General features: G+C 42.8%; 2 protein-coding genes and 1 long non-coding RNA gene across 4 annotated transcripts in view; all 3 read left to right on the top strand.

Moving 5' to 3' along the window:
• The window catches only part of LOC311053739 (uncharacterized protein), a 9231-nt gene extending 5680 nt beyond the window's left edge, over positions 1 to 3551 (top strand). For both annotated transcript variants that reach the window (XM_084069419.1, XM_084069420.1), the window contains exon 3: positions 562 to 3551. In XM_084069419.1, coding sequence (XP_083925545.1) covers positions 562 to 1862 — 1301 coding nt within the window. In that variant the 3' untranslated portion in view covers positions 1863 to 3551. The remainder of the gene's footprint in view (positions 1 to 561) is intronic.
• Positions 3552 to 17941: 14390 nt separating this feature from the next.
• elk1 (ETS transcription factor ELK1) lies at positions 17942 to 54072 on the top strand. Its single transcript, XM_084070230.1, has 12 exons — positions 17942 to 18331; positions 27164 to 27372; positions 34449 to 34631; positions 35475 to 35654; positions 37499 to 37630; positions 40104 to 40331; positions 41122 to 41238; positions 42067 to 42187; positions 42821 to 42957; positions 45070 to 45156; positions 46239 to 46340; positions 51507 to 54072. The coding sequence occupies exons 1-12, from the start codon at positions 18307 to 18309 to the stop codon at positions 51603 to 51605; spliced, it is 1620 nt and encodes a 539-aa protein (XP_083926356.1). The 5' UTR covers positions 17942 to 18306; the 3' UTR covers positions 51606 to 54072.
• Positions 54073 to 57519: 3447 nt separating this feature from the next.
• LOC311054344 lies at positions 57520 to 62057 on the top strand. Its single transcript, XR_014601713.1, has 2 exons — positions 57520 to 59608; positions 60667 to 62057. It is a non-coding gene; the product is annotated as an uncharacterized lncRNA (long non-coding RNA).
• The last annotated feature ends 10032 nt before the right edge of the window (positions 62058 to 72089 follow it).

Genomic DNA, 72089 nt, shown 5'->3' with positions numbered 1-72089 from the left:
GTAGGTTTGATTTGTAGCCTATATTCCAGTTTAAAATGCTGCGGACCGAGAGAGAGAGAGAGAGAGAGAGAGAGAGAGAGAGAGAGAGAGAGAGAGAGAGAGAGAGAGAGAGAGAGAGAGAGAGAGAGAGAGAGAGAGAGAGAGAGAGAGAGAGAGAGAGAGAGAGAGAGAGAGAGAGAGAGAGAGAGAGAGAGAGAGAGAGAGAGAGAGAGAGAGAGAGAGAGAGAGGATTCCATAGTAGCCTACCGAACGATGTGCCCCATGTTTTTTTCAACAGCAAAATATAGATTAACACGTTTAGTCCATATCGTGCAGCCCTAGTGTGTGTTTGAGGGGTCAAGTGGCCGTCTTTGACGTCAACTCTCACGCCACGACAAACCCACTTTTTTTTCAAATTTCTTGATTTTTCGGTTGCCACTGTGCGACCCCACTTTGGGCCCATATTTTGAGAACCGCTGTTCTAGGCCATTAATGAGAACTGCAGTGCTGAAAAGCACTCCCTTATTGGTTTCATGTCCAGTGGAGCCTCCTTGCCGATAAACAAATCTGTGTTCTTTTCAGGCAAACCAGCTGATGAAATGCTTGACTGTGACACTGACTGGTCACCGACATTACACCTGGGACACACAGAAGTTAAGGCATCACTGTGCGACACAGAGCGGTCTAACCAGAGCACAAGGAGACTGCAGGCAGTGAACAACACTGCATCTGCAGAACCAGCTCCACAGAGGCCAGAGGCGGATGAAGGCGTACCACAGCCTCCGTCAACAACCTGTGATGAATCTGATGATGCTTCGGAGGTTGTTGAGGCAGGGCCAGAGGTGCACAACCCTGAAGAAGAGCAGGAATGCAATCCATGTGGCCTCGGGCGTAAGGACATTAACCGCTTGTTGGAGGATTACAGGACGGTGAAGAAAAACCTCTCCCAAAAGCAATTTGATGAGCAGTACTTTAAAGACAACGATGAGAGAGTTAAGTACTACACTGGGCTTCCATCCTTTGCTATGCTGATGACTGTGCTGTCAGCAGTGGGTCAATTCTTAGAGGCTGACCGAAAGCTGTCTAAGTTCCAAAAGCTTGTCTTAACTCTCACGCGACTGAGGCTGGACTGGCCAAACGTGCACCTTGCACACATGTTCCGCATAGACCCGACAACTGCGGCCATCACATTCAAAAACACCATAGATGTCTTTTTTTTTTCAGAGCTTAGACATTGTGTGTTTTGGGCAGAGAGAAAGTTCATTCACGATAGCATGCCTCGAGAATTTGAGGAGGTGCTCGGAAAGCGCTATGCGATTATTATTGACTGCTTTGAAATTGCTACCGAGAGACCAGCTCGGCCATTTCAACAATTCACAACACACACACACACACACACCCAGAAATATCTCATGTGCATCGCGCCATTTGGAATCGTCACTTACGTTTCCAAAGGGTGCTCAGGGGTTGTCGATGACATGACAGTGGCTTTAACCTGTGGTCTTCTCCAGAGACTACAGAAAGGCGACTTGGTGTTTGCGGATCGTGGATTTAACATCAAAGAGAGCGCAGCAATGATGTGTGCAGAAGTGACAGCCCCTAACACAAAAGGACAATGTCATCTGGATGATGTGGAACAGACCGAGAAGATTGCTCGCCTCAGGATCCCCGTGCGGAGGCTTGTTGAAAATGTACGCAACAAGTTCACAATGCTAAGTCACACCATACCAGCGTGCTTTTGCCTCCCATGTGAAGATGAGGACTGTACTTGGCTCGACAAGATTGTGCGTGTTTGCTGTATCTTGACCCAAATGTGGACATGTCATAGTCAAATAGTCACTAGTCTACTTTCACACGATCTGCATCTTGAACCAAGGTCATAATGAAGAAGGTACAGTCAGCCTATGGGGCCGGGCAGACGCCATTGACGCGCATGGGAACCAAAACTGGAACTGGAAGTTTGGTGTCATACATTGAAGTCTATGGCAGCCGGCTGGTCCAGCTTGTGAACAAACACTATTTTATTTCTGAACGATTCCGTCCTTAATCAGTTAATCGGTTCAGGAATATAAAAGAAGACATATCACAGGTTGTTTTTCAATGTGCACACTGTTTAATTTTATTGAGGCATCTAAACAGCGGCTTGTATCATTTCTAGCAGTGTTGCCAGATTTTGTGAGAAATAAGCAACCAGGTCTAGCAAAACAAGCCCAAAAGAAGCAACTAGGACATTAGGCCATTATGAGCGATTGAAACCTATATTATGTATACATTGAATCTGTATACAAAAAAACTTGAAATAAAATGTGAAATATTTGGAAGATTTTTTAAACATTTTAACACAAATCTGGTACAGGGCTGCCTGGCACAAAACATTTTCAGATGGGGGTTAGGGGACAAATGCATATTCATTTGGGGTTCCATGACATGAAAATATTTGAGAACCACTGGTTAAAATAATTAAAAAATTGTGACTTAAATAAGCAGCTACATTTTAGAAACGAGGCCAAAATATTTCAACCCGTAACTACCAATATTTACGAGCAACTTCACAGAACAATAAGCCCAAAGTCACTTATAATAAGCTGGCATGGCAACACTCTTTTCTGACTTCGCAGTATCGCAAGATTTGGTGGTCAGGCGGTCAATGATGGACAGTCTTGCGATACTTCGGCACGTTCAGAAACGTACTTTGTGCTCTTTAGATTGCTCAATAAACGTATACAGTGTACACATCAAAAAGCAACACAGCAGAAAACCATGTATTTTATTTTCCTGGGCTGAGTATTTCACAATAGTTGCAGTCGTTCAGAAATAGTGTTTGTTCTAAGCTGGTCCACCATGGCTCTCATTGACTCCAATGAAGCGTGGTAGAGAATATGGGGTTTAACACAATGCCTGCCAGAGTTTTTTCAGAACAGTCTGTAGCCTCTGCCAGGGTTTTGCCATGATTTTGGTACCTGTTCGCGTAGCCACAGATTTTTTTCCTCCAGTATGATTGATCCCCAGATGGTTTCTAATCACAGATGAGATTCAGGTGTGGTTTCACAAATGTCAACGAGGTCATTTTGACCTCGTTGACATGTGTTGTTTGATGTTTCAATATAGCTCAAAACCAGTAGTTTTAAACCAAAAAACAAAGTGAATTGTTTGTCCGTTTGAATTTTAACATTGAAGTGAATGGAGCAGCAAATCTTCGAACATTTTTAGCTCCTAATCTGTTCGTAATTCGACAAGGGTTGAAATTATAAAACAATTCAAAAAAAATATATATATATTAAAAAAAAAAAAAAGAAAAAAAAAAATCCCCTTTTTTCAAAGACGTATATATACGTCTTTGGCGGACAACAGCTGATTATTAAAAGACGTATATATACGTCTTTGGCAGGTAATCAGTTAAGTGGCTAAACTGTATACTTTAGACTTTTTGATAACTGTCATTGTTCTGTAAATACTCACTCATATCTGCTGTTTTTTTAATTTCTATTCGTTATTGTCATATTTTTACACCGTATCACTACTTTGGACTTTGTACCAAACGTTATCTTGTGGTGTTAATAAACATCGTTGAATCCTGAAACGGTGTTATTCTTATATTGCTGTGAACTTTGCTTGAAGACTGCAGAGAGACTTTTCTTTTGGTAGGCCTACCTTTTATTTATACAGGAAGTCTTGTTGACATACAAGATATCCTTTACGAGGGAGCCCTGTTCAGGATAGGAGCATTACAACAAGTTGCCGCTTATAAAACATACAAACATTTACATAAAAAGACAGGGTCCCCACGGTCATGAAATTCCTGGAAATATTTTGAAATTAAAAAAAATAATAATCCAGTACTGGAAAAGGTTTGGAATTGATCAAACTTCATCAAAGGTCCTGGAATCTATCAAGGGTCCTGGAAAGATATTTGTCTATGCATTGTTTTTGGCTATTGATTTTTTTTAATACAAAACCTTTTCATAAACATGTATAACATTACACGAAATATGTAACATATGTAGTTTTTCGCCGAAAAGGCTGTGTAACACCCCATCCGCACTGCCAGCGATGCGACGTGACGCGACGTGATGCGACGCGAGCGGGCGATGAAATCTCATTAAAATACATGTTTTTGAATGAGACCGTCCTGACCTACCGCAAGCGACAACGAACCGTGCAACGACGTCGTCCACCCCTCCTATTTTCGCTCGCAGGCTCTATTTGAGCGAGGTTTCGCGGCTGTGCCCCACCCCCAAACACTTTTTATTGTTTTTTATTTATTTATTTTGCTACACTGCTTATCTTTGGGCATTGTACATAGGAGTAAGAGACACATTATTGCGCTGAATGATTGTTATATAGGCCTGGAAATTGGGCTAAATATTCTGGAAAGGTTTTGGAAAAGTTTTGGAAATTCATTGCTAAAAATGTGTGGGGACCCTGAAAAGAGAACATTTAAAATAAGGTAAGAGTGTGACATTTAAAATAACTTAGGAGTGTGACAGTGTCATAAGGCACAAAACTAAACTAAATAACACCAATAGAAGCAAACAAAAACATTTAGCCAGGGAAGCAGTTGCACTGTCTCAGAATAGGGATGCTATCCTGTTTAGTGGTTAATAACACCACTTGTAACTTCACTATAAAGGACAGACATTTACTTTAATTATGGTGCTCTTTATTTATTTACATTTATTTAGTGTTTCTCAAACTCTTTCATGTCAAGGACCCCTAAATTGATATTTACCGGTATGTAGCTTGTACATGTGCTATTTTTGAATAGTGAACATATAAATGGATAGAGTTAAAATGAGTGTGATGCCGTATTAATATACTTACTGTAGCTCTGGAGTAAGCGCTTTAAATTTGAAATCTGAGCGTTTATATAGATGTACGGACCGTAAATGGAGAAAGTGCAAACACCAGGTTTAAGTTCATCCCTGACTAAGTTTTCATGTACCGCATGGTAAGAGTACATATAGTAGCAGTTAATAAATGAATTGATCATCAACTAATTTATGCGTAAGATTTTATTTAAGCTTCTTTTCCCTCAGGAACATCATGTACTGTAAGCAATCCAAGCTACGGTGCTTGTGAAAGTTCTCACATGTTCTCTTTAAACATTATCAATACAAACGATGATGAGAGAAACCCTATGCATCAACTGCTACCTGAGTGTACTGTACTTATCGAGTGGAATCTGGTTGTATTATCAATACCAATTTACAAATACTATCCAGGCATTAGCAGATCGTTACAGAAATGATTGATTAAATCCAATAGCTGAATGTTTGCGAATTGAATTATCATTTGTACTTTAATATTATTTCTGAAGTTAATTAGTGTGTTTCTGTGTGGTGTCATTCTGAGAGTGGTTTTGTTGTGCTCTTTAACCTGTAGTGAACAGTTGTTTCTGTCAGCTGTTTTCTGTGTTTTAGCAGTGCAGAAATAGTTTGTGAGTGATCACGTGGGTATTTTTTGTATGAGAGTACCGGTAGTGTATCAGAGACAGATCTGAGACGGAGGGTGATATATTTGAGGGTTTAGTTTTACCATTTTTCCATGTACGTCGTCTGTGTCCTTATTGTAATAATAAAACTGTATCCTCTTAATTCAGATCAGACTCTGTGGTTTATGTGTGGGATAAGGATAATTCCTTTTAACAGGTCGTTCATGAAAGTCCTTGCGGTCTTGTTTCCAATGAGAACCTGTGAGCAATTAGGGGTTAAGAGTCTTGCTCAGGGACACATTTCATTTCATCGACGCATATGCTGATCTGGCCTGGAATCGAACCTAGGGCAACCAGGGCCTCTGGCTCCGTAGGCGGGTTCACTAACCATTCAGCTATGGCTGCCCCTGTGTTTTCTTCTCTGACTGTATTTTCATATGATCCACAACAAGATGTTCAATATCCAGAGTGACTTCAGTAAGTTGCATGAACCCTAGTAACCTAATACACGGTCAAGTAAATAGAGTGCAAAGAAATCAATTAACTGCCACACATGGATTCCAGGTAAACGTCAAACCTAGCATCCATCGAAACAAAATGGTTATGTGTATACCTAACACATGTGGACATGTAACCAACATGCATCTGCATAGTAGATTCATTCATGTTTATGGTGGGGATATGTTATATCCCTGCTTCTGGTTAGACTGATTTAAATGCATGCATCTTTTTGGGAAATGCAGACTGTCTGTCTGTTATGTTTGATACTTGATCAAATATAAAAGATCAGCCTTTTCAATTGTGATAGATCACATTTTTTATAATATTGTGATATCATAATTGAACAATTATTTAACAACAACGTTAAGTCATGGCATCTAGTTTTGAGGATCTTATTGTTTGCATTAATACATTCATTGGTGATGCTGTAGTGACACCTAATGTTATCATGGGGTAGTGCACCTACTCTGTTCACTGTAACAGCACCTCCACAAACATTAATAAAGCACAGGTGATGTTAAAAGTATGTTGTTATAATGAGCCCTGTAGTTTGTAAAAAAACAATGCATGCATTTTATTTTGCTTTTACTAAGCTCTTGAGGTAGGGTAAATGATATTGTTTTATTATAACAAGTGTTGGCTCTATATTCTGATAGGACTCATGTCTGGTGTCTGTACAATAACAGTCTCTCCAGCTCTTTGATAAACAGAAAACACATTTTTAGGGCGGGATACCAATTTTATCCAAAAAGGAGAGAGAACTCACGCAGGATATAGGATATACATTGAAAGTGAAATTGGAAGTGATGACACAAAGAGGATCACCAGCAAGTGAAGGAACTTGTAACAAGTAGCGCTTGCAGATTCTGCTTGTAGAAAAGCATCTTTAATGTTTATTTTAACTGGAACGGCAACACTATAAAATCTAAGCAAATGGTTACTTCTCTCCTGATTGGCTGAACATTTGCAACCCACCTGAAAATGTATATTCTGTTTATTAAAGAGCTGGAGAGACAGGGAGACACCTGTTACTGAACAAACACACTATAGCAATGATTACTATCAGTGCTTTAACATTTTAATAAAAAACATTTTGTTTTCACCAAAAATATCACTTACCCTGCCTTTTATTTTGAGTTTTTGAGGTAGTCTTGAGACTAAACTGGGTGCAGATTCTTGACAATAATACACATTGAAGAAACATCCGCACTCCCTGAAGAAGTTTAGGAGTCTTTAATGATGATGATCCGCATGCAGCAGCAGTCTACAAAAAGGCACATAGGCCTTCGTCAGAATTACTGATCAAACCTTCTGTACCCACAGCCATATTAACTGCTTCTAGCTGTTTCTCCCTCTGCTAGGAGATATACAGTGCTGGAAGAAGTTCTCTAATTTTTTAATATATTTTTTTTACTTAATTGTGTTAAATTTACAAGCTCACAACACAGGCTTTACGCCCTATTTCACATACATTGAACATAGCAGATCTACAAGCTCGCAACTCACCACTGCCATTAAGCATATCATCATCATGACAGCATGCTGTTATATGAGCAGCATGTGAAGAAGAGACAATTGGGGGAAGGATGGAAAATTCACTTTAATGAGTCTTGCCATATATTTATACAGGGTTTGGCTGCCGCAACATATTTGAGGCTGAGTTTACTTGGTTGAGGCAAGGTTCTGGCAACACCTACCTGTTTACGGCGTCAGCCGGCTTATATGGCAACCGCCTGCCATGGCCATGAAAACCACTCCCTCTAGTCATGTCCTCCAGAGCGGAGGCATGAAATGTTTGTGTGCAGCATGGTGAGCTAAACAAGGTGTGTTTAAAACTGCAACTTGGTCTTATATTGATGCACTGTTAAGTTCCCTTTTTGCAAATGTTATGAGTTTCATTGATGGGTTGTTTATTTGTTTGGTTTCAGTTTGTTCACTGTTTTGTGTTATGTTGGATCCCTGGACTTCATTCACTTCCCTTTGTTTCTCAGTGCAGCCAGAAAGGTGATTTAATTTGCTGTAATTTTCCTTTTTTACCTTTTTTGTCACGTTGTGTTTTGTTATTCTTTATGCTGATTATTACCTTTTCTTTCTCACAGTTTTGACGGGTTTTAATAAACTCTGTAAACCGAAACAACTGACTCGTTCTTGACGAAGGGAGTGACAGTCAAAACTTTATGCAACCACGACGATGGCTGTCCAGGGTATCCCAAGCTGAGGAGGTCTTCTAGCCTGCAGCAACCCAGCCGAGCCACGGGTCCAAGCGGCCGGCCGGCCGCTTTCTAACAACGCTATCCCGTCGCTGCACGGACAGGAGCTGCTTGGAGTAGCCCACTCCTTCATGCCCCCCCCCTTTCCCCACTCCCCCAATAGAACAAAGTGACACGAACTTGTGAGCCACCACAAACACTCATCGCACAACAGGTTAGTACACACTCTTGAGAGTTCCAAACGGAACGTGTGCTATCAAAGGTGCTTGAAGAGACATTAAAGACTAAAGAGACATTTGAGAAGAAATCGCATTATTTATATGCCTTTGAACCAGTCATTTGAGTGAATCAAACTTTTCGGGTTTATTATTGGTGAAACATATGGTGGTTCTTTGAATTGCATTATGGGTTTGTTTAATTAAATGCAAAAAACTGCACTTTAAGGTCTGCAGAAATGGATTAATCTGGTTTTAAGCTTATGGTGATATTTATGGGTTTAAGTGTATGGTAAAGTGTGTGTGGTTATATGGAAAATGTCTAAACAAGGGTCAAAGACAAAGCCACCAGCACAGTCTAAGCAACCAGCACAACCCACAGAACAGCCACAAATGGAACCAGTGGAACCACATGAATTTATCAAACCAAAAGAACCAGTACAGGCCCAAGAAAAGGCACAAACCATAGAACCTGCAAATGTACCTACGCAAGAAAAAGAAGCCCCAGGCTCTAAGGTGTTTAAAGATGCTGGGACAGCAGTTGAAAAACAGGTTTTGGCGCCCCGCCGAGGTGAAAGAGAGCGCACTTTAACCGAAAAAGGAAAATTACAGCAAATTAAATCACCTTTCTGGCTGCACTGAGAAACAAAGGGAAGTGAATGAAGTCCAGGGATCCAACATAACACAAAACAGTGAACAAACTGAAACCAAACAAATAAACAACCCATCAATGAAACTCATAACATTTGCAAAAAGGGAACTTAACAGTGCATCAATATAAGACCAAGTTGCAGTTTTAAACACACCTTGTTTAGCTCACCATGCTGCACACAAACATTTCATGCCTCCGCTCTGGAGGACATGACTAGAGGGAGTGGTTTTCATGGCCATGGCAGGCGGTTGCCATATAAGCCGGCTGACGCCGTAAACAGGTAGGTGTTGCCAGAACCTTGCCTCAACCAAGTAAACTCAGCCTCAAATATGTTGCGGCAGCCAAACAGGGTATACTGTAGGCCAAAAGTAGCAGATCTACAAGTGCAGCAGAGTAGCTCAGCCTGAACCCAAAGTCTAATAATGATCTCCCCTAGCCAAGGAGGGATTCACTCTGGTCCCAGACCCTCGAGGCAGACTATTAGTCCTGTAGCAAGCCCTCAAAAAAGGCCTTCGTTTTTGAGATACCCCTACCCGAGTTAGAACAAACCACAACCATGTTTTTTCTTATCTTTAGGGTCTCCCATTAATGAAATGGATTGTTGTGAAATTTTATTTTGGGGCAAAATTAGTTTTTTGGGCTATTCTTTAGAACTACCTCAATCTCTGAAAAAGGCAAATCCGAATAGGGCAAAGGTGACCAAAAATGCTATAACTTGAGAATGCTCACTCTTAACTTCATCAAATTTGCTGAGGTATGAACCAGGTGTCTACCCTACATCACCAAAGAGTCAGAATGTAATTACAAAAAAAAAAAAATACTGAAATATAGTCCTTTAAACATACTTTTAGTTTAGGCGGAAATGGTACCTTTGTAGTGTGGACTCCTCTACTTTCCCTCATTTAGAAAAACAACATACATTTATGTCAAATAAGCTGTTACTGCATAGCCTAAGATGCTATTATTAAACAATAACCAGTGGTTGTGTGGAGAGATCTAGTACAGTTTTATTGCAAATGAGATTTCTTTAGACATACCCCTAATCACAGTATTCCATTTGTGTAATGCTTCTCTGTATTTAGGCCTGCAATTCTCAAAATGAATCAATCTATGCACCTTTGTTTTGGATGTGTATATAAAAAAGTTCTTACTACTGAAATCATAAATTCATATTTCCATTAATTAATGACACATGGCTTCATGTTGCCCCTGCCACACTCAGCAATCAGCAGTGTGTGGCATAAAGTTATTTCATATAAAAATAGAAAAGAGGTCCACATTGCTATGGTTACCATTGCCAACAGTCTGACATCATGGACTCCATATTTGGAATGTTTGCATTGTTTTTATGCTTATTTCATTTTTTTTTTAACCCTTCCATTGTGTTAGGGTCATTTCTGACCCGTTTTCAAGTTTAAATAGGTAAAAAGTACCCTTTACATTTCTTTATTGGAACGAGGCTTCATGATATCCTCAGAAATATCCATTTCCAACGCAAAAAAAATATTTATCATAATTTTAATTAACTCTGATGGTCTCAAAAAAAAAAAGTGACAATTGTGGTGTTGGGGTCCGAAATGACACAGCAGAGAAGTGTGGCTCAATTCCCCCCAAATTGTCAATATTCAATGTTTACATGTTTGACAGTGAGAGAGACTTGTCCTCAATTAGCATTTGCTATCAGGTGTAAAATAAAGTTTGAGTTTATGAAAAATAAATGACTTTTTACCTTCTATGGTATACGGGTCATTTCGGACCCTAACACCACTAGTGTCACTATTTTTAATAATATTGACATTTTTTAAAGTAAAAAAACGAAAACAAGCATTTAAAAAAATAAATACATTTGGAAGTGTGTTCTAATTATTATTCTATATTATAGCTAGATAACATCATTATCCATTGCCTTCATTATAGGAAATTTAATGAGTGAATTTTAACATTTTTATAATAGAAAACGAGATATATTGAAAGATGAAACCCTAGCCCTAATATTTTCAGTCAGCTATGAGGTGGGAGAAAAAAAATAATGAAAATAATTATTTATTGAGTATTTTGGGCTGATTTAAATCACGGGTCAAATTTGACCCGCTAACACCACAAGTGGACACAATGCACAGGAAAAAAAAGTCCACACCCCACCACTGACACAGCCCAAGGTAGGCAACCTGGCCTGGCGGAGATCTGCGCTCTCAGGAGCCCACTTTTCTAGTGTCGAGTTTTGTAGTTATCTACCATCTCTACCGGTCTCTGAGACCACGCAGGTCTGTAGTTATCAACAAACTAGACCGGTCTCTGGGACCCAATACCTGTTGTACCTGTTGTCAAAGTACCCTTTAGACGTGTCTGTTTGTCTGTCCATTTAATGCCCATATATGGAGAATTATGTATCTGTCTGTCTGTGTCCGTTTCATGCTCATATATGGAGATCCCTGTATCTGTCTGAATATGTCCCTTTTATGCTCATATATGAAGATTTCTGTATATGTCTGTGTGTCCCTTTTATGCCCATGCAACAGCATGACAGCGCTGCTGTTCTAGAACATTGGTTCTGAACATAGATGTCAGATCTACATGCTCACAACGCCTCGCAAAAGGTTGAGAACCACTGCTCTAGAACAGTGGTTTTCAACCTTTTTTTGCGTCAAGGACCCCCAATTTTACAAATATTAACCCAGGGACCCCCATTTGAAAAGATATGCCAGGGACTCAACCATTTTGATTCCTTGGGGGTCCCAATCTACACAGTAGTATCATCATCAGTGTTCATTTAACTCTGAGAGTGTACAAATGGAACCAAATGGACCCGGTCCATTTGGTTCCATTTGTACACTCTCAGAGTTACACACATATAAGGGTCAATTTGGTTCCTAATTATTAATTTGGCTGGGGACCCCCTGGAACCCCCTCAAGGACCACTGGTGGACCCCGGACCACTGGTTGAAAACCACTGCTCTAGAAGATACCACAAACCATCCATTCTCTACTAATTAATGTTGTTTTCCCATTATTATGTAACTGACACATTTGGTCTGTCCATAGTATCACTATTTTTGGGGTATGAGAAAAGTGAAAATATTAAAGTACATTCAAATAAAATTTGACCAGACCAAATATCCGTACCATTTCAGTGGGTAAAACCTTACTAAATTGCTTATAGGGTCAATACATTTAAATTAATATATGATAGTCTACCCACAGGAGTAGTTTTTGTTATTTCCCCCTATTAGTGTATTCATTGTTTCCGAAAAAGCACACAAACTGTCAATATCATATTTAATCTTGAACCTAAGGCAACTAAAATATTTATAAAGTTAATAAAAGCAATATGTTTGAATCGGCATACACGTGTTGTTAAAAACATAACAATAATAATATTAAAGACAGTGATCTGCGTGTTTGACCAGGCATTACCTTGTGTTATAAATATCTTTATAAATATGAAATAGGAAGTGTTACCGTTGTGAAAAAGCTTCCTAATTCGAAAACACACTGATGATTTACACATGAGAATCTACCAATGGCGGCTTAAATACCACTGTGTATTATTAGACAAATGACTTCAAACATGACATAGGAGCTATCTATGGGTTGTAGTGCAGAGTAGACACACCCCAGGTAGAGGATGTAACGAATTAAATACGATTTCCCGGGAAGGTGCTTTCCTGTTTTTGAATGACTGCAGTCCATTGCTTCAAAGGTTTCATGACATTCAGTTTTACAACACATTAAAAGTCTTTGTCATGGTCCTTCAAACGTGTGTAAAAAGTTTTAAAGGAGACACACCATGAATTTCACTTTTTTTTTATTTTTTTTGTATTTTTTGGGCTCCCCAGTGTCTCTTGTACCCCAAAAAATATTTTTTTTTAACATTCAGTCATTCATTCTCATTTCAGAGATTTTCAAAATGGGCGTGTCTGAACAGGCCATCTCAGAATGGCAAGTTTGCTTACATCACCAAACTTTCTGCCCATGTATTTCAATGTATTCTGAGTATTTAGAATTGCTCAGTAGCACCCCTCTGCCCAACAGGACGTTTTGGTATTGCAGCTGAAAGTGCTTTATAAGCCTGAGAGAATTGACTTGGGATGAGTATATCTGAGTGTTGATTTAGGCTCAAACCTTTTGAAAATGGTTTGAGGGACATACACCATATGATATTAAATATCATTTATTTTTTTTTAATTCATGGTGTGTCTCCTTTAACTGAAAACTCCAGTTAGCCATTGCAGGTGTTTTTCTCTCACATTTCTAAAGCCTTTTCAACTGCAATGAAAACATAAATCTTTGCCTGCGGGTGTCGCTGTTGAGGGATTTTGCCTGTCAATCATCGCCTCTGCTCCGCCCCCCCCCCCCCCCCCCCCCAAAAGGAAAGGATAGGGGAGGGGAGGGGCGAGGAGGAGAGTGGCCGGGATTAATGGCCTGTGACTTCACTCTCCAAGGGGCAATCACAGATTACTTTTCAGTCTAATTATTCAGAAAACCCCAGACCACAGAAAATCCACTGAATGTTCAAAGTTCAGTTTTTTTGGGTGTAATTGCGGTAACAAAACCCCCCAAAAAACATAAAAAAGAAAAAAAGTGAAAATGAATGTCATAGAACCTTTAAGAGGTGAAAACACTAATAAGCTACCAGTCAGCAAGGTCTATCATATAAACACATAATCTCGGGATGTATAAGAATTTGAAGAATCACAACTTAGAATGTGCCCACCCAGATGGTACCGATTTGTTAAATTTGGGGTCTTGGCCCATGCATGGACAGTCTATTCCAATTTCTTTGATATTCTTCCAAAAGGACGCCCCGGTTCGACAATATCTGTTATATTTGACGTCATGAGCCTCGAAAAACGTACATTTGTCAAGGCTGCATTTTATTACTCGTATACGTAACCCACCCATTCACAAGGTGTGAGACTTTTTCATTGTGCAGAAAATATGACTGAAATGCAAATTTAAAGCAAAAACAAAACAAAAATGACAATAATTTCCTGGGTAATAACTAAAACAGTATTTAAATTGATACGTTTAAACTTAATCTAGTGATTTTATTTGCTCTCCTGGTGGTGGGGGTTGGAGGGGGGTGGGCCGGGGGGGGGGTGCTCCTCACCACGGATGCTGTCTCCATGGAAACTGGATGCTGAATAGAGAGAGAGCACAGTGGCACAAAGGGAGCTGAGAGCTTCAACTCTGAAAATAGAGCTTATGTTACGCCATCATCACACTGCCGATGCTGCTGCCAGCCAGGGTTGCCATATCTGCTTATCATAATTTACCTGCAAGATTTTATTTGAAAATAGCCGATCTACAAGCTCACAACGCGTCGCAAGCTCACAACGCGTCGCATCACGACGCGTTGTGAGCTTGTAGATCTGCTATTTTCAAATAGCTGATGTATACGTTAAAGTGCTCATGTGGCCCCCTAGTCGCTTCTTTTGGGCTGGTTTTCCTAGACCTGGTTGCTTGTTTTCACTCACAGAATCTGGCAACACTGCTGCCAGCACACACTTGTGTCACAACTTCTGTACTATCACCCAGCACCAACTGTCCCTTCAATGAGCTTCTCATGCTACATCACACAGCCACAACACACAGAGAGCTGCAGTGTAGGAGAGACAGACAGTGACAACTGATATAGGAGACAGACAGACAGACAGACAGACAGACAGACAGACAGACAGACAGACAGACAGACAGACAGACAGACAGACAGACGGAGAACTGAGAGGGAGACAGTGTCTGAGAGACAGACAGAAGGATAGATGAGAGGGAGACCATATAGGAGAGACAGACAGTAGGACAACTCCTGAGCGGGAGACAGTGTAGGAGAGACAGACAGTAGGAGAACTGAGAGGGAGACAGTGTAGTAAAGACAGACAGACAGACAGACAGACAGACAGACAGTAAAAAAAACTAGTGTAGGCTACAGTAGGCCTATAGTCCATGAGCCAGAGCCCCAAAACTGAGCAATGATTATCGAAAGAGTGGACAAAACCATACCTATATTAAATTGTTTATAGGGTCAATATAAGTAAATAAATATATGATAACCTTTCCACAGGAGCATCTTTTTCATATTTATCACACATTTTGTTATTTTCCCCATACGTACATGACAGGTGAAAAAAATGACAACATTTTAAAAATAGTTAACATAATGAAACTTCCCCAGTTGATTACTTGATTACTTACATGAAGACAATGATTTATCGTATTACAAGTTTTCTGAAATTGTAGATTTAAATATGCAAATTAGGCATTTAGTCCATGAGCCAGCCCCAAAATTGAGCCAGATATTGAATATTCCCTTGTTAAAAACCTTTGACTCCAACATCTTAACAAAATGAATTAAGAATGTTGACTCTGGCTATGTCCAATGTTCCAATGTTGATTCTGGAAAGTTATGCAAATTCGGGCATATTTTCCTAATGCATATTTATTTGCATATTTAAATATACAATTTCAGAAAACTTGTAATATGATAAATCATTGCCTTCATGTAAATAATCAACATGGGGAAGTTTCATTATGATAACTATTTTTAAAATGTTGTCTTTTTTTCACCTGTCATGTACGTATGGGGAAAATATCAAAATGTGTGATAAATATGAAAAAGCTGCTCCTGTGGAAAGGTTATCATATATTTATTTACTTATATTGACCCTATAAATAATTTAATATAGGTATGGTTTTGCCCTCTCTTGTCTGGCCCATGGACTACTAGGAGAAAGAGTTACTATAGTATTTTAGTTTAAACACTGTGGTGAAATGTTTATGTTTTTTCAGCAGCCTAAATGAAGAAGAATTTCTAGTTTTGTGAGAACTGTTTTTATTTGTATTTTTTCTAAAGAATAGCCACTGGAAAATAAAACTGTAAGGGGGGAAACGGGAGCGGGAGGGAGAACAGATCTACAAATGTAACACATTGTGAGCTTGTAGATCTGTTCTTTTTGTCAAGGCGACACCGTTGCCGATTAAATCTTAACATGCGCAACACTGACCTCTGGTGGTCAGATGGAGCATCAGCAGGAAGACTTAAGTGGTTTGTGACAGGAAGGAAACGGCTTTAAACCAGTGTTGCCATGTCCACTTATTATAAGCGAATTTGGCCTGTTTTTTTCCTGTAAAGTTGCTATTGCTTATTTGGACTTCTAAAGTGTAGTTGCTTATTTGGGCTTGTTTCTAAACTGAAACAAGCCAATCAGGGGACAATCAAGGGAGAATTATCAGCTTCATTTTTGTAATGTTCCAGTTCCAATTGTGTCTGCTCATTTTGTGCCATCACTTCCAATTTCACTTTTTTAATCTGTATCCTGATTCCTGACTGAGTTCACGATCCTGATTGGATAAAATTGGTATCCCGACCTGAAAATACACATGCTGTTTACTAAAGAGCTGGAGAGACATGGAGACTCCTGTTACTGAACAAACACTCTATAGTCTATAGCAATGATTACTATCACAATATAGAGCAATTTAACAATTATTTTAACCAAAGAAAATCACTTTCCCTATCTTTTAAAGCATTGGTTCTCAAAGTGTCTGGCGACCCCCAGAGGTACTTGAGGGGATACCAGGGGGTCCCCAGCTAAATGATTTATAGGAACCAAATGGACCCTGGGTCTGTAACTCTGAGAGTGTACAAATGGAACCAAATGGACCCTAACTGGTCCATTTGGTTCCATTTGTACACTGTCAGAGTTACATTAACATAGATTTTACAAAATGAATTGGGGTCCCAGAGATAGAAATGCCATTAAATGGGGGTCCGTAGCCCTAATGCATGTCAAACTGGGGGTCCTTAAATTACAATGATTGAGAATCACTGCTATGCCGTAAAAAATCTTCTCTTATGGGGGTCCCTGGCTTATCTTTTCAAATGGGGGTCCGCGGGCTAATAAGTGTCAATTTGGGGGTCCTTGACATGAAAAAGTTTGAGAACCACAATTTTAAAGGGCGATAAGGGCTCGCTTATTTTGGGCTTGTTTTCACAGGTTTCACCTGGTTGCTTGTTTGTCTCGCCAAACCTGGCAACACTGCTTTAAAATCAGGTCCTGTGAGCATATAGTGTTCCTGGGGAAACAACAAACAGGCTGGTCAGCGACACAATACTCATATATAACATTCACTTTAATGGAGTTTAGTTTGAACAAACAACTACTCAACAAACTACTCTTCCTGCTGTTTGTAGCAGTAATTTAGTTAGTTAGTTATATAGTAGTTTATAGTGTTTGTTTGGACAGTTAGCATGCTGCTAGGCTAACAGCGTCCACGTCAGTGTTGTCGTTGTGTTTGTTGGTAAACAAACAAACAAACAGCAGAAACTTTATGAACGTGTCTTTAAGAACGTCGAGTTTGAAAGCTCTCCGCTTCCAGGACGACCAGAAACGAACCCGGGGTTTCATTCTTAATGAAACACACTGGAGTTTAGTGTTAGCGGCTAACGTTAGCCTCGTTGGGGGGGTTCTTTTATTTTTTTCCCCTCTCCATTTGATATACTTTGTTACAAACCTTTATTGAACAGAACGGCGTAACATCAGACACCACTACGTCATTACGTACGAGATACGGTATTATATATTATTTTAACCTTATCAAAACCTAATTATAAAACGTATATTATTTTTTATTATATTATAATATATATGTAATATTAGTAATATATAATTATTATAATATAATATAATTCATAATATATACTTATTAATTATGAACCGTTATTAAACAACTATACATATTTTATTATATTATATTGTATATATTATAATATATCATTATATTAATTATTAATATATATATATATATTTACTATTAATTATAAAGCGTTATTAACAACTATACACATCTAAAACAAATCTATATAAACCGTTATTACAAAAAAAAGGGTATAAAAGCAGTTATTGCAACATAAAAATAACTCGAGTACGTCTCTACGGGCACGTCTATTAGAATCAGCTTTAAAACATGTAAACGGGCAGCGGCAGAAGAGTCGCAATAACGATGTAATAGCACGTTTATCACAACGATGCACGTTTTAACGGGCTGTAGGTGAGAGTGAGCAGCATGGAGCTCACCACAGCTCTATGCACGGTTACATAACACACACACACACACACACACACACACACACACACACACACACACACACACACACACACACACACACACACACACACACACACACACACACACACACACACAGCATCAGGTCGCAGCCCTGACGACTCAAAGCGAGGCTGATCTGGGGGGGATCGCCACACTATTATAAACTATGGACTATTAAGGAGGAGGAATAAGGCGACATCCATTCGTCTCAAGATGGACCCAAATCCCCTCATAAACGGTAAGAGAAAAGAAAGACACACACACACACACACACACACACACACACACACACACACACACACACACTCTTTGAGGATCCAACATGTCTTGTTGTGTGTATACCCCCCAGTCTCACGTGTGTGTGTTTTACATCCCTCTGAATTCGTGTCCTCTCTCAGGCTAAACACATTGTTTTGATGTGATAAACATGTGATTAACTCCCTGTTGAGTTTATTGTTTGTTGTTGTTGTGTGGAGCTCTCTCTGTGTGTGTGTGTGTGTGTGTGTGTGTGTGTGTGTGTGTGTGTGTGTGTGTGTGTGTGTGTGTGTGTGTGTGTATGTGTGTGCGTGTGATGATGTGTTTTAACCCATTAAGACCGGGAACGCATCTGAGTCATTTTTAGATTTCTTTGGGCCGTTCAAAAATAGCAGATATACAAGCTCATAGCTCGCGCTATGAGCTTGTAGATCTGCTGTTTTTTTTTTTGGGAAAATCGTGGATTTTTTTTTGCAAATCTTTGAATATAAATATTTTTAAAAACATTTTTAACTCAAATCTTTGCAGTTTAAAAAAAAAAAGTATGTCGCTATAATATCAGTGGTTCTCAAACTTTGTCATGTCGAGAACCACCCAAAATGATATGTATTTGACCGTGGACCCCCCAGAAGTCTCAAAATAAAGAATTTCGCTTAAAAGATTTTTCAAAAATCTTTTTAAGATTTTTCAAAAATAGCAGATCTACAAGCTCATGAGCTTGTATATCTGCTATTTTTGAATATCCAATTAAATCTTAAAATGGCACACACACACACACACAGAAGCGTTCCCGCTCTCAAAGCGTTAAGATCAGAGCAAGCTTTAGAAATGACAACAGAGGGTCTCTCTCAACAGGTGTGTCTGTCTCTCCACTGCTGCTGCTGCTGCTGCTGCCGATTTTAGGGCTGGGGCGATATATCAATTCAAATCAATATCACGGTTATTTCACAACTTTTGCCACTGTTGCGACGAAATGGACGATTATCGAAACGATTTGTGAAAATAGCAGATCTACAAGCTCACGGCGTGTGACACGTCTTGAGCTTATAGGTTGAGCTTATATTTTTTGCTATTTTTTTTATACGCTGCCATCGTAGAGCGAAGTATAATAACAGCGTTAATAAGAGGTGATAAGAAGAAGTCATGTCAATTCATGGTGGGGGGGGGGGGGGGGAGGAATCACAGAAAAACCTGGCTTCTCGATTGTTCGGTTATATTATCGGTTATTGGTTCTAAATATTGGTTTTGATATCTTTTCGGTTAACCCATTAAGACCTGGAGCTGTGTCATTTTTAGATTTGAGCTAAAAAGCATTATTTTGCACTTTGGGCTATTCAAAAATAGCAGATCTACAAGCTCATAGCGCAGCACCGGTGAAAATGTGTGAAAATCTTTGAATATATATATTTTTAAAGCGAACATTTTTAACTCAAATCTTTGCTTCTGGGGGTCCCTGGAACAAAACGTTTTGATGGGGGTCCGCGGCCAAATACATATAATTTTGGGGGTCCTTGACATGAAAAAGATTGAGCACCGCTGATATAGGAACATACGTTTTTCAGAATACTGTTGGGATTTAGGAGACATGTAGAATCGGCTTCAGGTCTCGCCCAGCCCGATGCTGAATCCGTTCAGGTTCAGTCCGAGGTCTTAATTGATCGTTTATTTGTGTGACACTTATACGGGGAGATTTACATGTTGCCATTGGCATAATGATCCTCACTCCATAGATGGAAGATCGGAGACATTACAATCAACCAAATAGTAAGGACTCAGAGACAGTATTAGAAACGTTATAATCGAGCCGTAGTATAAATGGAGCACAATCATCAGATCCCAGATAATTGGTTCTCAAAGTGGGGTCCAGGGACCCCCAGGGGTCCTTGGTGGGGTACCAGGGGGTCCCCCAGCTAAATGAGTTACAATTAGTTGCTAAATTAGCATCACAATCCTTTCAACCATATGTTGTACTTTGGCTACTCAAAAATAGCAGAGCGGCACCGAGTGCCGCGCTATGAACTTGTAGATCTGCTATTTTTGAAAAATCGTGCAAATGGGTGCAAATCTTTGAATAAGCGAACATGTTTCGCTCAAATCTTTGCTTTTCGAGGTCACAGTCACTAAATACGAGATGGGGATCCGCAGCCAAATATGTATCATTTTGGGGGGTCCTTCACAACAGAAAGTTTGAGAACCACGGTCCTAGATTGGTGACATTGATTTAGAAGCACAATAGTAAGGAGTACAATCACCAGAGACATTACAATTACAATCAACCAATAGCAAGGATCCTAGAACGGTGACGTTTAGAGCAGAGCCACAATAGTAAGGAGTTGAATCAAACAAAGGAATATACACAGATAAGATCTTGGACCTGGATCAATGACAATAGATTAGAATCACAATAGTAAGGAATAGAAGGGACCAGGCCCTAGGTCAGCGGACACATGATATTCCTGTGATCCTTCAAAAGATCGTGAAGGGAGGAGCGTGACGGCAGATACGTTTCAATTTTTTTTTTTGCATAACTGTGGAGGCACTGGAAGAGAGAAGAAGTGTGATTTGAAAAGCAGACCCTTCGTGCCAGGTTTTACTATACAAATCACACAGACTGTGAATCTGTGAGGGCTCTATTCACAGCAGCCATATTATGAAGACATTCACAGGTGTTACCAATGATACTAATGAAGGCTCTGTTCCATTCTGTTCAAACAGAGTCAGGGTGCTGATGTTGTGCATGTTGGCTCACTGGAAACACTCTGTTACACCAGTGGGTCTAAAGTCGGGGTCCAGGGACCCTCATGGGCTTCCAAATGGCCTCATACGGGTGTGTAACTCTGAGAGTGTACAAATGGAACCAAATGGACCCGTAAGGGTCCATTTGGTTCCATTTGTACACTCTCAGAGTTATGGGGGTCGTGGAAACCACTGTGCTACACTAAATGGAACGGAGCCTTCATTAGTATCATTGGTAACACCTGTGAAGGAAGTGATAATATGGCTGCTGTGCATAGAGCCTATTGGTAGCGCTGTCGCCTAGGTCCCGGGTTTGATTCCCGCCGGGGACGCTGTGGGTGCTGGGGGCTGCGGGTTACAAAAATCGTGGAGAAAAAAAGGGGGGGGGAAATAGTGTTTTAGTCACCTACACGAATATACAAGCAGCGAAATGTTGTATGTTGTATATATGTATATATTTTTAAAGCGAACATTTGTAACTCAAATCTTTGCTTCTGGATGTCCCTGGAAGAAAACATTTTGAGATGGGGGTCCGCGGCCAATAGCAGATCTACAAGTTCATAGCGCGCACTATGAGCTTGTAGATCTGCTATTTTTGAATGGCCAAAGAAATCTTAAAATGACAGGAACTATATCTGTTTGTTGTATTTATTTCAGTGTCAAAAATGTGCAATATATATATATCTGTTTTTAGCAGCAGTATATCATCAAATGTGCAAAAGTAGCAGAAGGCACACATCTGAAAGAAGAGTCACACTTGTCACTTGTCTCCACGTTCACGGGAAGAGTAACATTTGAAGCAGCTGCTCAGGACTCTTAACCCTTTAAGACCGGGAACGCATCTGTGTCATTTTAAGATTTCTTTGGGCTATTCAAAAACAGCAGATCTACAAGCTCATAGCGCGGCACCGAGTGCCGCGCTATAAGCTTGTATATCTGCTGTTTTCAAAAAATCATGACATTTTTAGCAAATCTTTGAATAAATATATATTTTTAAAGCGAACATTTTTAACTCAAATCTTTGCTTCTGGGGGGTCCCTGGAACAACATATTTTGAGATGGGGGTCCGCGGCCAAATACATATCATTTTGGGTGGTCCTTGACATGAAAAGGGTTTGAGAACCACTGATATTACAGCAACATAGGTTATTTTCCAAAAAACTGTTGGACTTACACATTTGTAGACTCCTAGTCCTCCAGAAGCAAAGATTTGAGTTACAAATGTTAAAAATATATATATTGAAAGACTTGGACACATTATCAAGATTAAAAACAAAATAGCAGATCTACATAAGCTCATAGCTTTGTAGATCTGCTATTTTTTGAATAGCTAAAGAAATCTAAAAATGACACAGATGCGTTCCCGGTCTTAATGGGTTAATGTTGTTTTTTTCCATGTTACCTGCCAGTCTGTCTGCTCTGCTGTGATGTGTTTAACTGTAACTGTGTCTGGGTGCAAACAAACTTGCACTCATCGTAAACAAGTAGTCATCAACTTCATAAACATTTACCCGAAGAACAGCACGCTGGGGGTGTTGCAAGCCAAAGCAGCAGACAAACAGTCCAAAGTCTCTCAAATAACCCTTAATATCAGACACGTGACCCAAATAGAGCTGGGGTAATATAGCAATTTTGTTTTGTAATATAGGTTAACTGTTGTTTTTATTGCTGCTGTTAAAGGCTGCTTATGGGTTAAAGGCATAGTTCACCCCCAAAATGACTTTTTACCAGCTGCTGCAAGCCGCTGGTCTACACACAGGCATACCCCATCATCATCATTCGATTTAAGCCAATGGGGAGACCTCATTTGCATCGAGATCGAAAAGTCCAGGGACCCCCTGGGTACTTTTTTTTTTTTTTTTTAGGTTTTTGTCTGTAGGTCCCAGGGACCCCCCAGGGACCCCTAAGGGGGGGGGGGCAGGGACCCCCTGGGTTATTTTTTTGTTTGTTTTTAGGTCCCAGAGACCCCCAAGGGTCTCCAGGGATCCCTAAGGGGAGGGGGGGGGGTCAGGCGGAAGGCCAAAGGCATGGTGGAGAGTATGTTTTCACTTTGTCCGTCCGTGTGTCCGTCCGTCTGTGAACACCTAACATTGGTCAAGTGAACATCCACATAGAACCTCATCTCGGAGCTGTATAGCGGAGTGAGAGGTTCTTAATGGAGCTAGCAGCTGGTAATAATATGACTTTAAGTCATTTATTCTTGTTTTTCCTATCGATTAGTCACCCCATGGAGACTTGAATTCATGGATATATTTTTTTAGTTTTTGTCGCATTCCTAAGCCAATAATTTGATGACCGGCAGCGGTTCCGGTAGGAGACACAAAGAGTCTCCTTTGTGTCTCCTACCAGCAAGCAACAATCAAGCAACGTAGGATTGAGTATGTTATAGTATATTGTAAACTATAAATACATTCAACCTTTACATTTCACACACACACACACACACACACACACACACACACACACACACACACACACACACACACACACACACACACACACCTGACTAAAACCAAGAACTACTACAGGCTGTGCTGTCTGGCTTTTCAGGAAACCTGCCGCGTGTGTGTGTGTGTGTGTTACGGTTAGGGGTAGGGGTTAGCCCCACCATAACACTTAACATAACCAACCATAACCAACCTGTTGTGACAGGATGACCGGGTTGTGGAATTTGTATGACCACGGTGACGAAGCAACGTGTTCCTGTTTGACAGTGAAGAAGACCTTTGGAATTTTTAAACTGATGAGAAGCTTGGTTCTCAAAGGACTGGAGTGAACTGTGAAGCACTTAAGTCATAATATACTTAGTCAGACAAACGATCAATAGCAAAAAATAGATGGTCCACAAGCTCATACAACACGTCGCAACAGGTTGTAGCTTGTAGATGGGCTATTTTCTCTTATTTATGAAAAAAATTAAAACGGGGAAAAAAGGCCTCGCTTCTTTTGGGCCTCGTTTTCATAGACCTGGTTGCTTGTTTCTCTCGCAAAACCTGCAGGTTTTATTATTTTTTTAAAAGATATTTTTGGCAACCCTGCACAGGCTTAACAAAAGTTTGATTCCTACCCAGCTGCTGCTACATTGGGGAGGAACTACTTTTTGGTGCACGTGTTTCTCGGCTGATTTCTTTTGGTCATGCGGAACTGTTGTTTGTAAAGAACCAAATGGACCCTTACGGGTCCATTTGGTTCCATTTGTACACTCTCAGAGTTACACACCTGTAAGGGGCCATTTGGAACCCCCTTAAGGAACCATGAGGGTCCCTGGACCCACATTTTAGACCCACTGGTGTAACAGAGTGTTTCCAGTGAGCCAACATGCACAATATCAGCACCCTGACTCTGTTTGACCAGAATGGAACAGAGCCTTCATTAGTATCATTGGCAACACCTGTGAATGTCTTCACAATATGGCTGCTGTGCATAGAGCCTATTAAAAGTAGACGAAACAGAGCCTACGCGTATGATGGAAGTGGCGAACTTTGTCTGAAAATGTGACATGTTCTTGTGGTGGAACATAATAAAAAGAGATAACGGGACACGCAAGAAGCGTGGAATTAAGCTAAGCTGGATACATTATTATACAGTTTATAAAAAACGTTTAACACAGTGAAGTAGAACTATCAAAACATAATAGTTCATGTTTAACCCCTTAAGACCGGGAACGCATCTGTGTAACCACTTTAACAATTATCTTATACTTTGGCCACTCATAAATAGCAGATCTACAAGCTCATATGAGCTTGTAGATCTGCTATTTTCTGAAAAACCTTGAAAATGTGTGCAAATCTTTGAATATATATATATTTTTTTTTAAAGTGAACAAATTCAAATCTTTGCTGGGAGGTCCCTGGAACAACATGTTTTCAGATGGGGGGTCCGCAGCCAAATACATATCACTTTGTGGGTCCTTGACATGAAAAAGTTTGAGAACCACTGATGTTACTTATAGCAACATACGTTTAAAAAAAAAAGATTTGTAGAATCCCCCCAGAAGCAAAGATTTGAGTTACAAATGTTCGCTTTAAAAATAAATATATATTTTCAAAGATTTGCACACATAGTCACGATCTTTCAAAAAATAGCAGACCTACAAGCTCGTAGCGCGGCACTCGGTGCCGCGCTACGAGCTTGTAGATCTGCTATTTTTTGAATATAGCCCAAAGAAATCTAAAAAGGACACACAGATGCGTTCCCGGTCTTAAAAGGGTTAAAAGCACAAATTCAAAATGTTACTGTGCGTATAGTTGTACCTTTCTCTCTCTCTCTCTCGCTGTGTGTGTGTGTGCGTGCGTGTGTGTGTGCGTGTGTGTGTTGTGTAATGGCGCTGGAAGAGAAGGGTGGTTGTCTCAAGGTTGCTGCAGTAGTATTAACATGAGTAGAACGTTATATTGACACATCTTGTGTACGGATACATACTGTACACGAGTAGTTTTTTTGTTCGGGTTCCTCTCATCGCCATGGTTACCATTGATGAACATCTTAAACGTTTGTCACAGCGGTGGTTTCCAAGGTGTTTTGGTTGAGGGCGATGACGATGACACAACAAGCCAGCCAATAGCGACGAGGCTAATTCAAACGCCTGAATGAGCTTTGACACCCACGCGCGCACACACGCACGCGCACGCACACACTCTTTGATTTAGATCTGCACGAGAAGTGCATCCATAACAGATCCAAACACTGATGAAGGTTACCTTATGGTCCTAACCAGATAAAACCGGTTGAATGAGCTCATTAGCAGCACACAAGAGGAAAAAAAAGATTATATATTAATGACTTAAAAATATATGATACAGAAAGTGACAGATGAGAACATAAATTATAAGGAGTATTATGAACCGTGGTCTTCTCCAGATAGACAACGAGCTGCCCTTGGGGAGTTTGTGACAACCACACAAATTGCAATACAAACAAACTAGAAGTTATGGATTATTGATTTACTTTTATCAATACTCATTTCCTAATCCAGAGGCAAATCTTAACTGTATACCAGTGGTGGAAAGTAACTAAGTACATTTACTTAAGTACTGTACTTAAGTACAATTTTGAGGTATTTGTACTTTACTTGAGCATTTCCAATTTCCAATACTTTGACTTCTACTCCACTACATCTCAGAGGCAAATATTGTACTCTAACTCCACTACATTTACTTGAAAACTTTAGTTACTTTTCAGATATAAACTATGATATAATGAAACATACATGAACCACTTTAGCCCTATTTTATACCTAGGCTATTTGAAAATAGCCGATCTACAAGCTCACAACGCGTCGCGATCTGCTATTTTCAAATATTTAGTACTTTTACTTTTGGTACTTTAAGTACATTTTGATGCCAATACTTTGGTACTTTTACTCAAGTACATTTTTAATTCTGGACTTTTACCTATAACAGAGTATTTTTATATTGCAGTATTGGTACTTTTACTTAAGAATTTGAGTACTTTTTCCACCACTGCTGTATACCCTGAAAAGAATATTGTTTTAGCGTTGGTTATTCAAAAAAAATAGCAGATCTACAAGCTCATAGCGCGGCACGAGTGCCGCGCTATGAGCTTGTAGATCTGCTATTTTTTTTGAAAAATCCTTTCACAAAGATTTGGGCGCGGACCCCCTGGAGTAACTCTGAGGACCCCCCCTAGGCGTCCCGGACCCTCTGTTGAAGACCCCCTGTCCTACCAGATGGCAGTAGTGCAAAAAGATGACGCGACGGTCTAACACATTGGTTCTCAAAGTGGGGTCCGTCACAATCATTTTAACCTTTGGCTACCTTGGTCCACAGCCAAATACATATCATTTTGGGGGTCCTTGACATGAAAAAGTTGTGAGAACCACTAGGTGATAAGAAGCGGCTTGCTTAGCTCTCATGCATTGAAGGAGGCATGAGCTCGGCTCTAGGCTCTCCCTCCCTAGGGCTGGCAGAGGGAGTGTAGCGCCCAGGATTACTTAGACAATTCGCACTGGGTGAAAAAAAAAATGAGGTTACAAAATCGTGGGATAAAAAGAAAAAAAGAAAACATAGAAGATCTATAACCTGTCTGTCTGTGTCTGTGTGTGTCTCTCCCCCCCGTTCAGCCATGGACCCGTCCATCACCCTGTGGCAGTTCCTGCTCCACCTGCTGGAGGACCCGAGGCAGAGGCACCTGATCAGCTGGACGGGGGAGGAGGGCGAGTTCAAGCTGCTGGACGCCGAGGAGGTGGCGCGGCTCTGGGGCCTCCGCAAGAACAAGCACAACATGAACTACGACAAGCTCAGCCGAGCGCTGAGATACTACTATGATAAGGTATATATATACCAATATGAGTGGTGGGGAAAAAGTACTCAAATTCTTCTACTTAAGTTAAAAGTACCAATACTGCGATATAAAAAAATACTCTGTTACAAGTAAAAAATCCAGAATTCAAAATTTACTTGAGTGAAAGTACAGAAGTATTGGCATCAAAATGTACTTAAAGACGGGGTGTCGTGATTTTTAGTGATCCCCGCCCCCCCCACCCCCCCCCCCCAAAAAAACATAATCATCAGGTATTATGGTTATACTAGGAGGAAGATTTTTTTCAAAAAAGTGTACAAAAGTGTTAAAATTATGTTTTTATGTGGACACGCCTCCAGTTCATTAAGTATACCTGGTTCTCACCTTAGCACCTCCTCCACCACCTTAGCACCACCCACCTGTCCTAGTCCCTCCTCCTCCTCCTCATGCCCACACCTGTTGTGTTATGATAATGAGGGGGAGGGTATGTTTTTACTATGTCACTAAAGCGCTGTTTTTCTATTGGCACGTTTTAACCCTCAAGGTTTCAGCCTTCAGGTAGAAACTCAAAGTAGTCAGAGAGGACATAAAACACCATAAAAACACCACCAGGGGGCTTAATGAAGTTCTATCAACCTCATAGACACATGAAAAACAGAAAAAGTGCAAAACCATGGCACCACCTCTTTAAAGTACCAAAAGTAAAAGTACTAAAATATTTGAAAATAGCAGATCTACAAGCTCACAACGCGGCGCGATGCGACGCGTTGTGAGCTTGTAGATCTGCTATTTTCTGTATACAATCCATATCTATGGTAACAACAAGCGCACATCTTCATTCAGTAACTTTCGCTTTCAACCACTTAGTTGCTTGCGTCTGCTCGTGTGTCTTTTTATAAGCGACTTTTTTGGGCTAATTTGGCGCTTGTTTTGGGCTTGTTTTCATAGACCTGGCTGCTTATTTCTCTCGCAAAATCTGGCAACACTGGCTGCGTGCGGTTCAAAGACCCCTTGCAAAAGCGACGTGCAGTAGGCGGCTAATTTGTGCCTGACGTAAAATGACGTAATATTAAAATACTGCAAACGCACGCACGCCGAGATTTCTTGCTTTTTAAAAGCTATAATAGGCCTATAGATTGATATCCTTAATTTAATTTCCGCATTATTTCACCCGCGGTTTATCCAATATTAATGAATTATTATATTTGATTGACCCAAATACACCCAAACTGCGGTTAACTGCGGCAACCGCGGCTAAAACCGCGATCCGCGCATCTCTACTGAGTACTGCTAATACTGTATTATAAACGCGACATATGGTAAGTATACAGGAGATCCTCCCCCTACTGGGCGGGGCTTCTTTCGCTCTACATTAGAAGAGTTGGGAACGGTGGCCGTTGTCACACGCTAATACATTTTTAGATTTGAGCTAAGAAAGCATTATTTTACACTTTGGGCTATTCAAAAATAGCAGATCTACAAGCTCATAGCGCGGCACCGAGTGCCGCGCTATGAGCTTGTAGATCTGCTATTTTTTTTAAATCGTGAAAATGTGTGCAAATCTTTGAATATATATATTTTTAAAGCGAACATTTCTAACTCAAATCTTTGCTTCTGGGGGTCCCTGGAACACAATATTTTGATGGTGGTCCGCGGCCAAATACATTTAATTTTGGGGGTCCTTGACATGAAAAAGATTGAGCACCACTGATATAGAAACATACGTTTTTCAGAAAACTGTTGAGATTTAGGAGACATGTAGAATCGGCTTCAGGTCTCAATGGGTTAATCGCTAGACTCCCAACCTGCACCTCCTGGGATTCTGGGATCGACTCCCGCTTATGACGCTGCTTTTTCAAACAACCGCGGACTACTTTTTTTCGCCGATAAAGTATAGTTTTTGGACCAACGACGGAGGGGCGCAGTCAGGCGAACTTGAGCCACAAGAGGCACCACCTTCGAGGCACAAAGGTGGTAAGTAGGCACAAGCCTACTACTTGTGCCTACTAAGTAGGCACAAGTAGTTGTGTACCGATAGGCACAGAATCGTAAATCATGTTGTGGGGAGAGCGTTTGCCCCAACTGCCACTCAAAGTGACCACTGGCCAATCGCAGCGCGTCTTTGCCGGGACTTCCCCAACTCTCAACTCCAGTTCCCAGCTCCAGTGCTTTCACATAGCTCGCATTATAAACACAACATGAACTACGACAAGCTCAGCAGAGTGCTGAGATACTAATATGATAAGGTATACCAATATATATATATATATATATATATATATATATATAAGAAATCTCTGGGCACCGGTTGAGTTTTCTTTTATATAATAACAGTAATAACTAGAAATATAGCTGCAAGCAGCGATAATACGGGGCCAGTGAGAGAGAGAGACAGACAGACAGACAGACAGACATGGAAACTAGAGAGAGAGAGAGAGAGAGAGAGAGAGAGAGAGAGAGAGAGAGAGAGAGAGAGAGAGAGAGAGAGAGAGAGAGAGAGAGAGAGAGAGAGAGAGAGAGAGAGAGAGAGAGAGAGAGAGAGAGAGAGAGAGAGAGAGAGAGAGAGAGAAACTGGAGAGAGAGGGAGGGAAGGAGAGAGAGAGAGATTGTATGTCTCCTCGCAACCGAAAACAGTGAAAGAGAGAAACTGGAGAGAGAGGGAGGGAAGGAGAGAGAGAGAGATTGTATGTCTCCTCGCAACCGAAAACAGTGAAAGCAGCCGATCTAGTTCAGAAAACACGTTGCTATCTGAAAAGTTTTGAGATTGTAGATCGGCTATTTTCAGAGTGAAGTATGTCATACATTGAAAAAACGTACTCTCAAATAAGCATTTCAGGTTAACTTTACAGGGTCCCCACGGTCATGAAATTCCTGGAAATATTTTGAAATTAAAAAAAAAATAATCCAGTACTGGAAAAGGTTTGGAATTGATCAAACTTCATCAAAGGTCCTGGAATTTATCAAGGGTCCTGGAAAAATATTTGGCTATGCATTGTTTTTGGCTATTGATTTTTTTTAATACAAAACCTTTTCATAAACATGTATAACATTACACGAAATATGTAACATAAGTAGTTTTTCGCCGAACAGGCTGTGTAACACCCCATCCGCACTGCCAGCGATGCGACGTGACGCGACGCGAGCGGGCGATGAAATCTCATTAAAATACATAGTTTTTGAATGAGACCGTCCTGACCTACCGCAAGCGACAACGAACCGTGCAACGACGTCGTCCACCCCTCCTATTTTCGCTCGCAGGCTCTATTTGAGCGAGGTTTCGCGGCTGTGCCCCACCCCCAAACACTTTTTATTGTTTTTTATTTATTTATTTTGCTACACTGCCTATCTTTGGGCATTGTACATAGGAGTAAGAGACACATTATTGCGCTGAATGATTGTTATATAGGCCTGGAAATTGGGCTAAATATTCTGGAAAAGTTTTGGAAAAGTTTTGGAAATTCATTGCTAAAAATGTGTGGGGACCCTGACTTTACCATTTGCACATGTATTCATTGATACAGTCATGTTGTTTGCAATTTAACTTAAATGAAGTCTGCATCAAGTGAGGGTTGAACTGGCGACCTTGAGATTGTGAGGCACTCATTTAAGGGAGACGCCATTGGACCAACAGACAAGGAACTGTGAAAAAGGAGATCACACAGATGATACAGTTTCACGCAAATAGCTGAAAAATCCTGGGTTTAAGTGTTTTTCAAACTGCTCACAATTGCGGCCACTTTAAGGGCGGAGCTTACTGGTCAAAGCGATAGATGTGTTCCTCATGAGTCAAGGCACAAGTGTAAGCAAGTTTCACGACTTTCGGCCAAACGAGGCATGACTTTTGCCTGTTTGAAGTTAGCATTTTCAAAAAATTGCTATAGCGCCCCCCCCCCTTTGGCCAATTGGAGTGAGATTGGTTTCAGTGATATTTGGAATGACTCTCTACATTACTGCAACGTTTCAAAGAAATGTGAGTCTTGCATGTATGTGTTAGGGGCAGATGAATAATTTTCATAAAACTGCAATAGTTAAAATGTATTTCCACCTGGGATTTTTGAGTAATCTGCACATAACATTTTACACATGAACTTGGGACCTTTGCCGACAAAACAAAAGCGACGGATTTTCCATAAGTGAAAAAATGCTGTTTTTCATAAAATTCAAAATGGTGGGCGATCTAAAGGTCAGAGGTCAAAAGTCAGACCACGAAAGTTGTCGGGCATGAAGAGACGCATGTGTGTATCGAAGTTTCATGGTTGTAGGTCAAACAGGGCATGAGTTGTACCTGTTCACAAGTTGGCACTTTCAATTGAGTGCTATAGCGCCACCCTTTGACGAATGAGTGTGAGAAGTATTTCTTGATAGTTTTTCATGAGCATCTACCATATGGCCGAGTTTCATAAAAAGCGTATGCACGGTTAAGCCAGAACTGCCAAAAACAAGTATTTTTCAAACTGCTCAAAATTGCGGACAATCTAAGGGCGGAGCTTACTGGTCAAAGCGATACATGTGTTCCTCATGAGTCAAGGCACATGTGTAAGCAAGTTTCACGACTTTCGGCCAAACGAGGCATGACTTATGCCTGTTTAAGGTTTGCATTTTCAAAAAAATTGCTATAGCGCCCCCTTTTGGCCAATTGGAGTAAGATTGGTTTCAGTGATATTTGGAATGACCCCCAACCTTTCTGCAAAGTTTCAAAGAAATGTGAGTCTGCATGTATGTGTTAGGGGCAGATGAATAATTTGGCCAAGGTCATAGCGCCACATCTCCCCACTGGTTGAAAGATCAGGCAACCTTCCTCCAGCCAAATATACTGTAGAGCCTGTAGAGCACAATTAAAACAACGCATTATGACTTGTGGCTGTTAAAGTAGTAGACTTTTAGTAGAATACATTACAGGTCTTACGTTGATTCAAAAAATCTGATTGTACTCCTCCTCACCTGACATAACCAGACCAGGCTCTTCTACACCGAAGGGCGAGCATTTCAGAGTCTTCCATTGATTGGTCTGGGGATGGAAGGTCTCAACTGTGCTAGATGGAGGATCCAATAACTCAACGTGGCTAGCTGCCACCACCAGGATAACTTCACATGATACTATTCAGAGAAATAGAAGATAAACACAGAACCAGGCGTGGCCAATAGGTCAGGTAGTCAGTAGAGTAATGTGTGAGCATGTGAAATGTAGTCACTGAATTAATCCTAGACAATTGTATACTGTAAACCCACTACGGACCTGTAATGTCCATTTATATGCAGATGACACAATCTTATATTGTTTTCCAGACTATCATATGTTTCAACTTGCCTTTGGTGTTTTCCAGAAATCATTGCTGGATCTAAAATAGTTTTTAAATGCTGAGACCACATGTATGCTTTTTACTGGGAACCTCAAATGGCACTTCCATTGAACGAGTGCCTCATTATAAATATCTTGGGATTTGGTTGGATGAAAAACGTACTTTGAATACAAACATTGAGATTTTAGCAAAGTGTGAATGAAGCTTGGCTTTTTTATCGCAATGCTTTCCATGGCATTTTACTGAGACATTATATACAGAAATGCATCAGCTACCACACTTAACTTCAGACTCAATTTAGTTTCAAGTTTCAAAGAAATGTGAGTCTGCATGTATGTGTTAGGGGCAGATGAATAATTTTCATAAAACTGCAATAGTTAAAATCTATCTCCTTCTGGGATTTTTGAGTACTTTGCACAAAATTCTTTACACATGAACTTTGGACCTCTGCCGACATAATGATGCGAGCGGATTTTTTCTAAGTGAAAAAATGCATAAGTTAGGAGCCAATGACTGTTTTTCATATAATTCAAAATGGTGGGAGATCTAAAGGTCAGAGGTCAAAAGTCAGAGGGTGAAAGTTGTTCAGCATAAGGAGACGCATATGTGTATCCAAGTTTCATGGCTGTAGGTCAAACAGGGCATGAGTTGTACCTGTTCAAAGTTGGCATTTTCAATTGAGTGCTATAGCGCCACCTTTGGACGAAAGATTGTGAGATTTATTTTTTGATAGTTTTTCATGACCATCTACCATATGGCCGAGTTTCGTAAAAAGCGACAGCACGGTTCAGCCAGAACTGCGAAAAGTGGCAGAAGAAGTGACAGAATAATGCCAATAATAAAACAGGTCCAGAGCTGAGCTCTGGCCCCGTAAAAAGTGCTCCTCGGAGCACAAGTCTCCGCCAGGTCAGGTTATGGCCTCCTGGTGGCGCTATAATAGGCCAATGTGAAAAGGATGCCATTTATGCCATTAGGCCTTTCAAGGAAATCGCACACTGCGTTCATGATTTGACGATCTTTTTCAAAACTGACCTATTCTGCAAACTTTGAAAGCCAATGTTAGGCAAGTAGGATGGAATTTGAAATATCGGACAAATCCATCTTGATCACATGGCTATAGAGACACTGTGTACCGATTTGCGTGTTTTTTGGACAGAATCTGAAGGAGTAAGAGGAAAACATTTGTTTTACAAAAGTCAGCCTCTAACAGGCAGATGTGAAAAATGCAGGGCAAAGTTTTTTCCTTGGCCTCTAGGGAGTGTGCGTGCAAAGTTTCACGCAGATCGTTGTAGTTATAGGTAAAAACGTGAATTGGCCTGTTATAGCGCCACCATGAGGCTGATGTGAACGTTTTCAAGTGGCATTTCTTCCTGGGCCAAGTGGGAATCTACGTGGATAATTTCACGGAAATCGCATGCTGCGTGCATGATTTGAGGCATTTTGTTCAAAACAAACCAATCCTGCAAACTTTGTAAGCCAATCTTAGCCAATCAGGATGGAATATGGAAAATCGGACAGATCCGTGTTGCTCACATGACTATAGAGATACTGTGTATGTGTGTATGACAGGCTGATCTGAAAGATGTGGGGCAGAGGTTCTGCTGTGGCATCCAGGGAGTGTGTGTGTGTGCACAGTTTCACAGCGACCGGGCCAACGGTGCCGGAGATTAGCTGCTCACAGACAGAAGGACGGACGGACGGACACACGGACGGACGGACAGGGGGGCAAAACATTCTCTCTCGCCATGCCTTTCGGCCTGGCGGAGACAATAATAATAATAATGGTATGTCTCTTGTGTTTTTCAGAACATCATAAAGAAAGTCAGCGGACAGAAATTTGTCTATAAGTTCGTCAGTCACCCTGACCCCTCCCTCTCTGACGGGGGGCGCAACGGGGAGGAGGGACCGAGGCGAGAGACTGAACCCAACGGCCAATCGACACCCCTGGGAGGCGTGGCCACCACCTGTCCGTCAAAGACCTTACCACAGGTGTGCTATTTTGCTTTTAATTGTATTCTTGTATATTTAAGCTGAGCAAATGTGCGTTAAATGTATATGTTCAATAATTATGTTTCTTTGTGTATTTATGTTGGTGCTAAATACATGCATTGGAACTAGTACTAATGATTGTTTACGTGATTGATTCATGTGACGCTAATTTCATCAATTGATGAATTCAACAACAAACACAGCTGTTGGAATTTCTTTCCCCATTAACCCATTGAGACCGGGAACGCATCTGTGTAACCCACTTAAACCACTATTTTATACTTTGGCTATTCAAAAATAGCAGATCTACAAGCTCATGGCGCGGCACCGAGTGCCGCGCCATGAGCTTGTAGATCTGCTATTTTTGAAAAATCGTGAAAATGTGTGCAAATCTTCTGAATGTATTTGTTTTTTTTATTTGTTACCAAGTCTTTGCTTCTGGGGATTGTTTTTTTAAACTTATGTTGCTATAATATCAGTGGTTCTCAAACTTTTTCAAGTCAAGGACCACCCAAAAATGATATGTATTTTGTCCGCGGACCCCCATCTCAAAATATTTTGTTCCAGGGACCCCCCAGAAGCAAAGATGTGAGTTACAAATGTACATATGTAAATTCAAAGATTTGCACACATTTTCACGATTTTTCAAAAATAGCAGATCTACAAGCTCATAGCGCGGCACTCGGTGCCGCGCTATGAGCTTGTAGATCTGCTATTTTTTGAATAGCCAAAGACATCTAAAGTGACACAGATACGTTCCCGGATTGAATGGGTTTAATTAGAAATTGTGTAATTAGTAATTCATGACTTGATTTGTTTCAATTTGATCCGATTGGTTGACAGCGACTGTCGCCTAGCAACCATCCCAGGAGTTCCCGTAACGACTACATGAAGTCGGGTCTCTACTCGACGTTCACCATCCAATCACTGCAGAACCTACCGCCGGGCCCTCGACCAATCAAAAACGAACAGATGCTCGCGCAAGAGGCCGCCCTTAGAATCGATATGTCCCCTGTCAGAGAGGTAGGGCTGTGCGTGTGTGTGTGTGTGTGTGCGTGTGTGTGTGTGTGTGTGTGTGTGTGTGTGTGTGTGTGTGCGTGTGCGTGTGCGTGTGTGTGTGTTTATTATCATTTTTGCTTAAAAATCATAAGCGTTTACCTGTTGAAATATGTCCGTAGATTTTTAAACATTTTTGGCTATTTTTGTAATATTTTGAAAATCTAAAATGATTAAATATGTCAGTCAGTTCTTTAAATATGTAAGACATTTATCATATCTCAGTCTTTCCCCTATATGCATTAAGCAGTGGCGGGCCGCCACCCCTTAAATCGGACCGCCACAGTATGATTTAAAAAAAATAATAATAATAATTGCCAGGTAATGTGTTAAGTAAGAAGTGTGAGTACTTCTTCCACCACTGTCTTTTTTGTTATATATGACAGTTTGTCTATACTACTTGGTCTAATAAGAGTATATTTTGCTAAATCTCTAGACAATTCATATGTAAACTATACAGATATTTTCCTGCTCATTACTGTCCACATGTACTATATAAGTGTTTGTGTTTGAGGCGAGCACAAATATGCATTTTGCAAACCCAAATTATTTTGCGCGCACGTCGCGCATCCTCCCCCCACACATTCACCTTCTGACGAGGGGGAACACTGTATCTGCCCTGTGCAATTTGTGTTTACAAAGCCTAAAAGGCAAACGGAAATGTCATTTTTATTCATAATGTTACAATGTTCGGTGCCAAAAACACAATAAAATCGTTAATCGCAATTATTCCTATGACAATTAATCAAGTAGAATTTCATGATTTTGACAGCCCTGTGTGTGTGTGTGTGTGTTGTCTCATATCGTGCCATATTTTTCATTTTTTTTATACTGACCTATAAGGCTGCACAATGAATCGACAGTAATCAAAAAATAGTGATTTTAAGTTTCACAATGACATAGTTGTGAAAAATGACAAATAATTCTGCAAGTTGCGACTTGCCCCCATCTCCTCACTATTACATAAGGATTATAACCAGAACATTGTGCAACACTTGTAGAAGTGCCTCATTTCTTTCTAAATAGGCTGTATTCACAGCAGCCATATGATGAAGACATTCACAGGTGTTATCAATGATACTAATGAAGGCTCTGTTCCATTCTGGTCAAACGGAGTCAGGGTGCTGATATTGTGCATGTTGGCTCACTGGAAACACTCTGTTACACCAGTGGGTCTAAAGTTGGGGTCCAGGGACCCTCATGGGCTTCCAAATGGCCCCTTACGGGTGTGTAACTCTGAGAGTGTACAAATGGAACCAAATGGACCCGTAAGGGTCCATTTGGTTCCATTTGTACACTCTCAGAGTTATGGGGGTCGTGGAAACCACTGTGCTACACTAAATGGAACAGAGCCTTCATTAGTATCATTGGTAACACCTGTGAAGGAAGTGATAATATGGCTGCTGTGCATAGAGCCTATACACGAATCCACGGAGCGCTGCCCTGTAGGTGGCGCCGCCATTGCTGCGGTGTCAAACTCAGTCAGCTGCTGCTGCGGTTCTGTCCGTCTGTTCACGTTACTCTTTACCTGCTTGGCTGTTGGAGCAGCCATAAACTACACAGGTTCGTCACGATTTTCTGTACATCTTTGTAAAGTTAGTGTTAGTAAAAGTTAGTAAAAAGCAGGTAAAAGAGTAACTTGAGCAGTCAGTGACTGCAGCGGACTGACACCGCGCAGCAGCAGCTGATCGAGTCTGACACCGCAGCAATGGCGGCGCCACCTACAGGGCAGCGCTCCGTGGATTCGTGTATATTGGTGCTAGAGCCCATTCATAATGGGATTCATGATTACCGCTCATTCCTCTCCTCAGGTGTGCGCTCTGTCCCCGGAGCCCAACGTGGAGAGTGGAGGTGGTCTGCAGGTCATCGTGACCCAGCCGTCCCCGTGTGCCACGCCCGCTCTCAGCCCCCAGATTCCAAACAACGCAGTCAGCCAGCCACAGGTAACAGTCATTTAACCCTTTAAGGCCGGGAAAGGGAACGCATGTGTCATTTTAAGATGTCTTTGGGCTGTTCAAAAATAGCAGATCTACAAGCTCATAGCGCGGCACTCGGTGCCGCGCTATGAGCTTGTAGATCTGCTATTTTTTTTTTTAATCGTGAAAATGTGTGCAAATATTGTATGTACATTTTTAACTCAAATCTTTGCTTCTGGGGGTCCCTGGAACAAAATATTTTTGAGATGGGAGGGGGTCCGTGGACAAATACATATTATTTTGGGGGTCCTTGACATGAAAAAAGTTTAGAAAACCATTGATAATATAGCAAGATAAGTACGAAATAAAAATAAAAATAAACCTTAGGAAATTTTAGAAGACATTTGTAAAATCCCCATAAGCAAAGATTTGAGTTAAAAACTTTCGCTTTAAAAAAGTATATATATATTCAAACAAAAAATAGCAGATCTACAAGCCCGTAGCGCGGCACAGATCTGCTGTTTTTGAATAGCCCAAAGAAATCTTAAAATGACACAGATGCGTTCCCGGTCTTAAAGGGTTAATACACCTACTGTAAGATTGAGATACAGTACGCCCTGAGATTGGGAGGTCGGAGGGTTCGATTCCCCGGCCCAGGACATAACCAAAGACTATAACAATGGGACCCCATGTTCCCCCTGCTTGGCACTGAGCATCAAGGGTGACATACTAGTGTCATGTCCAGGTTCTGTACTTGTACATCAAGCGCGCCTCATGCTACAGAAACAGGAGATAAGGCTCCTGCCTTATGGGCCACATGGCTCGGCAAGGCTTACTGTATAATGCCTACCAGCATTCATAGTACTGCTGGTGTTCTACCCCAGTGGTTCTCCAACTTTTTCATGTCAAGGACCCCCAGAATTATATGAATTTGGCCGTGGACCCCCATCTCAAATATTTTGTTCCAGGAACCCCCAGAGGCAAACATTTTAGTTAAAGGGTCTACACCATGAATTTAAAAAATAGTAATAATATTTAATATCATATTGTTTATGTCCCTCAAACGTTTTTCAAAAGGTTTGAGCCTAAATCAAGCCTCAGATATACTCATTCCAACTAACTTCTCTCTGGCTTATAAAGCACTTTCACCTGCAATACCACATTGTCCTGTTTGGCACGGGGCGCTATTGAGCCAGTTTGTATGCATGTTATCTCCTGGTTCTGTGTGGAAAAAGTAAAAAAAAAAATATATGAAAAAAAATAAGATTTTTTTTTATTTTTTTTAAGTTTTTTTTTTTTTGGGTTGGAACTGAAAAACGGGAGGAATTGTTCCCTGACGTGACGTAGGCAGGGGGAACAAATCTGACGGACTGTTTTCAGACCAATTTACATAAAAACCACAGATAGCCTATGAAAGCCTGCATGCTCGAAGTCGGGTATATTTTGGAACAGAAGAGAGGTGGGGGAGACCAAAAACACACAAAAATGAAGAAAAAGTTCAAATTCATGGTGTAGACCCTTTAAAAATGTTGTCTTAAAAAAAAATATATATCCCAAGGTTTGCACAAATGTTCACGATTTTAGCAGATCTACAAGCTCATAGCGCGGCACCGAGTGCCGCGCTATGAGCTTGTAGATCTGCTATTTTTGAATAGCCAAAGTATAAAAGGTTAAAATTATTGTGACGCTATATTAACACATTTTGCTGGGGACCCCCTGGAACCCCCTCAAGTACCCCTGGGGGTCTCCGGACCCCACTTTGAGAACCAATGTTCTACCCTACCTAAAAATCTACCTAAAACCGGCATACTGTCTCACATACATTGCACGCGTGTACCCGATGAAGATCCAGCACCTGTTGAAATTCTATTCAGATGTGTGTGTGCATTTATTCATTCATTCATTGAATTGTTTTGGTGTTGTGTGAAGATTAATTAACTCTCTCAGTGCCAATGTGCCAAAATATGTTCTCTTAACTGCCAGCATTTTTTTTTTTCAAAGTAAAAAAAAAAAGTGCTTAGGAAGCGAGATACAGCCTTTTTCAGTTATAAGTTAAACAAAGAGTGGATGGGGCTGCAAATCTTCAGATAATGATATCTTGGGTTCTAAACATTTTTTTCCAAAAAAAAAAAAATATATATATATATATATATATATATTTTTTTTAATTTTTAAAAAATGTTTTAAAACTCGGGATTTTTCGTTCTGGCACTGAGGGCATTCAAAAAAAACTCGGGATAACTCGGGGCTTGGCACAGAGAGAGTTAATATCTTTTGACTCTTTTTGACTCTCTCTCTCTCTCTCTCTCTCTCTTTAGTTGATTTGCTAATATGGCGATTGTTTTATTTAGTTTTTGATTCTTTTCATTGATATGCTTGTGAAGCACTGTGTGGCTATATCACTGTCTGTGAAAGGTGCTCTATGAATACATTTGACTGACTTAGTTACTTAACTTCTCTCCTCTCTTCTCTCCTCCTCTCTCTCCTTCCTCCCCTCCAGCATCCCCCACCTCCTCCCCCTCCCCCGTCGCCTCCTCAGATCTACCTGACCGGTGTTGGAGACCCGTCCTCCAACACCCCCCTTCTCGCCCTGCCTCCCATACACACACAACAACAACAGCAGGTGGACTGTGGGGTGGTCAGCCATCATCCCCCCCACCCTCACCCCGTGTTTGTGGTCATCAACCCTCCTCCTCCCACTCATCAACAACAACAACAACAACAACAGGTCAGTGTTGATTTCGTCGACTGAAACCATGACGAAAAATGTTTGTCGACTACCTTTTTTCACTGACGAAAACGAAATAAAAACCAGGCTACGATGACTAAAGCTATGACTAAATATACTGACAATTTAGTCAACAAATAAAAACTAGACTCAAATGTCAGTGAGGGGACTAGTGGAGAAGAGATCCAGTAGAGCTAAAAGACTAGTCGTTTTATGTTTGGTTGCGCTCGGGTGTTGCGCTCTGAAAACAGCAGATGTACAAGCTCACAACGCGACGCGTTGTGAGCTTGTAGATCGGCTATTTTCAGCATGCAACCAAGTGTAAAATCAGCCTTTATGACGCCATCAAGGCACCGCCAAAATACATTTTAGTCGACTAAATCAACTGTAGTTTTAGTCGACTAAAATCTTATGATATTTAGTCGACTAAAACTAGACTTCCTTCACAGGTGTTACCAATAATACTAATGAAGGCTCTGTTCCATTTAGTGTAGCACAGTGGTTTCCACGACCCCCATAACTCTGAGAGTGTACAAATGGAACCAAATGGACCCTTACGGGTCCATTTGGTTCCATTTGTACACTCTCAGAGTTACACACATGTAAGGGGCCATTTGGAAGCCCATGAGGGTCCCTGGACCCCAACTTTAGGTCAAGGCCTCTGTAAAACTAGACAAAAACAAAAACATTTCAGATGACTCAAATATGACTAAAACTAAATGGAATTGTATTCAAAAGACCATGACTAAAGCTAAATAATAATTTGCTGTCAAAATCAACTCTGCGACAGGTTGCCGTGGTAACCAGGGCACCCCCTCCAATCAAGAAGGAACACCTCCCGGTGGAGGAGGAGCTTATAGAGATGGAGGCGCTTCTGAAGCAGGGAGCGAACAAAGGGCTGGGAGAGGTGAGATCGAGTCCCTTGTTTTTTTTCAGGGCGTTTCGCCTCGGATGGGGCGTGGTTTTGAAGTTAGGTTTAGTAGTCATAGTTTTTTTTATGAGGTTATGGTTAGGGTTAAAGGGATAGTTCACCCAAAAAGTTTTTTTTTTTCTTCTATCGATTAGTCACCCCATAGAGACTTGGGCAGTGGTTCCGGTAGGAGAGACAAAGGAGACTCTTTTTGTCTCCTGCCGGAACCGCTGCTGGTCATCAAATGCACAAAAAACGACGAATCAGTTACGCAGTCAGACATCAGTTAGTTAGTTACTTAGTTAGTTCGTAGGTTTGTTAGTTAGTTCAGGGGTCTTCAACAGGGGGTCCGGGACCCCTAGGGAGTCCTCACAGTTACTACAGGGGGTCCGCCAAATCTTTGTGTGATAGGATTTTTTATTTTACCTTAACCACTTGAACCCTAGCATCCCTTTTCTGAGGAGAACTTTAGCCAAAAAATAGCCGATCTACAAGCTCACAACGCCTCGCGCTGCGAGGCGTTGTGAGCTTGTAGATCTGCTATTTTTTGGCAAAGAGGTGTTTGGTGTAGACGGAAAAAAGAGCAGACCAAGTAAACAAAAAAAAGTTACATCTGAAACATATTTTATACAATATAGAGGGGGTCCCTGCTTCGTCGCTCTCTCAGCTAGGGGGTCCTTGGGCTGAAAACGTTGAAGACCCCTGAGTTAGTTAGTGGGCAATCTGGGAACCCATCGCCAAACGAAAAGGAAAAACAGCGCCCTCTGCTGTTTTTTTACGTACTCGGTCTGGTTGGACCCAGTGACCACTCCGTTTTGTCTTCAGGTACCAGAGTTGACGTGTGGTCCGGAGAGCCCAGAGTCCCCCCTCTCCATCATAGAAGTCCCGCCCACTTCCTGTCTGGAGTCCGGGGTGAAGGAGGGTGAGGTCAAGGCCTCTGTACCAGGTACACACACACACACACACACACACACACACACACACACACACACACACACACACACACACACACACACACACACACACACACACACACACACACTCTCTCTCTCTCACACTAGAATACCATCACGGTATCGGACGATATTTGCCGATAACGGTTGATTTTTTATTTATTTGGCTGGTTAAACTTACATGAGTTTTTAACTCTATGGTGTTTGCGATATGAAATGTAAGCTTACCATAATCACAGTAAACATTATCATGTCATATTCAACGGCTTTAAAAAAAAAAAAACTAACTCCAGTCACTTTCAGTTCAGCACAGCTGAGGTGTGTGTCACTGTCCAGCTGACGCTCGTTGACACTCGTTAATTTTACTTGCATAAAAGGCAATTATGTTGTGTTTCTGAGCAGTTATTTCTTGTAATGAATATTTATTTGTTTCCATGGCACAAAAGGGGGAAATAATAACTCCAAAAACGAAATAAACAATTATCGGATATCGGCTAAATTGTTATTTTAAACATCGGTATCGGCCAAGAATTTCCATAGCGGTGCATCCCTACCGTTAACTGTCGAAGTGTCCTTGAGCAAGGCTGTGCTGTTAAATGCTCCTGGTTCTTCTCACGACTCCTCAGTTACCACGGTAACAGCGTCTGTGACCCCTGCTGTGACCTCTGCCCCGGAAGTGGTTCCTCCTAAACCCAAGAAACCTCGTGGACTGGAGCTGCCCTCCTCCCCGTGTCTGCTACCCCCTGGACTGTCTCTGGATAAGGTTATTATTATCATTATTATTAACCCATTCATTCCGGGAACCAGTGTTGATTTTGACAGCACATTTTTTTATTTTGTTTTAGTCATAGTCTTTTGAATCAAATGCCACTGGTCTTAGACAGGGCCAATATAGCCATGTATTCTGACGATACCACTTTATATATGTCTGCTACAAATGTAGAAGACCTGTCTGTAGCTCTTAACAAGGAACTACAATGCATATCAGAGTGGGTGGTGAACAATAAGATGATCCTGAACATCTCAAAGACAAAATCAATTGTATTTGGATCACAGTATATGCTAAAGTCAAAACCCAAACTGAATCTATATTTGAGGGAGTTAGAAATTGAGCAGGTAGATGAAGTAAAACTACTGGGTGTAACGTTAGACAGTCATCTAACATGGTCTACTCATATTGACAATATAACGAAGAAAATGGGAGGGGGTCTGTCCATGATAAGGAGATGTGCTGAGTTTTTAACTCCAACATCGGCTGTCCAGGTTATCCAGGCACTAGTCATATCCCATCTTGACTACTGTCCAGTTGTGTGGTCCAATGCAGCTAAAAAGGATCAGCATAAATTACAAATAGCCCAGAACAAGGCAGCTCGCCTTGCCCTTAATTGTAATATTAGATCTAATACACTATTAATTCATCAGAATCTGTCATGGCTGTTGGTGGAGCAAAGACTAACTGCCAGTCTGGCTGTATTTTTTAGGAACATTTGTTTAAATAAAAAAACAAATTGCCTATATAAAAATATTCATTATACCTGTGATAGACACCAATATAATACAAGACATGTAGCAATGGGTCGATTCACAGCACCCAAGCCAAAAACGAATGCAATGAAGAATACAGTCATGTACAGGGCAATGACCTTCTGGAACTCTCTACCTGTATGCATCACAGAAATTAAGGATAAAAGGCATTTTAAGAAAAGACTAAAGCACTTTCTTGTAATGTCATTTTAATTGTGTATATTTCACTGTACCATCAAGTATTTTTATATTGATATTTGTAAACATGTTCTTTTTTTAATAATTGTTTTGTAAATTGTATGTTAATTGCTCTGTGTGGACCCCAGGAAGAATAGCTGTTGCCATGTGCAACAGCTAATGGGGATCCAAAATCAAATCAAATCAAATCAAATTCCATTTAGTTTTAGTCATATTTTAGTCATCTGAAATGTTTTACTTTTAGTCTAGTTTTAGTCGACTAAATTTCATAAGATTATAGTCGGCGATCATTTTTCGTCGTAGTTTCAGTCGACGAAGTCAGCACTGCCGGGAACGCATCTGTGTCACTTGAGATTTATTTGGCTATTCAAAAAATAGTGTGAAAAGTTGTGCAAATCTTTTAATAATTTGATATTTTTAAAGCGAACATTTTTAACTCAAATCTTTGGTTCTGGGGGTCCCTGGAACAAAATATGTTGAGATGGGGGGTCCGTGGCCAAATACATGTCATTTTGGGTGGTCCTTGACATGGAAAAAGTTTGAGAACCACTGATATTATAGCAACATAAGTTAAAAAAATAAAAAAATAAATAAAAAAAGTTAGGATTTAGAAGACATTTGTAGAACCCCCAGAAGCAAAGATTTGAGTTAAAATCTACAAATGGCCTACCCTCAACAACCCTGCCCCGATGCCCATACTATGTGAAAGTAAAATTACTTTTAATTAGTGTTAACCCATTAAGACCATTCTTAAAAATGTTTTCTAAATTGAAAAAAATGGAAAACATTTTTTTTCAAGATTTTTCAAAAATAGCAGATATACAAGTTCATAGCGCGGCACTCGGTGCCGCGCTATGAACTTGTAGATCTGCTATTTTTGAATAGCCAAAGAAATCTAAAGTGACACAGATAGATGCGTTCCAGGTCTTAATGGGTCAAATAAATAACTCAATCAAATCAATCAAAATAAATGAACAAAGAAATACAAAATGTACAAAAGGGGATGAAAAGTCAACATCTAAAATGTACCATTCACATGCAAACCTTGTGGGAGTGTGTGTGTGTGTGTGTGTGTGTGCGCATGTGTGAATTATGCAGTGTAGTACCATGTGTTGTTGTGTTGTAACAACAGTGTTATTGTGTGTGTTTCCAGGTGAATGCAGCCGTCAACAGTCTACTGGCTCCTGGCTCTGCTACCAACTCACTCCTCACTCCTACTGTCATCACCTCACATGCACTGGTACGTGTGTGTGTGTGTGTGTGTGTGTGTGTGTGTGTGTGTGTGTGTGTGTGTGTGTGTGTGTGTGTGTGTGTGTGTGTGTGTGTGTGTGTGTGTGTGTGTGTGTGTGTGTGTGTGTGTGTGTGTGTGTGTGTGTGTGTGTGTGTGTGTGCGCGCGCGCTAGGTGTGTCACGATACGCCTAATCCACGATTCCATTCGACTTTTCGATTTTAATGTCACGATTTGATATTCGATTTGTATTTAGTTTTAATTATTAGGGTATTGACTCTTGATTTGTAAAGAAAAACACTTGTTTATCAATAAAGAACTTTTATTTGAATAATAACAATGATAAATAACAAATGAGAATTTATAATAATAAAACGTTTTTTTTTTTTATATCTTTTTTTTATATCCCACGTTTTTTGTAACCCATTTTTTCACCCAGTGCCAATGCTTAAGCTGTAATCCTGGGCGCTACTCTCCCTCTGCCAGCCTGGGGAGAGCCCGAACTGAGCTCATCCTTCTTTCAATGCATGAGGAGTGAGCAGGCCTCTTCTTATCACATGACAGGGGGGAGTTTCCCCGGTTGGACGCAGCGCGTGGAAGGAACACGTTATTCCAACTAGTTCCTTTCCCCTCCATCAGGCACCCCCCCCGGCTGACCAGGGGGAGGCAGTATAGAGACCAGAATTACTGTACCTACCCTAGGAGACACGGGGAGAACATGCAGTAATAAAACGTTTAACATATCAAAAATATAAACTGGCTCAGCCCTTCAGTAACTCTTGCCTTCATTTCGCATACATCGCAGGCAACACACTCGAGCTCAAACGCAATCTGCTTGGCAATTTGTAACGTGGTTCTAGAACGCTGATTTAAATGTTTATATCCAGCGTTCTCCACCACTGAAAAGGCTCGCAGGTCACCCCCAGCGGTATCGCGATATAGGGCTTGTAAAGTCCATTTTGATTCATTTTCGGTATGTATCGAGTATTGTGACACCCTTGCTGTGTGCTTATGTAGTCTGACGTGTAATGGCTCTGGTTTGGTTAAATATTTCTAATTCTCTGTCTCTCTCTCTCTCTCTCCCTCTCTGTAGACTCCAGTCTTATTAACTCCCAGTCCTCTTCCTTCCACCATTCACTTCTGGAGCACGCTGAGTCCCATCGCGCCTCGCTCCCCCGCCAAGCTGTCCTTCCAGGTAAATATATATGCACTGATCCTTTAACAGTACACCATCATCAGGTGACAAAATAGTTGCGACTATAGTAGCATAATCACCCAATATACAACGCTAAATCTAATATATCTAGTGTTATTCTATAAGCGCCGCACTGCTGCTCTCTGCTGCGCTCTCTGCTCTTTGCTGCGCTGAACATAAGAGTCTGTATGTTCAGCGCAGCAAAGAGCAGCACCGGTTTAACCCATTGAGACCTGAAGCCGATTCTACATGTCTCCTAAATCTCAACTTTTCTGAAAAACGTATGTTTCTATATCAGTGGTGCTCAATCTTTTTCATATCAAGGACCCCCAAAATTATACATATTTGGCCGCGGACCCCCATCAAAATATTTTGTTCCAGGGACCCCCAGAAGCAAAGATTTGAAGTTTAAAAATATCTATATTCAGAAGATCTGCACACATTTTCACGATTTTTCAAAAATAGCAGATCTACAAGCTCATAGCGCGGCACTCGGTGCCGCGCTATGAGCTTGTATATCTGCTATTTTTGAATAGCCCAAAGTGTAAAATAATGCTTTTTAGCTTAAATCTAAAAATGTCACAGTTCCAGGTCTTAATGGGTTAAAAAAAAGGAAAAAGACGCACCGACATTCCATTGGCTAAGTCAATGCATTTTGTGATCGCATCGCACAACCAATACTAAAACGGGGAATACCAGAAAATAATAATATTTTTGACATACAGGAAAAACGGATGGTGCGGATGCGGATATTTAAATTGGATAATATAATTATTGCGGTTGGATAACGGCCGGATACATTAATTTGTATATGCGGATTCGGGTGACGTGAGAGGCCATCCGCGCATCTCTAGTATGTACACAGTTCATGAAAACTCAAAATAATTAAGGGATCCAAGTGTTCCCTACATTTCTTTGAGCAGTATATATATATATATTCGAAGACACAAATGTTCACTATTTTTCAAAAATAGCAGATCTCCAAGCTCGAAGCGGTATGAGGTCTTAATGGGTTAAAGCGCCATTCACACATGGGTTAAAGCCCACACAGAGAGAGAGAGAGATCTCTCTACATCTTTGGTGCTGAAAGACGGGATATAATTATGGATAATCTGACTCATTATTAATTATGAGGAGGTGAGCCTAGGTAATGCCAGCCTAGCCGGCCAGCTGTTCATAATCGTCTCCTCATCTCCGTTTAACCCTTTCAATCTGGGAACGCATCTGTGTCACAGATTTCTTTGGCTGTTCAAAAAATTGCAGATATACAAGCTCATAGCGCGGCACCGAGTGCCGCGCTATGAGCTTGTGGATCTGCTATTTTTGAGAAAACAATTGTGAAAATGTGTGCAAATCTTTTAATATATGTTATGTATACATTTGTATCTCAAATCTTTGCTTCTGGGGGGTCGCTGGAACAACATATTTTGAGATGGGGGTCCGCGGCCAAATACATATAATTTTGGGTGGTCCTTGACATGAAAAAGTTTGAGAACCACTCATTATAGCAACATAAGACATTATTTTGTAGAATCCCCCCAGAAGCAAAGATTTGAGTTACAAATGTTCGCTTTGAAAGACATATATATTCAAAGATATAAAAAGAAATAATCATATTTTTTTTTTTAAATAGCAGAGCACAGAGTGCCGCGCTATGAGCTTGTATATCTGCTATTTTTGAATAGCCAAAAGTATAAGATAATGGTTTTAGCTACACATCTAAAATGACACAGTATGCGTTCCCGGTCTTAATGGGTTAATAAACCTTTCCGAGGGTCAGTGAGACTGATTGCATCCCAGATGTCCGTCTGATGGATGTTTTGATTGGCCGTCCATGTTTCTATCGTTCATAACATCGCGCCGAAAGTGTTCCAAACGTTATTGTCCACGACTACAGTTGTGGTTCTGTGGACGCTGCCATCCGTTTGAGTTGGAACAATTTATTTAAACGACATATTTATAGTTATCGTGCTTGCTGTGAGTGGCCCTTATGTTACAGTCCCTAACGTCACTAATTAGTATGCCGTATGTAGCCCAGTGGTGGAAAGTAACTAAGTACATTTACTTAAGTACTGTACTTAAGTAAAGTGTTGAGGTATTTGTACTTTACTTGAATATATCCAATTTCCAATACTTTTACTTCTACTCCACTACATCTCAGAGGCAAATATTGTACTTTTACTCCACTATAATTATTTGAAAACTTTAGTTACTAGTTACTTTTCAGATATACATTAGGATATAATGAAACATACATTAACCACTTTAGCCCTATTTTATACATAGGCTATTTGAAAATAGCCGATCTACAAGCTCACAACGCGACGCGTTGTGAGCTTGTAGATCGGCTATTTTCAAACATTTAGTACTTTTACTTTTGGTACTTTTAAGTACATTTTCTTACCAATACTTTTGTACGTTTACTCAAGTAAATTTTGAATTCCGGACTTTTACTTGTAACACTACATTACGGTACTTCTACATTGCAGTATTGATACTTTTACTTAAGTAAAACATTTGAGTACTTTCCCCACCACTGATGCAACCCCATTACAAACCTTGCGCTCCGCTATAATACAGCTCCGAGATGAGGTCCCTCTGGGCTTGGCTATCGGCGGCGATAGAACACCGGCAAAGGGTCGGCGCATTTTACCTTTTTCGCCACGTCGTATCCAAAAACTAAAGGCAGTCCCCTAAACCTACAGATGTCTGAGGAGTTTGTGCAACCCTAACTTTTTAGAACGGGGGCGAAACAACCGCTTAAATCGCTTATTTAGTCAGCCTGCGGCCATGTTCCCCATTCAACCCGGTAGAACCCCCCCATTGAGACCTGAAGCCGATTCTACATGTCTCCTAAATGTTTCAGTTTTCTGAAAAACGTATATGTTTCTATATCAGTGGTGCTCATTCTTTTTCATGTCAAGGAGCCCTAAAAGTATATGTATTTGGCCGCGGACCCCCATCAAAATATCTTGTTCCAGGGACCCCCCAGAAGCAAAGATTTGAGTTTAAAAATGTTCGCTTTAAAAATATATTTATTCAAAGATTTGCACACATTTTCACGAATTTTCAAAAATAGCAGATCTACAAGCTCGTAGCGCGGCACTCGGTGCCGCGCTACGAGCTTGTAGATCTGCTATTTTTGAATAGCCCAAAGTGTAAAATAATGCTTTTTTAGCTGAAATCCAAAAATGACACAGTTTCAGGTCTCAATGGGTTAAGCGGTTGTTTCGCCCCCGTTCTAAAAAGTTAGGGTTCCGCAAACTCCTCAAACACCTGTAGGTTTAGGGGACTGCCTTTAGTTTTTGGATACGATGTATGCAAAAAAGGTAACGCACGGCCCTTTGGCTGGTGTTCCACCTTCAGCCCAGTGGGACCGCATCTCGGTGCTGTAATAGCGGAGGGAGAGGTTCGTAATGGGGATAGCTGTATGATGACCTAGACATGTATCACAGATGCAGGCTGTGACGTTATGAAAGAGCATTGTGACATCATCAATATCATTGTGACATCGTACAATATCGGCGCCATGACACATGGAAAATATCCACACACACACACACACACACACACACACACACACACACACACACACACACAGCCACGCACACGAAACCTGTGCCATAAGCCGGCTAGCAAGCAACAATTACGTACATCCAAATAAACACCACTTTCATTCTCCTTGACACACACAAGCTATTCTTATACACACTCACTGCCTGTGTGTGTGTGTGTGGGTTGTGTTAAAATATATAAATGTACTGTATTGTGTGTGTGTGTGTGTGTGTGTGTGTGTGTGTGTGTGTGTGTGTGTGTGTGTGTGAGTGAGTGGCGGGGGGATGTGTGCACAAATCCTGCCTTAATAAATGTGCATGTGTGCATGTAGCTGCTTGTGCTTGTGTGCGTGTGTACGTGCGTGTCCTGTATTTTGGCTCAGACCTTCATAACACCATCTGTCAATGGTGCACTGGACAAAACGATGGAATTATGAAGGATTACACGTCTACATATCTGAGTTATTATTCTTGTCATCGTACGTTTCAACAGTGTCCTCTCTGACCTGCTGTTATTCACAGTTCTGATTCTAGTCGACAAAACAACACAGAGCTACAATTGTTACCAAAAAAATAGACATGTTGAATATTATATTTGTAGTTTTCGCCCTCTGCTGGTCAAAGATCATAATACACAGGGTTTGATTTGTAAAATCTCAACCGCTCTAAGCCCTGTGTAGTTCTTCGTATGACAAATAGCGAAAGTAGCCGATCTACAAGCTCACAAAGTGTTGTGTTGCGACCCTGTAGAGCTGCTATTTTGGATTTTTTTTTCAAACAATTGGAAAATCTTGGAAAACATTTTGAAATATTTGCTCAAAAAATAGGGAATTGTTAAATTGTGATATTATATCATTATTATATCAAACATATCAGACAGTTTACATTTCCCGAAAGGTAAATGCATGTCTTAATTAATGTATGACCCAGAGAGGGGATATCAAAAGCAGAGCCCCCCCCTCCTCCCCAGCAAAAACATTAGCTCCAGGTCAAAGATTAAAACCGGGAAATCAACATACGTTTTTCAGAAACCTCTTAGGATTTGGAACAGTGGTTTAGAACAGTGATTCTCAAAAATAGCAGATATACAAGCTATACATTAAGATTATTACAAGAGCTTGTACATCTGCTATTTGCGAGTGTTTAAAAAAACATATATTCAAAGATTTGATTTTTTTCCCACAATCCCCCCCCCCCCCCCAAAAAAAAACAAAACAAAATTGCAGATCTACAAGCTTGTAGCGCGGCACTGTATATCTGCTATTTTTGAATCTGAATTTAATCTTAAAATGACACAGATGTGTTCCCCGGTCTTAACACATTCACTGCCAGGGGCTTTCTAATGCTGGCAGGTAGCTTCTGCCTGCATTTTTAAGCATTCTGACTAATCTTCCAAGAACCACAGAATATTTATCTCCAGTATGATCGGTCCCCTGCTGGTTGCTAATCACGGAGGAAATCACTGTGAAAAAAAAAGTCATCGTTCTCTTGTTATACCCAGTATACCAAGTACACAGGAGCCGAGATACAGGATTTATTTTTGTTGAAATGACGTTTGTCTCTCTCTCTCTCTCTCTCTCTCTCTCTCTCTCTCTCTCTCTTCTCTCTCCAGTTCCCCACCAATGGTAGTAATCAGATCCACATTCCAGCGCTGAGCGTCGACGGTCTCTCCACGCCGGTGGTCCTTTCCCCCGGCCCCCACAAACCCTGAGCTCTGGCCCTGGGCTCCACAGAGCAAACCTTCCTGGGTTATAGGAGACCCCGGCCCCCAACCTGACGCTGTCTTGGAAACATGCGACATGTTTAAATCCAAATGGGAAATTGAGCACCTTTGGTTTTTTTTTTACCTGACGGAGGTGGCGGGACAAAAAAAGAAAGCCCTCAACTGGATAAACGAGTCTGTATGCGAACAATACTTTGGCCAAATAAACGGGACTCTGATTCAGAGTACTGGTGAATATGGAACGTGTCGGTTGGCGCTGCGGAGCCCTCCGCTGGACGCGTGCGTCCCCACGCAGGTCTGTCGGTTCAAAGTACTGGTTCCTCACCAGGACGGGTGGGAAAAATGAACCTTCAACACGGAGAAGAGGATTGATGTCACCATGGCTTTCCACGACCCTCTCCCTTCTTGAGCAGTGAGTCGTGTCACACGAGCTGAAGATTGAAAATCAGCCGAACCTAACGGAAGCCCTGGCTTTAAACCATCGTCGTCTCCTCTCACACCGTAACATGCTGATATAGGAGCATAATTGTCCTTGTGAGTGTAATTTAGTCGGTCTGTTGTTCAGAGGCTAGAAGCAGTCATTGGGGTGTTTTGCTGTTTGAGGGACCTTGACGAAGCTCTTGGCTATTGATTACTGATGAATGTGTTTGGCTTTTGATGTCGATCAAAAACCTTCCGTGTCTTCAGCCCGTCCACAGAGGTAGTGTAGTAGAGGTTAACGGAGACTCGACTGGAGTTCTTCTGAGACTTGGGGAAATATTTTTTTTTAAAGTTGTAGTCCCGAAGTGCACGACGCCACAGCCGTGCCCCTCCAGGCTCCAGGAGAGGTCGAGATGTTTCGTTAAACATTAAAAAGAGTCGTTTGATGCATATTGGGATCAGCATGTTTTGGTCTGACTTGTTAAAAAAAGAACCGGTCGAAGCCCGCGGCTACCGCTATGACCCTCAAATCTATTCATGACTATTCATGAGAACGCCTGACACCTAACAGTATGGGTGCTCATTGTGAAATCATGCGACACCTAGCATCTTGAAGTAAGAATCCTGCTCTTTGACTGGTGACTGGTGCTACGTTCTACATGCTAACTAGCGCACTTCAGCGACCTTCATGGATTCAGCAACAGACTAGCTAGCAGCTAAACGCCAACTAGCCTAGCTATAACCGGAATGTACGGATACAAGGACAGGACGGCTAACCGCTATACATGTTAACCTTGCTGCGTAGCTTAGCCACCACCATGGAGCTCCTTTTTTGATGCAAGTCATGCCAAGAACTTTATGTGAACTTTGTGGCAGCGGTCGGATAAAAGATCCATTTGTTTTATTTATTTTTTTAAAGTTTTGTTTTCATCTGGGAAGTTGGGCCTGTTTTCGGAGCATCCTTCTCACTCCATAGTTTACTTGGACTTTTTACTTCTTCTTTTTTTTTTTTTTGGTCTCCAATTAACATTTAGATTATGGACCTAAAATGCTGAGCTGTGTTTTATTATTTGTTTTACTCCAAGGTGTTTGCCGGTCCAGAAGGGTTTGTTAAACAAAACCCTGCTTACTTGACTTAGTAATTAAAATTAATTTGGAATTGGGAAACCTTTGTAACGAAAGCCACGTCTTGGAGAATGAAATCCTTGGAAAACTGTTACAATTACAATCACAATTGCATTATTATTACTTCTTTTTGTCTGACCTACTGGGCCACGCCCTTCTCCAAATGCTGCCTGGCCTGTTATTGGACGACGTTTTTCCCTCCACGCCGGATCAAATTGACCAATCACGGGAGGAAGAAAAGTGTGCGGTTGTTAACTGGACGTTACGACCCGGGAGGAATCTACTCAACTAGCCAAGTTATTTCCATATAAATAACTCCGTTAGACGTTGTTCTGTTTTATAGTGTCATTTGAAGTCATGCAGTAAACGACCCTTTTGATGTTCTCAGCTGAGATGCAACCAAAAATGAACAGACGTTTGATAAGAGGACGTAGGAAAATAAATTCTTAAAGCTGGATTAAAGACAAAAGGAAAAAAAATCATAAATGTGACTACATGGAAGAGAAACGTTCTTCTTTAAACGGAACAGACAACAGTCCAACAGATTCAGTGGTTCTCATCAGGTTCTGTCGGGGACCTCACCCTTTGACCTTCTTAATGAGGATACGACACACCCATTGTACCGGATTACACAAAGCGGTTTGTTTTCCTTCTGACATCCTGTGAGTCACGGCTTACGATGTTAACCGGACATTCCTTTGATTTGTCAAAGCGGTTTTATCAATAGAATCTGTGTGTGGATGTTTTATTGTTTGATGTTAAGAGATGGAGAGTTATCTGACCATCGTCTTTACGTCTTGCATTCATTCCTGTGATCAGTTCATCTGGTCTGTGACTTTACTTCTTAAAAGTCTCTTGTGTCACTTTTTCACTGCGCGATACCTGCTCAACTCGTGTGATCCTCAATCTTGATAGATTTTTGGGGTTTTGATCTAGAGGTACCATATTAACGCACAGGCTGTGCAATTTACCGTAAATCACTGAAAAGACCAATTGACGGAGAGATCCGTCAATGGCAGTGAATGTGTTAACATACTCTACCGATACAGATTGGACAAAATTACAATTTATTCATTTAAAAAAAGTTACATTCTGCCGTTTAACAGGAAACGGGTAAACAAAGTATTTTTGCACACCTAAAAAAAAAAAGGCTCAGCGATAGTTGACAAGAGAAGGGTGTCTCCTTCTCTTTACACCTACAACGGAAAGCAAAAACAAAAAAACGACCAGTTGATCCGGCTCTGTGCAATGGGAAAAGTGACATAAGCGTTTAAACGCCGTATACAGTAGGCTGCATCTCATTGGATGCTCATTCAGACCCTGGGGGGGAGAATGAGCTGAATGGGATCCAGCCTGTTGTTGACACGCTGACAGAAATGCAATGTTGCCACAGGGAAAGAAATAAAAAAGGTTGTTTAGCAGAAAACATCTTGGTGAAACTGTCCATCACTTTTCAGCCTGGGTTGTATTTTCCGTGTATTGATGAACTACGAGTTTCCTCTAGCGCAACCTTTAGGCCAAAATGTCAAAATTGGACACAAGATATCTCAAAATCTAAACTTGGCAGCTTAACCATGAAACCTTCTGAGTGAGTTCTATACTCTGGAGGATGAGCCCTAGGCCATTTGAGTGAGCCATTCTCTATCGCATTGGTTCTCAAAGTGGGGTCCAGGGACCCCCAGATGTCCTTAGGGGGATACCAGGGGGCAAAATTAGTTAACAAAGCGGCACAATCATTGGAACCCCTTTATCCATATTTTATACTTTGGCTATTCAAAAATAGCGGATGTACAAGCTCATAGCGCGACACCGAGTGCCGCGGTATGAGCTTGTAGATTTGCTGTTTTTGACAAATCTTGAAAATGTGTGCAAATTTTTAAATCTTGTTTTTTTTTTTTAAAGGGCAATATTTTTTTTAACACAAATCTTCTGGGGGTCCCTGGCACAACATATTTTCAGGTGGGGGTCCGCGGCCACATACATATCCATTTTTGGGGTCCTTGGCACGAAAAAGTTTGAGAACCACTGCTCTAGCGCCACCCTCAGACCAAAAGGGAAAATAGGCTCCATGCACAGCAGCCATATCATCACTTCCTTCACAGGTGTTACCAATGATACTAATGAAGGCTCTGTTCCATTTAGTGTAGCACAGTGGTTTCCACGACCCCCATAACTCTGAGAGTGTACAAATGGAACCAAATGGACCCTTACGGGTCCATTTGGTTCCATTTGTACACTCTCAGAGTTACACACCTATAAGGGGCCATTTGGAAGCCCATGAGGGTCCCTGGACGCCAACTGTAGACCCACTGGTGTAACAGAGTGTTTCCAGTGGGCCAACATGCACAATATCAGCACCCTGACTCTGTTTGACCAGAATGGAACAGAGCCTTCATTAGTATCATTGGTAACACCTGTGAGTGTCTTCATAATATGGCTGCTGTGAATAGAGCCTGCAGAACCCAGGTTGAAAAGGACCATGGACATGAATGTATGCGACGGTTGAAGCTGCTGTGATTTTGTGAATGTGTTTTTAGTTTGTGGGCAGATGACTGTATGTTAGGTAAAAGACCTGAAACTGGGGGATTTTATAAGATGGGATTTTAACTCTCATCAGAGATGGTCTTGTCTCCAGTAAACTGCACGCTGAACGTTGTGGAGATTGTTTGATGTTTTTGCATTGGATCACTTTTGTATAACTGGTTGATATAGTTCTGCAGCTTGTGTCATTTTGTCTTTTTTTTTGGGAATATAGCTGCAGAATAATGATGGTTAAACATTTCATATCTGAGGTCATGATGGGACATATCAGCATTTAGCTGCAAGTTTTTTTTCTAAACAGGCTCTGAGTGTTCCCTACCTACCTACCTACCTACCTACCTACCTACCTACCGATAAAGCCATAACTATCTAACCCGGTGGTTCCCAAACAGTGGCTCCGGACCCATTTGTGGGTTTCGGACCCATTTTTAAAGGGACAGTTCACCCCCCCAAAAAATCTATCGATTACTTACCCCATGGAGACTTGAATTCATGGACATTTTTTTGTTTTTGTCGCATTCCTAAGCCAATAATTTGACGACCAGCAGCGGTTCCGGTAGGAGACACAAAGGAGACATTTTTTTGTCTCCTACCGGAACCGCTGCTGCCTGCTAAGGGGCTCAAGTAAATATCCCTTCAGGGGGGGGGGGTCTTTGGATTCTAAGTTAAAAAGTTTGTAAACCACTGATCTAACCTATCCACCAACCTAACCTACTCGACCTACCTACGTAACAATCCTACTTAACCTATCTAACCTATCCACCAAGCTAACATTCTACCCACCTATCTAACATCCTACCTACTTATCCACCATCCTACCTATTTACCTACCCATCGAACCTATCCACCAACCTACCATCCTACCTACCTATCCAACAACGTACCATCCTACCTTACCTAACCAACCCTTCTTTCCTTCAGTGGGTACATACACACATCTCCGTTTGCTGGCGTGAAACGGGTCGCTACGAAACGGAAGCTCTTGTTCCGGATCCGGCAATTTTGTTATGTATACAAATGTGTTGCGGAAACCGGATGTGCTTTTTCCGGACCGGATCGCGTCCGTCTTTCCGTTTTTTTTTTTTAACATGGGAGTGGATGGGACTTCCGGCCGTCTGTACGGTCGCGAACGGAATTGTGCTGAGTACATACACACATGTCCGTTCGTGACCGTTCCGCGACCGTTTCCGTTCGCCGGAATCCCATCCACTCCCATGTTAAAAAAAAACGGGACCACGGTCCCGTTTTTTTTTAACATGGGAGTGGATGGGACTTCCGGCGAACGGAAACGGTATGAAACGGACGCGAAACGGTCGCGAACGGACATGTGTGTATGTACCCATTCCGTTCTAAATGCTCGTGGCGTTTCCCCAGCCTGTCTTTAAACTGATATGTCGGTCTGTGTAACACGTTGCACTATTTGCATTGCCTTCGATGTTTTCTATATGCTGACTGAGCCGCTGTTAGTTGTCGCCACGGTGATCTGACCTGACTGTTGTTGTTGTTGTTGTTGTTGCTACAGTATGCGGAGCAGCAGATGCTCGTCCAGTAAGCCTGCCGTGGTGATGGTGGTGTATGATGATGATGACAAAGCTTTGCTGTAAATGTATTTTTATCTAAATGCTTTTATGAGTAAGCTGCTGCTCAATAGGCAGAGCACCCTCCATTAACCGTGTGTGTGTGTGCGCGCGCGCGCGGTCAGGGAGCATGTGATCTGTAAGCTCTCTGACACACACACACACACACACACACACACACACACACACACACACACACACACACACACACACACACACACACACGTTGTCCTCACAATGTCTGTTTCTCAGATTCTACTGTACTTGTGGGGGGTTTTCTGGCCCTCGACAAGTTATACAAGTACACACACACACACAATCACTTTACTGCCCTACGATAGCAAAACAGCACTTGCTTTTAAACTTAAATTTTGGGCTTTTTTTTCAATTTATGGAGTTAAATGGTGGCCTGCCAAGTGAAGAGGTAAAAGTTTAAAATGACAGGCCATTAAATGCATGTACAGCTCATACACCAAATAACAGCACACACCCGTTTTTGGGGCTGAATTACTCAAGTTACAGTACCACAGTAACTGGTTATTTCATGTATTACTTGGTATTCTTTTATTCTTTAAACAGGTAAACCACATGTACCTAAACGTACAATGAATAGGGAAACTAGTAGATCTACAGAATCACAACTTGTAGATGAACTTGTGGATCTGCCATTTTCCCTTTTTCTTGTTTTCTTCAGATTTTGAATTTTATTTCCCCAGAAATTGGGATCGCAGGGTTAATGTGGTCAATGCATTATTAATGAGCTGTATTCTAAAGGGTTTCCAATTCCAAATGGGATTTTGGAGGAAAAAAATATATATATTTCTTTTGCAAAGTGAGGGCAGCAAATCTAAATAATTTAAACAATAGAATGCTGCATCAAGCCATTGTCTGTTGACTGTTCCCCTTTTAAAGCATGCTTACGCGCTTTGAGAATCTATTTTTATATAAGACAACTATATATACAGGTGTATGTATGTGTGTATATATATACGTATATATATATATATACACACACACACCCACACACACTATAAGATATTCTGTGTCTATTCTGTGTCTAAAAAAGCCTTAAAGATGTTGTGTGCAGGTTTGAATTTTCACGGTATGCATTTTCAGAAGCATGTGTGATGCCATGACGATGAGAAAAAAAAAAGCCATTTAGCACCGAAACGCTTTCATGTCGAGTATCGTGCGTTCGTCAACGGTTAGAGTTGGACGTCTAACTCAATCCAGCTAACTCTCACCAGCAAATGAAAAGACAAAAAAAAAAATCAGCACATGGTCTATTTTTCCATAAGGCAGAGTGAAGTATGTTTTGTATTGGTTATTTGAGAGCAACATGTTTTAACATCCCAGGTGGACTCAGCTTTGGTCTTAAGGAAGCCAGAATTGTTGCTAGTTTTATATACTATTGTACCATCTAGTTCAGTGATTTTCAAACTTTTTATTTTATGTCAAGGACCCCCATTTTTTATTATTATTATTTAAACCAGTGGTTCTAAAATATTTCCATGTCATTGACCCCCAAATTAATATGTATTGTCCCTAACCCCTATCTGAAAATGTTTTGTGCCAGGGAGCCCTGTACCAGATTTGTGTTAAGAATGTTTACAAAATATTCCAAATATTCCACATTTTATTTAAAGTTTTTTTTTGAAACTAGCAAATCTACAAGCTCGTTGTGAGCTTGTAGATCGGTTATTTTCAAACAGCCGACGTATACATAGGTTTAAAGTGCTCATGTGGCTTATTATAATAGTCGCTTCTTCTGGGCTTGTGTTCCTAGACCCGGTTGCTTATTTCACCCACAGAATCTGGCAACACTGGCAGTGCTCTGTCCTCATGACCAGAGATGATGTCCCCTGGTATTACGATGTCCCGTGTCATTACCTTCAAATTGTTGTAATGTTATACGTAAAGATTAGTATATAGTATACTGTAGAGTATTAATACATCTCTGCTGTCGGGCCGAAACCAGCTATGTCCAAAATATTTTCAGGAAATGGACTGGGATTGTTGGCTAACATTGTGAAATTTGGGGAACTGCACGTTCTGAATAGCCGCAAGCAACTCTTAGATGCTATAATGCTATGTGGCATCTGGAGTTGCAATACAAACCCTTGACAGCCCATTCATCCAAACAGAAAAGTCCTTTCTGATTGTATTAAACAACGTCAAACTCGCCAAGATTGCATCTGTACGGAAAGCTTGGATTATCCTCTTTGTATCTGTTAACTCTTTGTTTCATAAAAATCCACCGTAGACATGTTATGAGCCACTTTCTGTCAATACATTCTGTGCAGGTGATAATCTTTCTAGGCTCTTCAGGTTGTAGGTCGGTCAGGTTTAGTGTGCAGTACTGGGTCATGGACTCATCATTATCGTCGCCGGTGGATGGTGAATCACCCGCGCCGTTTGCAATACCTTGAAAGAGTATGATTCATTGTAAACAATCAATAAAACGACTGCAACACAACTAGCCCACTAGCTTAATGTTGCTAGCTAGCATTACGCAGTAATGTTATGGGAACTTTAACAGCCAGTCAACTAAAGAAAACAGATGTCTGCTATTTGTAGTTCTGAGCTTTCAAGCTACAATGACTGTAAAAAAAATAAACTTACGGGATGATTCGGCCAACGGTGTCGGAGTTATTAACGCTGATTCCAGGCAAGCCTCCCTCCCGGCGCTCCCTGGTCTGTGGCCGTATATCGAATCCATTTCTTCGTACCACTTTGGGGTCTTACGGTCAGCACCACTGGTGTTATTGTGGCACTTGGCTGCCCGATAATCTATTTTCATTTTCTTTAATTTGTCCTTCATTTGCTTAACGGTTTTTACGTAACCCCATCTGGCCATGTCGGCCTGCATGCCCTGAAATATCTTTTCGTTCCGCGTCGCTCCATCCAATTCTCTCTGGATGCTCTCCTCAGATAACAAAGACAAAAAGGCTTTTACCTCCGCGTTGGTCCAATACGACCCAGCTTTACGGGATGCCATCTATAATCGAGATTTTAGCTATTTTTAAGGCGTCTTTCCATATACATGGACTTAGAAACAGTAACACGTGCACGTGAACGCTGGAAGAGAGAAACTGGTAGCAGCTGATCAAACAAATCTATCCTGGCGCACAGTTGTGACGATTTCCTCTGACCAATCGGTAGCAAGCAGCGTTGGCCAATCAGTAGCAGCAGCCTTATACGTCACTGCTATGGCCCAGCTTGGCCCAGCTCAGACCTACCCAGTAGTAGGTCCTTTTTAGGCACCAGTTTAGTACCACTTACACACCACTCTACCCACTTCATTGTAGTGGAAACCGATGCTGTGGTGGTCAGTGTGGTGTGGTGTGGTGTGGTACCATGCCAATGGAAATCCGCCTGTGTTCGAGTTTGGAGGCGCTCGTTGGAAATCACCCAACGGTCCTGAGTACCGCCGGTTTCGAAATGTCACATAATGCAGGAGGCAGCAGGACGTTCCGTTATTGAAAACGAGCGCTTCCAAACTCGAACACTATAGAAAAATAATCACCTGAACGAAATGAATTGTCAGAAAGTAGCTCATAGCATGTATACGGTGGATTCTTATGAAACAAAGACTTGACAGATACAAAGAGGATAATCCAAGCATTCCGTACAGCTGCAATCTTGGCGGGTTTAACGTTGTTTAATACAATCAGATGGGTCTTTTCTGTTTGAATGAATGGGCTGTCAAGGGTTGGTATTGCAACTCCAGATGTCAGATAGCATTATAGCATCTAAGAGTTGCTTGCGGCTAAATTCTGAATAGACTTGATTTAATGCAGTTGGGACCGGAACCTTTACTGAAACACTACAGATTAGGGCTGGGCAATGTATTGATAATATATCAATATCATAATGTGGGATTTTGGATATCCTTATCTTGATATAACATAAGTGTTGTCGTTTCCTGGTTGACTGTAAAAACAAATAAACATCTTTTATACATAAAATTCAAATGTCAAAACGATCGAAAATAGCCAATTGACGAGCACACGACGCGTCACGTTGTGGCACGTTGAGTTTGTGGCTCTGCTGTGTCCTCTATTTTTAACATTTAAGAAAAAGATATCGTCACAATACGATATTATCATCACAATATCAATATTGAGGTATTTGGTCAAAAATATCACAATATTTGATTTTTGTCTGTATCGCCCAGCCCTGCAAATATAGATTATAGATCATAGTTTTCACAGACTTTCACACACCTTCAAAGACTTTACCAGACTCTCAAAGACTTTTACAGACTCTGTCTTTCAAAGACATCCAAGACTCTCTTTGAGGTCTGATTTAAGAGCTATTAGTATCATATAATTGTATATGGGAATTTTCTATTCAGCAGATTGCTTATTTTCTTGTACATACAAATAATATTAACGTGTGTCTGTTTTTGAAATGTTCTTCCTGTCCAGCCCTGACCAATGGCTGCGAGGCATTTCCGCTGACACTCGACCCCGTGGTTGGACTATCATTGCTGTCAGATGCGCCGTGGTCCCGCCCCTCCCCGGCAGCCGATTGGCTGACCGGGGGTTTATTGATGTAAAGGGGCGGGGCTGCCTTTATTTTTCTGAACCAATGTTCCAAAAAAAAAAAAAAAGAGAAAATGTATTTACTGGAAAGAGAGATAGAGAACTATTTTATATCATGAGACTTGACTTGAGTCTGTGTAGATGTTCTATAGCCATTCATCTGGTTTTCTATGAATTCAGACTAGAACTAATATGGGAGTGGAAGTAATAAAAACCTATTTTGTTGTGTATGAGCTGATATCTGCTGTCTTTTATTCCAGTTTGTTTCTCTCTACCTGTGCTCTCTGTGTACTAGGCTCTATGCGCAGCAGCCATATTGTAAGACATTCACAGGTGTTACCAATGATACTAATGAAGGCTCTGTTCTCTATCGTGGTCGAGACTGGCTCTCCACTACATATTATTCAATATGTACGGGAACTGACCCCCAGGGGCAGTGCTCGTGGATACTCTTTAAGACACATCACTCATGGTGGCCCTGCCCTGATCCGTGATCAGTGGGCTATTTAAGTCCCACCCAGGCAGAGCCACTTCGACTCTTTGATTTCCACGAGTGCAGACGCTTGTGGGCTCAGCTTAAGAAGATACAGAACGGGTGTTGGGCGGCGTGGTCCACTTACTTTGGGTAGAGAGCAGGTCTTGCAAGGCTCCTCTCGGGACGCTTGCTGCCGTATTTACACCAACACACAAGTATTCCATAGTATTCCATATTATTCCTGGCGTGGCGTGCACCCTGGTTCCGAATCTGACCTAGTCGGAGGACGGGCCAGGGCAGCTGCTGTTCTGCTCGAGTGATCAAGTTGTGAAGCCGTCTGTCGGCCGAACGCTTGGTCGCCGGCAGCGCCAGTGCCGCGGCTGCATTCGGGTTCAGAATCTGACCTAGTCGGAGGACGGACCAGAGCGGCTGCTGGCTTGTCACCGCCGCAGCGCGGTACCGAGGTAGAACCCGAGCGAAGCTGACCTAGTCGGCGGACCTCCGGGCCATCTACCACCGGTTATCATCGCCGCCGCGGCCCGCCTCGGCGGAGCCAAGTAAACAAACAAACAGAGAAAAGTTTGTTTGCGGCGTGTCCCTACTTCCGCGTCGACGCGAGAGGCGTCAGCGTAGGGGGAGGGGCCTGCGAAATAAATAAATAAGTGGAATAAGGATAGAGCTTGGCTCTGCTCATATACTTAGAGATTAAGTGTGGTATTAATATACACTTATATAAATGGATGAATATTAGGTGTATGAGTATACAAATATTCGAGCATTGAGTATATGAGTATATATATATATAGTTATACAAATACATACGTACGAATATATACCTTATATTATTATTTTAGGTATATAGATAAGCATACATAGCGTTATTAGCAAACATGGCCAGCCCAGCGCCCCACGTGTGTCTGGGCTGTGGGATAAAAATGCCCTTGGAGGACGGCCATGATAGATGTATGCTTTGCTTGGGGACGGAGCACGCACGTACGGGCAGTATGGACCCCTCTGCGTGCATGAATTGCTTTATCCTGCCGGCTAGAGTGAGAGAGGCCAGGGCTAGGTCGTTTTCTCTCCAACCCCTGAACACCGCAATAGTGCAGCTGCTTCCGACCAAACGGCGTAGGAGTGCAGTTGGGGGCGACCAGTTGCCTGAGCCAGCTCCGGTGGCCACAATAACAGCCCCGCCCCCTCCACAGCGCCCCGCTGCCACCTTGGCGGTAGGACAGGAGGAGGCGTTTCCAGAGGGGGCGTCAGAGGATGAGGACGTCGACGTCCTGGGGTTCGACTCTGAGGAGGAGGACCTCCCCCCCGGTCAGGAGGGTGGTGATGGAGCACAGGCGGAGGAGGAGCTAGAGCAGCTCCCCACCTCGGTTCACGAGCTCATCGCTCGGGCTGCTCGGGCGCTGGACATAGAGCTGCCGGCAGAGCAGACGCGGAGGACCTCCCGGTTCGACGACGAAGCGGGGGACCAGCCGCGTCACCCCACCACACCGTTACTCTCGGATGTGGAGGACCTGGTACTCCAGCAGTTTGAGAATCCGACTAGCCTCCCGCGTTGGTCAGGCCTGGCGAAACGGCTGGCGTGCGTGGAGGGTCGGGAGAGGATGGGCTGTGGCCCGCCTCCTCCCATGGATCAGGCCCTAGGGGCATTGATCACCCCCACCACATCGGTTCTGGGGAAGCTCAGTTGCCCAAGCAGGAACACAAGGGTTATGGATACCGCGCTTACCAGGGTACACGGAACTTTGGCAGTCCAGGGCCAGCTGGTTAACACAGGTGCTATCCTGGCCCTGTACCAGCGCCGTCTGGTCGGCCAGCTGGACAGTGGAACCCCCGGCCTGGCCGCAGAGTTAAAGCAGGTGTCTTCACTCTTGGTGAAACTGGCGAAGGAGCAGGCGGTGGCATCGGGCAGGGCCCTGGCCTCGCTTTGGACGGCGAGGCGCCACCTCTGGCTGTCCCAGTCGCAGCTGCAGACTGAAGATCGGAACTGCCTGCTTAGATTGCCAGTGGTGCCATCGGCCATGTTCGGGCCAACTGCGACCACAATGCTCCAGCAGGCCCAGGAGGCCCGCCGGTGTGCCAAGGAGGTGTCAGGGGTCCTCCGCCAAGGGCGCCGCAGCGCCGCGGCTCCTCGGCCTACACCACCCCAGCCGGCTTATGCGGCTCCAGATGACCTAAGGGTCCAGCTGGACGCCTCTCGGCGGGGTAGGGCCGGGCGCGGCCAGCGCTCGGGACGGGGCCGGGGCCGTAAGCCCCGCAAGCCCCCGTCTCGGTCCTGACGGTGGGGGGGGCCCAGCCCCCTCTTGCCGTTCCCTGGAACAGAGGTTGTTCTGGGGGACGATTGGGGCGGACCCCTGGGTGGTCTCCACCATGACCCAGGGGTATCGGCTGCAGTTCCTGCACCCGCCCCCACGGACACGGTCTGTCACCTTCACAGTGGTGTCAGATGCACAGCACAGAGAACTTCTGGCTGCGGAGATCAACACTCTCCTGGCGAAGAGGGCCATCAGAGAAGTGCGGACCACCCAGCAAGCTGGGTTCTTTTCCCACTACTTCCTCATCCCCAAGAAGGATGGGAGGTTGAGACCAGTGTTGGATCTGCGGGGACTCAACAAATTCTTGAGACCCCTGCGCTGCAGGATGCTGACGGTGCCGAGGGTCCGGCAGGCCATCCTCCCAGGCGACTGGTTCGCCACAATCGACCTGGAGGATGCTTATTTCCAGATCCCAATATGGGAGGGGCACAGACGATACCTCAGGTTCGCCTTCAATGGCAGAACCTTCGAGTTCTGTGTCCTCCCATTCGGCATATCGTTGGCCCCTCGCACGTTTACGAGGTGCATGGACGCAGTCCTGGGACCTCTGCGGGGAGAGGGCCTTCGCATCCTGAATTATCTGGACGACTGGCTGGTGTGTGCCAGCTCGGAGAGGCAGTGCCGCAACGACATGGCTCGGCTCCTGCAACATCTAGGGCACCTGGGCCTGCGCCTCAACAAGAAGAAGAGCAGGCTCCAGCCGTCACAATCCACAGAGTTCCTGGGCATGTGCTTGGATTCCAGGGCAGGGACCCTGTCCCTTACGCCGGTGAGACAGGCCGCCCTCAGGGCTTGCTTGTCTCAGTTTCGGCTGGGGGCCAGGGTGACCTGGAAGCTGTGCCTCCGCCTTATGGGGCTGATGGCAGCCACAGTACACGTCGTGCCCTTGGCTCTCCTGAACATGCGGCCAGTGCAGCGTTGCCTCCTGGGCCTGGGCCTTTGCCCGCTGAGGGACCGGCGGGTCATGGTGTTGGTGACACGCAGGCTGCGATTGGCCCTCCAGTGGTGGGAGCAGCCGACCACTTTGGCAAGGGGCAACATGCTGGGGCCGGTGCTACGCCGCCAGGTCGTGTCCTCCGACGCCTCCCTGGTAGGCTGGGGGGCCGTCCACGAGGGCGAAGGCGTGAGTGGCCTTTGGCAGGCACCGTGGTTGACGCAGCACATCAACCTCCTGGAACTGCGGGCGATATATCTGGCGCTACTACGCTTCCAGCAGGTACTGAGAGACCGCCATGTCCTGGTAAGGACAGACAGCACGGTGGCAGCGGCATATGTCAACAGGCAGGGGGGCCTGGGCTCCCCTCGCCTTTGCAGACTGGCACGGGCATTATGGGAGTGGGCGCACCCCCGGTTCAAGTCCCTGAGGGCGATGTATGTACCGGGTCTGGAGAACGTCGCCGCGGATCGTCTCTCCCGAGGGGGACCCCTCACCGCGGAGTGGAGGCTGCACCCTCAGGTGGTGCACGAGATCTGGAACCGGTACGGCACCGCCGTGGCCGATCTCTTCGCCTCCAGAGAGACGACGCACTGCCCTCGCTTCTTCTCTATGGGGAGGGACGATCCCCCCCTGGGCACAGATGCGATGGCACATCAGTGGCCGCAGGGTCTCCTTTACGCCTTCCCTCCCTTTGTCCTCCTACACCCACTCCTTCAGAGAGTTCAGGTCGAGGAGGTGAGCCTCATCCTGGTGGCCCCCAACTGGCCCCAGATGTTCTGGTTCTCGGCGATTGCACCCCTTCTCCGAGGTCAGCCCTGGGAGCTCCCGGTGCGCAGGGACCTCCTGTCTCAAGCCCACGGGACTCTCTTTCATCCCTTTCCCCAGGGACTCAGGCTCTGGGCTTGGCCCCTGAGAGGGCCGAGTTTCTAGCCATGGGGCTGCCCCCGCCGGTAGTTGCTACCTTGCTGGCAGCCCGGGCTCCATCGACGAGGACAGCGTATGCCTATCGATGGGCAACGTTCCGTTCTTGGTGCGATGCGAGAGGGCTGGATCCCCTCTCTTGTGGGGCCCAGGGCATCCTCCAGTTTCTCCAGGGAATGTTGGAGGCAGGCAGGTCTCCTACGACTGTGAGGGGAATGGTGGCAGCCATAAAGGCAAGCCGCGTTGGACCGCGGAAACTGACAGTGGATTGTTGCAACCTTATCGATCAGTTTCTTAAGGGGGCTCGTAGGGACCACCCCTTGCAGGGTAGGCCGGCAGCCCCCCCTTGGGATCTGGAAGTGGTACTGTCGGCCTTGCGGCACGGGCCATTCGAGCCACTGGAAACAGTAGAGCTGCAGTGGCTCTCCCTCAAGACAGCATTTTTGCTGGCGATGGTGACCGCGAAAAGAATAGGAGAGCTGCATGCCCTGTCGGTGCATGAGGAGTGCTGCCGCTTCTTGCCGGACGAAGCTGGGGTGGTACTGCGGCCCAACCCTGCATTCCACCCTAAGGTCTGGTCAGAGTCCCGAGCCGGTCAGTCCTTTGAGCTGCTCCCCTTCAACCCTCCGCAGGGAAGCGGTGAAGCAGGGCCGAGCGGGCAGTCCTTATTGTGCCCTGTCAGGGCCCTGAGGACCTACTGTCGGCGGACACAGGCCCACAGGACAACGGACCAGCTCTTTGTCTGTTATAGGCATAACCGCCTTGGAGAACCACTCTCGAAGGCTAGGCTCTCTCACTGGGTGGTGGAAACAATCCAAGAGGCGTACAGACAGGCAGGCAAGCCAGTCCCGTCAGGAGTACGGGCACACTCGACACGAGGCCTTGCTACCTCATGGGCTCTGTGGCGAGGTGCCTCGTTGTCCGAGATTTGTACGGCGGCCTCCTGGTCGGCGCCATCCACATTCACCAGGTTCTACTGCATGAACGTGGCAGCCAGCACCCCCTTCGCGGAGCGAGTGCTGGGCTCCAGGCAGTAGAGCAGGTCATACTCACCGTGTCTCCGAGACCCCGGCTCCCGCAGGACGGGCCCGGGCTCGGAGTGATGTCATGCATAGGAAGCTAGCCCTGCGCCTTGCGGGCTAGGTGGCTAATCAGTTGACTGGCCGGACGCCAGCTGGGACTAGGTAGCGTCTTGCGCCTAGACCACGAGCCTTCTTTTTTTGACTGGCCTTAGCGTCTGGCGGGGCCAGCTGGGCCTAGGTAGCGTCTTGCGCCTAGGCCACGAGTATTACTACTTCGTTGGATGGCAGGATTTTGGAGCACGCCTTGGGCTCTGATACTTCGGGCTTAAACTGCTTCGGGCTGCCGCGGGGGCAGCTAGGTCTGCTTATTTCCTCGCGGTGTGTCTTAGAGTGTTCCCGTACATATTGAATAATATGTAGTGGAGAGCCAGTCTCGACCACGATAGAGAACGGAAGGTTACATCCGATGTAACCCAGGTTCTCTGAGTGGAGAGACTGGCTCTCCACGAATCAGCCGCTCCGAAATTCGTGTCAATCAAAGTTAATCGAAGTGGCTCTGCCTGGGTGGGACTTAAATAGCCCACTGATCACGGATCAGGGCAGGGCCACCATGAGTGATGTGTCTTAAAGAGTATCCACGAGCACTGCCCCTGGGGGTCAGTTCCCGTACATATTGAATAATATGTAGTGGAGAGCCAGTCTCTCCACTCAGAGAACCTGGGTTACATCGGATGTAACCTTCCGTTCCATTTAGTGTAGCACAGTGGTTCTCTCATTTTTGAATTTCAGATTTCCACGACCCCCATAACTCTAAGAGAGTACAAATGGAACCAAATGGACCCGTAAGGGTTGGTTCCATTTGTACACTCTCAGTGTTACACACCCGTAAAGGGCCATTTGGGAGTGTTTCCAGTGAGCCAACGTGCACAATATCAGCACCCTGACTCCGTCTGACCAGAATGGAACAGAGCCTTCATTAGTATCATTGGTAACACCTGTGAATGTCTTACAATATGGCTGCTGTGCATAGAGCCTCTTGGGATGCAACTATTAATAACTTGTCCATTATTCTAACTTACTTTATTCGATTAAGCTTTTTTTGTGATTAATAGTTTATTCTATTTTTGACAACTCAACAGGCCAAAGGACAGCAAAGAACAAAACAAGGGTTACGCTTTAAAAAATCTTAATTGATTCTTTATAATTGACTAATCACTTAAACAGCCTATTTTATGCTTCATCGTACCCCATGTCATGTCCAAGGGATCTCATCGTACCTCATCGTATACGATGTTTGCAAAAATAGTGAAAATGGCCGATCTACAAGCTCACAACGCATCACACCATGACATGTTGTGAACTTGTAGATCAGCTATATTTGCTGCTGTTGCAAATGTATCGGTTGATTAAATCGATTAGTTCACACACACACTGTGTGTGTGTGTGTGTGTGTGTGTGTGTGTGTGTGTGTGTGTGTGTGTGTGTGTGTGTGTGTGTGTGTGTGTGTGTGTGTGTGTGTGTGTGTCAACTAACTCCCCAGAGATTAATCCAGCTGTGAAGTGTTGGTAAAAGTACTAAATAATGGTTTTCCTTAAGTAAAAGTATCAATACCATCATTGTAGAAATACCTGTTACAAGAACAATTCCAGTATTCAAAATGTACTTGAGTGCAAGTACAAAAGTATTGGCATTAAAATATGCACCAAAAGTACTCATTATGCAGAATGGCCCCATTTCACAAGTTTGTATTAAATGTATGAAAACAGCAGATCTACAAGCTCACAACGCGTCACATTGTAGACTGTCTATTTTCAAATAGCCAAAGTATATATATAGGGCTGAAGTGGTTAATGTAAGTTTTGTAATAATAATCAAAATCTTCAAAGTAACTAGTAACTATTGCTTTCAAATAATTGTAGTGGAGTAAAACGTGTAATATTTGCGATGTACATGTAGTAGAGTTATAAATAACTGAAAATAATTATAAAAAATACTCCAGTGAAGTAAAAATACCTCAAAAGTGTACTTGAGTAAATACTTTCCACCACTGCAGCTGTGTGTGTGTGTGTGTGTGTGTGTGTGTGTGTGTGTGTGTGTGTGTGTGTGTGTGTGTGTGTGTGTGTGTGTGTGTGTGTGTGTGTGTGTGTGTGTGTGTGTGTGTGTGTGCGCGCGTGCGTGCGTGCGTGCGTGTGTGAACGTCTATGAATATTGTGTGCGTGTGTGTGTGTGGGGGTCTCATTAAGGACGAACTGAGAAATAGAAAGCAGTGTTTTTAAAGCCAAAACACACAAATACAGTGTACACACACACACACACACACACACACACACACACACACACACACAATATTCATAGACGTTTATACACACACACACACACACACACACACACACACACACACACACACACACACACACACACACACACATTTGTGTGATATGTCTTGTTGTCAGGGAGGAGAGGAGCGAGGGATGAGGATGAAAGGAGAGACGGCGTGTCAGCCTTTCATCAGCGGAGGGAGGAGAAGGGATGAGAGGATGAAAGAGGACGAGAATAGAAAGCTCTTCTATTGCAACGTTTCTTTGGGGAGAAAAAAAACAAGTTGAAGTTCTACTGTAGGAAGACAAGGAGAGACGGGAGAGGAAATAGGTCATAAGCTGAGAGACAGACAGGAGAGACAGACAGTAGGACAGCTGAGAGGGAGACAGTGTAGGAGAGACAGACAGTAGGACAGCTGAAAGACAGACAGTAGGACAGCTGAGAGGGAGACAGTGCAGGAGAGACAGACAGTGTAGGAGAGACAGACAGTAGGACAGCTGAGAGGGAGACAGTGCAGGAAAGACAGACAGTGCAGGAGAGACAGACAGTAGGACAGCTGAGAGACAGACAGTGTAGGAGAGACAGACAGTAGGACAGCTGAAAGACAGACAGTGTAGGAGAGACAGACAGTAGGAAAGCTGAGAGACAGACAGTGTAGGAGAGACAGACAGTAGGACAGCTGAGAGACAGACAGTGTAGGAGAGACAGACAGTAGGACAGCTGAGAGGGAGACAGTGGGGGGCACGGTGGTGCAGTCGGTAGCGCTGTCGCCTCACAGCTAGAAGGTCTTGGGTTCGATTCCCGCCGGGGACACTGTGGGCGCCGGGGGCGTGTTCTCTCCTCTGTGTCATCAGTGCCCACACCCTATAGGTGGGGTTGGCGAAAGGACCTTTTCTGTGTGGAGTTTGCGTGTTCTCCCCGTGTCTCCTAGGGTAGGTGCAGTAATTCTGGTCTCTATACACTCCTCATGCATACAAGGAAGCATGAGCTCAGTTCGGGGCTCTCCTCAGGCTGGCAGTGGGAGAGTAGCGCCCGGGATTACAAGCTTGTACTGCACCTACCCTAGGAGACACAGGGAGAACATCCCGGTTTTCAGACGGTGGTCCGCGAACAAACACGTGTAAAGGATCTTTGACATGAAAACGTTTGAGAACCACTGGTTTAACCCCTTAAACCACAGCAGCATCCGTGCTGTGAGGAAAGCTTTCGCAGGAAAATAGCAGATCGATACGCATACATAGAAAACAGAAAATACCCTAGTATAGTGTCGATTTCGTCAACTAAAACTATGACGAAAACTTTTAATCGACTACCTTTTTTCACTGACAAAAACTAAATAAAAACTAAACTATGATGACGAACTAAGTTTTGGCAACAAATAAAAACTAGATTAAAATGTTAGTGAGGGACTAGTGGAAGAGATCCAGTAGAACTAAAAGACAAGTCATTTTATGTTTGGTTGCGCTCGGGTGTTGCGGTCTGAAAATAGCAGATCTTCAAGCTCACAACGCGTCGCAAGCTTGTAGATCGGCTATGTGCAGCATGCAACCAAGTGTAAAATCAGCCATTATGACGCCATCAAGGCACCGCCAAAATACGTTTTAGTCGACTAAATCTACGATTGATTTAAAAAAAATACTGGTATAGAGCCCTGAGGGACTCCGGTCAAAATAGGGGTTTATAAGTGGTTAAACGTATTCATGTAAAAGTGAGTCAATGTGAATTCCAGTGATAGTATATAGTGTCTGTCTGTCCTGCTGGCAGTGACTTTAAACTGATGTGTAATCTGTTCTAATCTGGATTACAGATTACTGGAGATTGTTCCACGTGTATCTGGAGTATGAAGATGCATTGTGCACACACACATACACACACATTGTGTAACGCATACAGACATTCACATAGACATCCATGGAACACACACACACACACACACACACACACACACACACACACACACACACACACACACACACACACACACACACACACACACTACACACACACACACACACACACACACACACACACACACACACACACACACACACACACACACACACACACACACACACACACACACACACACACACACACATGGGTGGCTGTGGTGCATGTGTGTTTGTGTGTTTATATATTACTCCATTTTCAGGCCACTACGAGGTTTTCAAATCCTACATTGAGCTGATCAGAGTGCCATGGGGCCCCTGGCCCTGGTGTGACACATTTTAATAAAGAAAAACATCACATGGATGCAACTGGGA

This window comes from Gymnoscopelus microlampas (genome assembly GCF_963454915.1).
Source record: "Gymnoscopelus microlampas genome assembly, chromosome: 10".
NCBI classification, from domain to species: Eukaryota; Metazoa; Chordata; class Actinopteri; order Myctophiformes; family Myctophidae; genus Gymnoscopelus; species Gymnoscopelus microlampas.
This window is presented reverse-complemented; position numbering and strand designations above follow the sequence as displayed.

What these genes read in the sequence shown, in the direction of transcription:
- elk1 (XM_084070230.1), top strand. Translation starts at nt 18,307, where the DNA reads ATGGACCCAAATCCCCTCATAAACG. An exon ending in TCATCACCTCACATGCACTG is followed by an intron (nt 45,157 to 46,238) that starts GTACGTGTGTGT and finishes CCCTCTCTGTAG; the next exon opens with ACTCCAGTCTTATTAACTCC. An exon ending in CCGCCAAGCTGTCCTTCCAG is followed by an intron (nt 46,341 to 51,506) that starts GTAAATATATAT and finishes TTCTCTCTCCAG; the next exon opens with TTCCCCACCAATGGTAGTAA.